At 39.4% G+C, this 72,089-nt stretch overlaps 3 protein-coding genes across 3 annotated transcripts in view; 2 read left to right on the top strand and 1 right to left on the bottom strand.

Moving 5' to 3' along the window:
* The window catches only part of LOC135480891 (melatonin receptor type 1A-like), a 32,622-nt gene extending 18,997 nt beyond the window's left edge, over positions 1-13,625 (top strand). The window contains exons 3-4 of the mRNA XM_064760820.1: positions 856-976; positions 12,908-13,625. Of these exons, the coding sequence (XP_064616890.1) occupies positions 856-976; positions 12,908-13,625 (839 nt within the window). The remainder of the gene's footprint in view (positions 1-855; positions 977-12,907) is intronic.
* A 4,960-nt stretch (positions 13,626-18,585) lies between these two features.
* LOC135480237 (O-acyltransferase like protein-like) lies at positions 18,586-41,487 on the bottom strand. The gene is made up of 15 exons (XM_064760015.1): positions 40,571-41,487; positions 37,087-37,310; positions 36,550-36,637; positions 35,864-35,975; positions 35,311-35,654; positions 34,687-34,854; positions 34,094-34,190; positions 32,732-32,827; positions 31,945-32,107; positions 28,156-28,235; positions 27,075-27,182; positions 25,711-25,828; positions 23,862-24,048; positions 21,298-21,440; positions 18,586-19,501 (listed from the first exon to the last, which is right to left on the bottom strand). Exons 1-15 carry the CDS (start codon positions 41,175-41,177, stop codon positions 19,388-19,390), a joined length of 2,649 nt encoding a protein of 882 aa, XP_064616085.1. The 5' UTR covers positions 41,178-41,487; the 3' UTR covers positions 18,586-19,387.
* A 6,960-nt stretch (positions 41,488-48,447) lies between these two features.
* LOC135480890 (endonuclease G, mitochondrial-like) lies at positions 48,448-56,115 on the top strand. The gene is made up of 5 exons (XM_064760818.1): positions 48,448-48,750; positions 48,893-49,108; positions 54,381-54,493; positions 55,103-55,299; positions 56,009-56,115. Exons 1-5 carry the CDS (start codon positions 48,448-48,450, stop codon positions 56,113-56,115), a joined length of 936 nt encoding a protein of 311 aa, XP_064616888.1.
* Positions 56,116-72,089: the final 15,974 nt, after the last annotated feature.

Below are 72,089 nucleotides of genomic sequence, written 5' to 3'. Positions count from 1 at the left end.
GAGAAAAGTGAAAGCTGCATGTGATTGTACCACGCGAAAATTAGGGAATCTTGAGGTTGTAGTTGTCAAATTTACTACATATGTAGTAAAGAATATCAGTGCCCTGGTGTGACCTTAAAGGTTATTCACCTAAACGATGGACGTTGAGTTTTATGGGTGGAGGTAACGAGAGTGCCACTGATAACCCACCGACCATTGGCGAGTAACTGCATGACAAACTCACCCACTTGTATGTGACTTTTAGACTTACACACCAGTCTGGTGGAAGACAACTTAACTCGATTGTAAGACCGCGCAAATGACCCTTTGATTGCCGTCGACGGCTTCTTGTCACAAAGTAAGAACAGGGAAGGGGGGGGGGGATCAAGAAATTGTCTGTCCAGGCAAAGGTCGGGGTTGATCCGCACGTAGCTTTTTAAAAACATTGTTTGATTGTTCTTTTACGCCGTACTTCTTTTCTACTGCGACGGCCAACATTGTGGTGGAAGGAAACCTGGGGGAAACCCCGCGGAAACAGCAGAGTTTTCGGGCTGTAGAAACAACTCGCGCCCGGATGGTTAAAACAGGGAACGTGGCGGCGCCTTCGATTTTCTCAGTGTGTGTGATTTTGCATGCTTTGCAATATCTCGGTTATGCATCATTACAAAATAGGAAGGTAACTTTATTTTGGATACATTTGGTCTATTTTTGCCTTTTCTTTTAAGGTATGGAGCACGACTCCCCAGGTCTACCTATACCGGCCAGAGTGCAGAGTTTAAACTCTCTGCAGGAGATGGCTTGAGGACGCGTTCGAAGCTATGGTAAACATACTATCTAGCAAATGACAAACTGTGTGTATGTTTTTTTTTTCTCCAGGTGTTATCGGTGGTCCCAAGTTTTTCATGGACAAAGAGATCTTGTGTCACGTGGTTGCCGGAATCTGTCTTCCCAGCTGTGTTTGTTCCTTGTGGAATATGGGAGCCATTGCCTTTAACCGGTTAGTGTTTTCTCAGTTTCTTGTATAGCATGAGATCTTGGATGCTTCTTTAATCTGGGAGCCATAGCTTTTAACATGCGAGGGCTTTCTCAGTGACGTCAGTTTCTTGTGGCATATGGAATTAAAAATCCTTAACAGATTAACGTTTTCTAAGCTGTGCTTATTCCTTGTGGGAAATGCGAGCCATAACTTTTACGAAGTTAATGATTTCTCCGCTGTGTCTTTTTCTTGCGGAATATGGGAGCCACTGCCTTAAATGGATTTACGTTTTCCCACTGTGTCTCTTTCTTGTGGAATATGAGCCTCACAGCCTTTAATCAATTCATGTTTACCGAACTGTGTCTGTTACTCGTTGAATATGGGAGCAATAGCCTTTAACAGGTTAGTGTTTTCCAGCTGTGTCTGTTACTTGTGCAATATGGGAGCAATAGCCTTTAACAGGTTAGTGTTTCCCAGCTGTGTCTGTTACTTGTGGAATTTGGGAGCAATAGCCTTTAACAGGTTAGTGCTTTCCAGCTGTGTCTGTTTCTTGTGGAATTTGGGAACAATAGCCTTTAACAGGTGAGTATTTCCCAGCTGTGTCTGTTACTTGTGGAATATAGGAGCAATAGCTTTTAACAGGTTAGTGTTTCCCATCTGTGTCGTTTTACTTGTGGAATATAGGAGCAATAGCTTTTAACAGGTTAGTGTTTCCCAGCTGTGTCGTTTTACTTGTGGAATATAGGAGCAATAGCCTTTAACAGGTTAGTGTTTTCTCAGTTTGTGTCTGTTGTGTCGATGTCTTTGACAAAGCTTTACAGCACTATGAACATGCCAGCCTTGACTATGCATCTAAACAGACATTCGTATACAAGCCAATATGGAAGTTCAGGGTCAGTATAATTGCAAGGCGATTTCTGAAAATGACGTTTAAAATATACCACGAAGGAACTAAGAAAGTACATAAAAGTACGAAATTAGGACGGAATCATGGAAAAAGAAGCACTCGGAGATATTGGAAAGATCTGGCCTGCTACAAGGAGACAACCCAAATAATGGTGGAAAGCGACCATAACCTCCTATCAAACAAACAAACCTGTCAGGGTTATGTCTGCGCGAGTTCCAGTTTACCTGTAAGGATTTAGAACCGGACGCAGGTAGTTTCAAGGCTACAGTCATCTTTTCCGGCATCTATATACTCATCCGACCCTAAGCCCTGGTCCACAAAGCTTTCGCGCATAAGTAGTTCCGGTAGGCTGGCCACATTATACGGTTTTAACATGTTATATGTCAAGAACCATGGTCTTGTTCTACAAGTCTGTAGTATAGTCTGAGTTCTATGTAATTACATAGAACGTTTGGTGAAAAATACCCGGAGTTGTATTGTAAGGCATTGTCTTAATTGTCTCCTTCAAAATAGTCACCCGCAGAAGCTAAATATCGTTGCCAAGGTCTCTTCATCTCTTCAAAGCACACCTTGAAGTTATTTTTAGGAAGCGCACATTGCCGTTGCTCTTCAGTCCGATCCACTTGTAAAATAGACTGGCTTAAAGAAGCAAATTTAAGTACAAAAATCACAATAAAGTTCGACACAATTGAGATATTTAAACGAAATCAACTACACTCACTTTACAAATGCTACCTACACATGTTTGAGCTACACATACCGCATTATTTTTTTAAGAACGGGTTCGACAAAGTTACAATGCAAGCCAAAGTAAATTTGCCTTTAACAAACCTTTATATTGTTGTTAGCATCAATTTGGCCTGCGATTGCTTTGTGGAACGGGATCCTTGTAGTCCTAAAAAATCGCAAATATCATGTTAAGACCTCGCAGCGTGGCAAGTAAACGGGTACTGACTACAGAACCATTTGTGGATCCTGGCCAGCGTAGGAAGATCGGATGAGTAAAGAGGAGAGAACTGTCAACTACCAGGATGTAAGTGATGCCACATGGAAACTATAGAATAAAATACAACAAAATAATCCCATGTACGAAACAAATTCAAGATGATCAGTTTTAGCTCTTTGTATACACTTTTTTTCATATATTCCGCTTTTAGCATGGACGCTACACCGGTGGACAAGACTATAAGCCGAACCAGGCTCCATTAATTTCGTGCTTTCCACGAGTTAAATCACCCAGGGGCCGATTTCACAAGGCGAAGATGTTGGGATTGGTAGTTAGACGTATTACTTATTTGTCGTAACTGAGGTAAAATGATTAGAGATCGGATTTCCTGCAGCGGTTACGTATCACCTCTCAAAATGATGTATTTATTTATTTATTTCATTGGAGTTCTACGCCGTTCTCAGGATTATTTCACTTATATTCGACGGCTGCCAGCATAATGGTGGCATAGCTCGGGGGAAATCCACGTCCATCAGCATGCAGACTTTCCCGCGTACTACCTAATAAAGAAGATAGACTTGTATTTGTTGACTACAGGGTGAAGACAATAGGACAAAGAATATAATCTTTAGAGAAACTTTAATGTGACTCATTCATTCGTTATAGGTATAGCACTTCTTGGGAGGAAAGATATTTATCAAAGGGATGACAAGGTGCAAATTGAAATTCGGAACAAAATTGAAACACCTCCCCCTACCTATATTGTCACGCAAAAAATCCTTATCTCTCCGACGGCAACATGTACGCTCTTGAGGAACACAAAAACAATCGGCTTCAATAAATGTTGTTAATAAATATTATTATTTTTTTGAATTGCTATTGGAAACCATAACATCAAGTCTCATTAATGGTGACAAAACAATGACGTTTGACAGAAACGGGAACAGAAGATCCAAGAAGAAGATAAATCTTTGCAGATGGATCGCATGCTAGCGCAGTACTATAATCCAGAAACCTCTCACCAATGCGATCACTGTGAGTTCAAGTCTAGTTCATGCTGATTTCCTCTTCTGTCGTTAGTGGGAATTTCTGCCAACAGCCTGCAGATGGTCCTAGGTTTCCCTCGGGCTCTGCCACGTAATGCTGGCGACCGTAGTATAAGTGAAATATTCTGGAGTACGGTGTAAAACGTCACTCAAATAAATAAATAAATAAATCTCGGTAGAAATTCTGATTTATAGTTCGTGATTTCGTGTAGACGTGTAGCGTGCAAACAAGTATAAGCTCTAGGCTGGTTATTAGCCCATTGTTCGCATTACTCAGTCGTGAAGAAAAATAGATCATGCATGTTACATCCATACACACAATGCTCTTTGTGGCCTTCCGCTACACATTCCATTTAACTGGCCTCTTTGTGCACCGTTTCGAGCCTTTGTCCAGTGCCATTCGAAGAAGTCACGCCATCATGAAAGGTTTTCATTGATGTCATCAATTATTAAACTCTCAAAGGGCACTTTTATCTCTGATCGAATGATGTTTTTTGGCCATTGTGTGAACGTCATGAGCTTAATGTCAGGTTGAGTGCTAGTCACCTAACATGTACCCGTTCAATCCCCGCCGATGTGGTGTTATTAGCTATTATCATTCATTCGTCCAATACCAGTGACAAAGTTAAATGTTGTAATAGCCGTTTGACAAATCTCCCGGTACCGTAAACGAGTCAGCGGCAATTGGGTTCGAACCTTTAACCGATACTAATCACACTGTAATAACAAATGGTGTGCTTCTATAGTTTGCCGGCAATTTGGGATTCACTGCATATTTCGGTACATGAAAAGCTGTTTTCAGATTGTAAATTTACAGCCAGTTGCTTGGTTACGTAAGCAAGGTGCACTGAAAAGTAAAACATTGCCCCTTGTTTCTCTGACAAAGTGCTCCAAAGGTATAAGCACCAATATTATGTAAAGTTACAGCTAAAAGGATCGTGTGTAAATGTATTTGTACAGTAGTCATATTTATTTACTTGATTGGTGTCTTACGCCCTACACAAGAATATTTTACTTGTTCGACGTCGGCCAGTGTTATGGGTGAGGTGAGGATAGAGCCCGGGAGATCTACAGACGTACAGATCTTCCCACATACGAGCAGCAAAATATTATGTATGTAAATACAGAAATTTAAACATAGCATCTAAACCGAGAGCTACGATCAGTGTGCTTCTGGCATCATCTTCATGCATTTTATTGTCACTGTGATCTGTGTGATCAATATTTCGAAGCAACGATTATGATATAGTGAGAATTAATTAACCATGGTTTGGGAATACAATTCACAACGTTTATCTCTAGAAGGTGACGAGATAATTAATTCATCATGGGAAGATTTTGTTAATTCTGCGGAACCGTTATAATCAACAATCACACAAAATGTTATCTATTCCTAAAAAGAAAACGGAATTAACACAAACAGTGATCTAATTAGGTCGTGATTTGAGATAAATCACGTCTTTCTTTCTTGTCTGTTGACAGTCATGGCAGGCACATGACTAATTGAAAAGCTAAGCTCCCTAACCAGTTAGATTAACTGCATTTGAGTCTTGTTTGTCCAAGAATTGGCCGTGTGTTCTGTGAAAAAAGTATCCGTCTTCAGAGTAAGAAAGCAAAGGTAACTGACCAAGTCGTTTGCCACACTTGTTGTCTGTCGGCACCACCTGAACTGTAATATAATCCAGATAGTCGTCTCCCATATCAGTTAGATGCTTTAAGAAATATGTGCAAGTATAAGAATTATGATTGACTGTGTTTAAAGAAAAAAACAACAACATTACAATAATAAAGGAGATTTATAGCCTGCATAAATGTGTCACCTGGGGAAAGAATACAAAACCATGTGACTCCGGAAGTAAGCAAAAGTCTGAAGGACAGAAACATTTAAAGAAGCGATGATATTAAATTATAGAATATTTCTTACCAGATATAATGTTTTTTTAAGATATGAAAAATCAATGACGGTATACTCCCATAGTTTGAATGGTTCATTGCTGCTAGTTTTCATGAAAGAAATGCATTTTATATTTTTGAACTTGATTCGGCAATATTATAGCCACAATTTCTCTTTTGAGTAATATGAAATTAAATAAAGCGGCAAAAGTTGAATGTTCCATGCTGTTTTATAATATAAAAGACAACACCATGCAAAGAGTAAAACCAAAGACGGGATGACAGTGTGATAGCTGGCAAATGTTCACACGTAACGTGCGAAATATGGCTCGTGTCAAAATACCTCAATTAGAGTTTTATTCTGACTTATCACGTAAATGCGTAAATAGTGGTAAATCATTAGACGTCGCTGGTCTAGAATTACTCAAAATGCTGAAAATAGAACATCGGTATTATAAAAACAGCTAGGATACTTGCTACAACTTGCAGAACATTGGTCATCGTGGGGACCTAATTTCTAGAGGTAATACTTAAAATGTAACCGTCCCAATCCACGAATACCTTCACGGTTTTGAACCGTGTGTGGAATCCTCCCATAAATAAATAGAGGATATTGCTCAAGTGAAGGTTAAATATCATAAATGGTTTTCGAGTGTGAGGTGAAAATGATATATCGGCCTCCTGGAGACGCCAAGCTTCGAGTTGGTTATCATTTTCACCTCTTACTCGAAAAATATTTGTGATTTTCAACCTTCACTAGGCAGTATTCTATTCATTATTTATATTTGGACAATATCGTGATTTTGTGTATTTGAACAAGTTTAAGCAATGTTTTTGGCTGTAAACCTTCCCAGACTTGTGTATATAGAATGACGGCGCACATGACGTCTTGTATGATGTCGTATCTTGTTATGTGACAAAAGAAATGTTACAGTTGACTGAACATGTATTATGACGTCATTCTGCTAAGCTCGGATTGGACTTCACAAACAAAATGTTTCTTTGTGACGTCATGGCGTCACTCACTATAGCGAGTGAGATGTCACTTTTATCAGTGAAGGAAATCCTGATATTTCACCTTTATATAAATAATAAATAGAGAATACTGCACATTGGAGGTTGAAAACCATAAATATTGTTTGAGTGAGAGGTGGAAATGGGTTATGATTTTTACCTTTCACGAGAACAATATTTATGGTATTCAACCTTCTTTGTGCAATATTCTATTTATTATTTATATCCTGACATTTTCTGTACATGTATATAAGTGCGTATCAGTTTATCTGTTGCATCCGTGAAAAAGTAAGCAATGTGCCATCTTTGTCGTATTTCTGATTTGAGTTATACGCGTTGCAATTTCGTTCACGTCCTCGCTCCTAAAACCTTTTCACATTTTTAAACGCTGTCTGTAAGTAATTATACATTCTAGAAAGGTGCTTAATGCTAAAGCAATATAAGTACTTACGTAAATTAAGCACATGAAGAATTTCTACCTCTTTTTTGGCGATCTATATATTGGGCGGAAGTGCACGTCCTTGCGATGCGGTCCACGAAGATTTCACGGCCCTGGGTCATGGGTCATGGTCTCTAGCTGTGTAATAGCAAGATGTAATAACAAAAATGATATCTAATTAGTGAATATATCATTTTCACCAGTGAATGAAATACTGGGATTTTACTGATATATAAAAAAATACAAGAAAATGTTTCACAGTCGGTCATCCTTCAAATGCACAGCTGGCAATATTATAATGCAGCTTTTATTATTAATCAAAGGGTATACATCTATTTGTATTGAAAGAAAATCGCATTTCCTACGTACACAATCTTTCAGTCATGTTTGAACCATCACTTGCAGGTTGATAAGGACTTCCTGTCGCTTCGCTGATAAAGACTTTTTGTTTCCTCATATCGTGTGTCCTTGTTTCTGTGTTACCGATTGATGTTAAAGGTCTAACGGATGTAGATATTTATCACCGCTGCGACACAGATGGACAAATTGCAGTGTACCGCGTCAAACACTCAATCAATCACCTTTTTGTCAGAAGGCACTACTGGCGGTGACATTGATCTTGGACTATGCCTCTGGCCACACGCCACGGTACCAGCTGGGTAATTAATTAACAGGAGCGAAAGTGCCAACCTTGGTACTGTTAATAGAACAGCGGAAGGTCCAGTGAAAAATGATATTAAGAAACTTAAATACAGCTAACGAGAGGAAAATCCCTCCCCCCCCCACACACACACACCTCTTAGCCAACTAAAAACAGTGCATATAATTGAAATAATAGTTTCTTATTGACTACTAAATTGGGAAAATTGTGTTAGCGGATTTCTCTTTGGTGAACGGAAAAGAATCTTTGCACTAAATAAAACATACGATATCCTCCATGGTAGTGGTACAAATAGAAAAATTATTCCGTGGATTGCAGAATGCTTATTGGTTCACTCCACCGAGAAAATGTTTTCAGTAAATACATTTCCTTTTCTTATCAGGGCACAAAAGGATAAGAAAACAACTAAATTCCGTTAATTTCACACCATTTTGTAGCCAGAGAAAAACTATTATTTTAGATATTCGCATTTTGATTGGTTGGTTAAAGTTTGGAGAAAATACATTCCCTTGAGTTAGCAGGTTTAATTCCTTTAATTCTTTTAATTCTCTTTTTCCCTCTTAATGCCTCAAGAAAAGGGAATTTAAAAAAAATATTCTTTCCGCGGTTCTGTAATTTCATTATGTTTTTTTTTCACACAAACATGGACTTAGTTTAATATAAGGCCTATTAATGACTTCATTAAACACGACAGTACGAGAGACACTTCTTTGACAATACTCTGTTAACTCAAGCTGGCATCAATCACGTGTACACCGTGAAACTTGGTTTTGAATTTCACTTCACAAAATCGAACGTGCTATTCCGATATCATTAAACACTTATGACTGATTATTTCTTTGATGATGCCAGGCATAATTGTATTCATACGAAGGTTTGTTAGACCTGTTTATATTTTTTCTCGAAGGGATGGAGATTTGCAATGATTGCTACTTTCCTGTCTCGGTAAAGTCAGATCTTATATTATATTTGCTGACCTTTCAACTAAGTCTGCTTCTTCTAAATTGCTGCTCAGTTGGTTATCGCGCTAGCACAGCGTAATAGCCCAGGAGCCTCTCACCAATGCGGTCACTGTGATTTCAAGTCCTTCCTCTCGGTGGGAAGGTCTGTCAGCAATATACGGATGGTCGTGGGTTTATTTTCCATCGAGCTTTGCCCGGTTTCCACCCACCATAATGCTGGAAATATTCTTCTTGATTACGGCGTAAGACAACAATGAAATAAATAAATAAATAAATAAATAAATAAATAAATATATATATATATATATATATATATATATATATATATATATATATATATATATATATATATATATATATATATATATATATATATATATATATATATATATTGGCAAGTCGTTACGCATTACTGGTGAAATATGGCCTCTAGCTTTTCTTATTCTAACTGTTCACAAATTATATGCCCCTTAGCACCATGACTTAATCAGAATTAGGTAAATAGAATTCCAGTGACATTGTCGTTCTACGTGGAAACATATAATGGACTCCATTAATCAGCATGCCACTTCTTTTTAAATTATTATGACCTCACCCAAGCCAGTGAACTTTGTCTCCAAACAGGATTATGTAGTTTAACAATGTCAATTAGAACAAGTAGAATAAAATAAAACAACCAACAAGAAAATCGGTTCGATACGCTAGAAGCTCCGTGTACTGACTTGTCCATAACTAGATCTGATGTATCACTAATTTCACTAAAGTCAGACCTAGTAATTGCCCCCTGTACTGTCTTTTCCATCACTAGATCTGATGTAACACCAATGTCACTGAAATCAGGTCTGGTAGAAACTCCCCATATATAATTTGTTCCTGACTGATTCTGAACTAAGATCAGTTCCACTGCAGTCTGATCTGGTAACTGATCCCCATATTGACATAACTAGACCTGAAGAGACACCTTCTGTCGGTCCATCCCAATGTTGAAAACCTTATTGTCTGACATCACATTCCAGTGAGGTGATCATCAAACAGATTGGACATTGATGTTACGTTAGATCTTATACACTGCTGCCTCACTAAAACGCCATTCCAAGGACGCCAATCAGCGTGACCAGTAACTAACTTATTACTGTATGATAAGATAAGAGATAAGATAAGAGAGTGTCAACATCTTCCCAGGTTTGAACCCAGGTTTCTCACTTACGATGTGGACACTTACACAGCATAGCTTTCGCAGTGTGTTTTCTTGTAAAAGTCTCTGCAAGCTGTTTCGATTCGCCGCGTGACTATGACACAGGCTTGTTGTTAACCACTGATACCAGGGTGCTTGTGATTCTCGGAGGCTTGCAGTGCCTTGTGATAGATAAGACGAGGTACAGTTGCAAATGTTTTGATGTACGGTCTCATCGACCACAAGATGGATTCGAGCTTTCAAACTGAATGACTAAAGTCGGGTTGGTGTGACATTGGTGAGATCCTCATAGAAAGGTTCCACTGGCACACTATGACTATTCAACAATAATTGGTATTACGAATTGGTTAAGGATTGGCTCTGAAATGAGTGGTACCGCTAGGAAAGAAATCCGCGCAGTATTTGTAGGTTGTAACACATTAGTAAAAAGATGGATATGCTTGACTTTACCTTTCAGTTCAAAGACAAACAGTAACCAAGCGGTTTTCGAGTAACCTGCGGATGGCCGTGCGTTTCCTCCGGGCTCCGTTCGGTTTCCTCTCACCATAATGCTGGCCGCCGTCGTATAAGTGAAATATTCTTGAGTAGGCCTACGGCGTAAAACGTCAATCAAATAAGTAAATAATCAAATAACCAAGCTGTTCTGAATCCGTTTAGTACAAGGTAGTTTATTACTGCAAAAATACATCCGCCAACCTGTTCCAAGCTGTAACCAGTTGGTACTACAGGGGATGGCCTGGCTTGGTGCCAACCTATAAAAAAAAACTGTGTGTATACTTTGTTCAGGTTCACAGTCGTGTGTGGCATGCGTATAGAACACGATACTTTTGCAGGCTATGTCCGAAGTACTACTGATATACAACGTAACAAAGTCATCTTCATTTCATTCTGTATCTCACCGGTTAAGCACTGATCCGTCTTTGGTAAATAAGAAACGTTTCATTGTTTCTCGGGTTATGCTTATACCACGGATGTTGTCGATTTACCCTGAGTTATATTTAGAATAAAACCGTGTATTGATGGAGTGAGTTACCTTATTGTTCACATCTGTATTTTCCAGCCTGTTTTATGTTATGTCTATCTGTAACGCCTAATAAACACACGGTGTAAAGGATTGTTTACATAACGGTAAATGTTTAAAACAATGGTCGATACTTTCTGTTTGGCTGCCTATCCTTCCTGACAGCTTAATGTTTTTGATTTTGTGTTATTTTTCAAATCATTCATTACACTAAAGTTGTTAAATTACCCGAAAGCCACGTCGTAAACTACACCATTGTCAGTGACGGAGGAAAACAAAAACTGAAAACATTCGAAAAAATATATTTGCGTATCCGCAAATGCTAGAGCAGTCAGTATATAGTCATCGCGGAGATGTTGTATTCACTTAGACGAAAATATAAAAATATAAAGAGAGATATAAATCTGAACTAAGGTTGTTGGACGGTAATTTCCTATCGTCTCCAAGGTTATTTCTTGGTGATTAATTCATCCGAGCATAAAATTCGAAAATGTTAAGTCTTCAGCGAGGGTGTTTCACTAAACGTAAAACAATACTGAACGTTAGATTCGTTTCACTTTTTCCACAGTAACAGAAACTGTTGAGTATAAACATGATGTAGATGAAGACATTTGTTAAAAAGAAAGCTCTGTATTTCTATTTGTGTATTTATTTTAGAGGTGTTTAACACCGTACTCCAGAATGTTTCACTTTTACGACGACGGCCACCATTATGATGGGAGAAGAGGGCCCGTGGTCTTGTGTTTGGCGTGCGAGCACAGCACAATGATTCGGGAACCTCTCAACAATGCGATCGTCGTGAGTTCAAGTTCAGCTCATGTTCGCTACCTCTCAACTTATACGTGCGAAGGTCTGCCTGCAATCTGTGGATGGTCTTGGGCTCTAAACAAAAATCAAATAAACAAATAAACAAAGAAGTGAAGGATTAATGAGACGAATCAGGGCAGAGCTCGGGGAAACCCACGAGGCCACAGACGACTCGCATAAACTGGACAAATCCTACGTCTGTAGAGTTTTGTTTAGAGGGTATGTCTTCGATTTGAATCTGACGTTCATTATAAAAACAATAAAAGTGCTGTAAATTTACGGCAAAAAGTTCAGGCAATATATAAAAGCAGTGAATTCGACATTATATTGATAATAGTGATGCATAACTAATATCCAGCAATCATCTGTAGATGTACATACTAAATTGGCGTACTATGTGATATGAATTGCTATTAGTTTTTTGCATTGTATTTAGATGCGGAGTAAATCTGTATCTACACTCAAAAAATTAGGGGCTTCTGTGGCTCAGCTGGTTAGCGCACTAGCGCAGCGTAATGGAAGGTTCTCCAGCAACCTGCAGATGGTCGTGGGTTTCCCTCGGGCTCTGTCCGGTTTCCTCCCACCATAATGCTGGCTGGCGTCGTATAAGTGAAATATTCTTGAGTACGGCGTAAAACACAAATCAAATCAAATAAATAAATAAATCAAAATATTAATCTGTTAATTTTAACAAAGTCTGCTGTCTGAGTGATGCTAGAATGTACTCTATTATTATAACATAATATTCTGTGATATTCAACATAATATCCAGTTAGTCTAACAGAATCTTAATATTAAATTAACAGAATTTGTGTGTTATATTTAACAGAACAATCTGTAGAGCAAACATTCTAGAATCGTTCAGGCAAGAGATTTTCTGTTAAAATTAATAGATTAATGTTTTGAGTATCACGGTTGTCGTTTATATATTCATTTCTCACCGAAACTGTAGATATACTTTTACAGCCACATTGAGTGGGCTCAAAATGATACCTGCATTTTTTTTTTACAGTAATATCTCAATATCCATTTTATTTCCCCTCTCTTTTTCTCTCCTGTAGATACGTTTTTCTATGCCGTAACCAGGTCTACTCCCGTATCTACACCCGTTGTAGCACCCTGCTCATGTGCTTTGGATTGTGGACTTGCAGTTTTGTTGTCATGGAGATGCCCATCTTATTGGGCTGGGGCGCCCATAACTTCGACATGAAGACAATGATGTGCAGCTACTCTCGCCTCGCAAGTTACGCCTTCACCATGTTCTTCTGCCTCTTCGCAATCGGCACCCCCATGATTCTGGTGTTCTTGTGCTATCTTCGGATTTACCTGTACGTCCGAGCGTCCCAACGCCGTCTAAGGGAGTTCTCGCTGGAGTCATCGAGAAAAGGGAAAGCCTCTAACAGCATGTCCAACATGGAAAAACTCGTCAGTATTCGAAAGAAAGAGGAAATCCAGCTTGCCCGGACCCTCTTCCTCGTCTTCTTCGTCTACTTCTTTTGTTGGACGCCATACGCATGCGTCGTGCTCTCTGACCCCGAGGACAAGTTGCCGATGGTGGCTCACGTTATTGTCGTACAACTGGGTCACGGGAACAGCTCCTTGAACAGCATCATTTATGGCTACACTAACAAGCAGTTCCGAGACGGTTACAAGAAATTTCTCGGTCTCTTTTGCCAAGTGATGAAGCGATTTCACAGAAAACTGTCCAGATCTCAACACACCGAAACCATAGAAGTCACGGACTTATTCGCAACAAAGGCGTCCTTGGGAAGATGCTAAATTTGCAGGATTTCATCGCCATTATTAAGACTGAGCGCCAAGGCTACGTTCTTGGCTAACGGGTAGCTGGCACCGCAGCAAAGCAGACCAGCTCCTGAATTGCAGATCGGCGCACATACGGGCACCTCACTCACATGAGACAGCGGCAGGTTGACGACAAAGTGAAACATAATAAAGCAAATCAAAGTATAGGGAAATGAACAGCAATGGAAGGGATTATGCCTAATATGTCTGACGATTCTATCATGTTACACAAAAGACCAGTCCGAACAGCGTAAAGTGTGAACGTCAACAGAGTGAAGCTGTGGACTTTTGTCAACTAGAAGCAGGGTTTTGTATAATAATTTCCATATCATCTTAACAATATTGTCACCACTGTGCCTGCTTGAATACTGCATGTAGGCACAAATACCCAGATGTCCGTGGCCTCGAATATTGTCACATCTTCGAATCCCACACGTGTTCGCAAAACGTCAAGATTTAATTCAGGAAGCGCAGTTGTTACACTGAATTGTAAGCGTTCTCGCACATCTCGTGTAAATGCACAACAAAGGTTGCATTTTATTTGACCTTAATTTGACCTTTACATGTTTGCATATTCCATTTCTTCGCGTCAACAACTCTGTGTATTAAATGATGTATACTGGGTCATGACTTTCTGTCGTGCTTTCATATGGTTTTCATGCTTGCTGAATGGGGCAAGCTGTGTCGATATTTTGATAATAAGAGGCAAAAGATAGTACACAGATAGTACTCAAGAATATTTGACTTATACGACAGCGGTCAGCATTATGGTGGGAAGAAACCGGACACAGCCCGCGACCATCCGCAGGTTGCTGGACTTTTCTACATAGGGCCGGAGAGGAAGCTAGCATAACTTGATCTGCATAGGTGAGAGGCTCCTGGAATTATTGCGCCACGCTGGTACGCTAACCACCTCAGCCATGGAGAAAAACTGAGATATCTGAGTTGGACATAATTAGGGCCACTATTTTCGAATAGTTCGGATAGATTGCCGAACAAGTCTGGTGCATTTTCGAAGAGCTCTGATGCCTTCCGAACAGCTTCAACCCATTTCTGAATGGTACCGATGGATTTCCACCCAGCTCCAATGGATTTCCGATGTGGATGGGATTCTGTCCAGTAATTCATTTCCTTCAAGACTTTATTCACAAGGTTGGAGGAATTAGGAGCTAAGCATGCCCGGAGCTGATCGTAATTCAACAAATTAACCAGATAACCTGATACCCGACAAACATGTTCACGCTGTAACGGAGCTATGGGAAACCAGATGCGAACCGGTTATGCCACATTCATAAAGGATTAGTTGTTATCGTGGTCAACTGGCTAAGATACTTGTATATGTCAGTCGTTAGGATAAATGAGGCGCAGAGTCAAACATGGCCTTGGGCTGGGAATTTGTGGATTCCTTCTCTCTCACTGTGCATTGGAACCATTGTGAGAATAAAGAGCTTAATAGGCCTGTGTTATCAGTTGGGCAGCCTAACATCCACTGACGTATCACATTGTCTTCAACCATTAATAAAGTGTTCTGCTGACTTCCTTTACGGCCGGACGTGGAACGGTGTGCCAGCAACCTGCAGATTGCCGAGGGTTTTCCCCGGGCTTTATACCCGATTTCTCACCTTCATTCTGATCGCCGTCGTGTAAGGAAAATATTACTGAGTACGGCGTAAAACGCCAATCAAATAAACAATAAATTAAAGTTTGCATATCTTTCTATGACACGGAGCAAAGATTTGTCAGTAACTTGCCAAAGGCTGTTAGTTTACCCCCTGATTTTCTTCACTCACAAATGGTTAAAAAGCAAAAATTTCAGTATGGATTTTAAGAATGGTGAAAAAAATAAATAGTGGTCTTCTGATAGTCAGCGTGGACCCTTTTTCTCATTGCGACGATTATCTGACCCAAACTCGGTGTCCTACCTTCGTCCGGTCGAATATTTCCATATTTTCTGTAGCACAACTCTTCGCATCAGTAACCAGTACCAGGTCTCGTAGAGTACTGGGATTGTCACGTTAGAGCACGTGACACGCCAGAGCTGAATCTTGACATTGAAAGTGGACAGGAAATTGTACCGGGATCCAGTAAAACACGGGGCAGTATTCGCTTAAACTCTCCATTCACATATCCGGTACAGTTTTACCGGTGGAGCGTGATGGCTCCAGAACACAATGACTTTGTGGAAGCAAACAGCCATTCTACAAAGGCGTGTACAGCCCGATGTGGCCGTCTCTTCTTTGATGTAGGCATAGAATGTTAAAATAAGCCCCTATTTGATCCGTGATTGACATATACTGGATTGCACAGTTCGTTAAGCACAGTATTTTTGACCAGTGACGTCAACTAAAATGCATTTAATATCAGTGCATTTTTCTTACTTACTTTTGCTTACGACATGTTGCTAGAGTGTGTCTAAGTTGCTACTATTTAAGCATTTATATTCTCATTATAACCCTAATTGAGGTAAACTGATAAGATGGCGTGTTTCACCTGCTACGTGAGACCATTTGCCAAAAATCATTGGCCGATACACCCAACTATCTGGTAACAAAAATATAATATTTATTTATTTGACTGGTGTTTAATGCCGTGGTCAAGAATGCTGTGAGTCTTACAAGACTGCGGTCAAGTTTATGGGTGGAGAAAGGCCACAGTAATTCACCGACGTTAGCCAGGTATTCAGTATATCTCTTGGCTTAAAGTCGCAGCTGAAATAACGAGAGCTGGATTTAAACACACGGCCCTATAGTCCAGAGCTTGACGCTTTCAGTGACCTATAGCTTTACAACTGCCCGAGAAAGATGCCCCCCCCCCCCCCACTCCCCATTCCCGCTCCCCTCCTTCCCAGAAATCTATGTAAATAATAATGTCATAGTGACAGTATGTAAAACATCGAAAATATACACATGCAGACAATCACCATTATTCACCTTTGTGTATAAAAGATAATGTACCCGAAGATATTGAGGCTGGGAGAGGCAGATACAGGAAGAGAAATTCATTTATTTACTGAATGTATTGATGTATTGATGATGTATTGATGTATATCAGTGGAAGTAACGAGCTATAGATCAGAAGAAAAGGGGCGGCTAATCACACACTGTGTGCATGGATATGCATAATATCCTGGGCACTTCCGCCTATATCCGTATGTGTTGTGGCATTCACCCTCATAACCCCGTCGTCTTTATCCTGTTTAGATATAAATATTGATGTTAACATGAAAAAGTGAATAGGGTTACCCTTATTCTGAGTAAAGTCTTTGTACAGCATACCGATTTTTTTAAAATATGCTATTCGTGATACTCCATCGTGCCTATGAAATGACTCATTTTTATAACTAACGGGGGCCTAGTGGTTACCGCGCTAAAGCATAACCAAGGAGTCTCTCGCCAATGCAGTAGATGCTCATGCTGGCGGATTCTCATGTCTTACGTGGGAAGGTGTGCAGATGGTCTTGGGTCCCCCCGGGCTTTGCTCGGTTCCTTCACACCATAATGCTGGCCGTATAAGTGAAGTATTCTTGAGTGTATAAATAAATAAATAAAATTTAACATAGCCCTTAGAACCAAGGCTTGTGAGAATTACATAAAAAAGTAAGACCCCATATCATTCGGACGAAATAGAGCATGAAATATTTTTGAGTACCTCGTCATCATAGGTTTGGATGTCCATACTTTTGATATAAGTATAGTTAACTATTGTAATGTCTTTCGTTAACTAACATGCTTATAATGAATGCGATGACTGTTCCTCGATGTTAAGACTTGAAAAAATTCTAAACCGTCCTTTCACTGGACATCTGCACTCACACTACCTTCAAAAAAACGTGGTTGCAACCTGCGGATGGTCGTGGGTTTCCCCCGGGCTCTGCCCGGTTTCCTCCCACCATAATGCTGGCCGCCGTCGTATAAATAAAATATTCTTGAGTACGGCGTAAAACACCAATCAAAGAAAGAAATAAATAAATAAAAACGTGGTCCAATAGTCAATATCACGTAAAACTCAAGAGTTACACTATAGTTTGCTTCACAAATATTTATTATTAGTAAATGATACATGTATAATTAATCCAAGTAACATAAAAGCTGTGCAAACGATATAAGCAAAAAAGTGAGAGATATATACCTACAGTACAATTACAACCATACAATATTTTGGTGATTTGCACCGTTTTTTTCCAGCTAAACTTAAGAAAAATAAAATATATGAGACTTCAACTACAGAGACAAAATCACCTACCTTAAATTCTAAAGAAATTTCACCAGGATAATTTTAGACGCAGTTTGAAAACATGAATCTTGACATTTTGAAAACCAAAAGGCACCTTTTAATTTATAGGGACACTTATGAATAGATATAAAAAAAAATAATGTCTCCAGATCAAATAACATGTCTGTAACATGTAAAAATATAGAACTTCCATCCGTGTTTCCCAGACAAAGCGATTTTACCAAAGTGGCTCGGAAATCTAAGGTTTACATGACGAGAAACTTTCCCACCGCAATATTATCTTCTGTTTTATTTATTTTATTGTTTATTGTTTTTTTTTCTTTCACTCCATAGAAGGAAATTTTCATTTATATCACAGCGATCAAGTTTACAGGTGGGAAAAAAATCCAAGCAACGTCCTTCGTCAACTAGATGTGCTAACAAAGTGGGAGTGAATTCAAACTGATTGGCCGAGCTCTTCGAAACTTTCAGGTAAAGCCATTTACTCTCCACTTCCGGTCAGCGAGAGACTTACGAGTGGTCATTGATCATCCACCACATCGTCGTCGTCGTCGTCTCGTTTCACTCTCTGTGCTGTAAGTGCTTTATATCATCAAATCTTACAAACAAGCAAAGTTTAACGTATACATTGCAATACATCATGAAAACAGATGTAATATTGGATTACACTAAAAAAATAATCTGTTAATTTTAACAGAAAGCCTGTTGCTTGAGTGATGCTAGAAGGTATTTTTTTGTTACAATATTGTAATATATGCTGTATATTATACTATGACATATCCAACATAATATTCTGTTACTCTAAAAGAAACTTTGTGTTGAATTATTAGAATGTATGTGTTGTATTTAACAGAACAATCTGCTGCAGTTATCGAATACAGATTTTCTGTTAAAATTAACGAATAAATTTTTTAGGATGTACTGATTAGAGACTGTATAAACGTACGTCACCGTTAATGTTTCCCAAAGTAACGCTACACGCACTTGGCTTCCATGGAAACCAGTGCTGTAGGTATTACATCGCCATGGTAGTTACGTGGAGGTAGGTCAGAAGACAGGTCTGGTTAGCTTTATAGGCGTAACACGTGCATGTGCAAGAAAAACAAGAGTCAAACGGTAAATACCACTTTTAACTGCAGAGTAAAAGCTATATATATATATATATATATAAATAATATAAAATGAATATTACTCGTGAACGCTGACAAGCTTAACTAAATATTGTACCGCTCACTGTTTACACACAACAAAAATTAATCTATGCTAGCCCAGTATGTGTGCCTTAGGTAAATAATATTACAAATCTAAATTAGAAGTCAGTCAGATTGTGTCAGTTGCTATTTTGGATTAAGGACATTTCCCTGTATGAATATGGCTCGTCATACTGATCTACCTCGGTTAACGAGCACCTCTCACAATAAGCTGAAGTTGATCTCGTCCTGACTGGCTCATACGCCTTGCATCGTGGAATTCGTGTCGTCTTACATAAAGGCTTAGATGAAATCTCATTTGCGTCTGAAAATAACCTTCTCTAGTCCCATCATTGGAGCCTCAAACGCTAAGGAGAGGATAACCGCAGCGCCGTACGAGAAAATCAAGTTCCCAAGAAACAAATAACTCTGGAAGAGAAAAATGTGAACAAAACGATAAGAACGTAAACCAAACTGTACGTCTCTAAGAAACGCGACAAACACTTCTTTTCTACAGCGTCAGCAGTCTGATATGAGAAAAGACCGGACTCCAAAAAGTAGCCGCTTGTCTTTTTCTTTAATGTCATCTGAAAATGACCAGTTTTCAGTTTTATTTAGATTGATTGATTGGTGTTTTACGCCGTACTCAAGAATATTTCACTTATACGACGGCGGCCAGCATTATGGTGGGTGGAAACCGGGCAGAGCCCGGGGGAAACCCACGACCATCCGCAGGTTGCTGGATGACCTTCCCACGTACGGCCGGAGAGGAAGGCAGCATGCAGTTTTATTTAGACAATAAGAACTCTGCATCACCGTACATATGTATGTCAGCGACATGTATGTAAGCAACAGTTGTCTGCTTGAAGTGTGCTAGGGATGAGGTAGTGTGTGAGTGTGTGTGTATGGGTGTGTGTGTGTGTGGGGGGGGGGGGGGGTGATATTCGCAAGCATCATTCAGTGAGTGACACCTTGGGGTTTAACGTCGTACTTAACAATCTGACGACGAAGGAGTCCTAGGAGTGCATGTAATGTGCCTTCATTATACAGGACAGATTTCCACCCCTATTTTATCCAGTGCTGCATCACTGAGACGACTTACCGAAAGCAAGTAAGCTGCCCCACTTGAGATATTATACTGATACGGATCAACCAGTCGCTGGCTGAACGCAAAGCGAGGAAACTACAACTTCTTCTTTTAAGGTCGTTGGCGTGACTTGACCCAGGATTGACCCTGAACCTCCCATGGACGCTCTACCAACTGAGCCATCGGGGCCGGTAGACGTCATTATATGTTTGTGACTACAATGTAATACATTCTACTCCAAAACATAATCTGTTAAATTTGACCGAATACTATACTTTCTGGATGATGGCAAGATGGATCATGCTATTGCCACAAGCTAATATGCTATACATCAAAGACTTTTTCTGTGATTTTAACAGAATATTTTTGTTGGTGTAAAGGCGTAGTTCTGTAGTCCATAACATTCTTCTGATAGACATACTGGAGCATGCTGTAGCTATACCAGCCCATGTATATTAAACGAATGTATAAACGCACGAAGCAATTTAATATTGCTATATCTCAGTATTAAATACTAGTGATCAGCAATCACAGTTCACCGTAATGATAACGGTGAATACACTAAGTACTGAAAGCTGTGAACTGTGATTACCGACCACTTTGTTTTCACGCTGCCATAGCTCCTGGATTATTGCCGTAAAATGTGATAATCTGGTGGAAATCGAAGCCACAATTGATAATGAATACTTTCCCTAACACGTTATTCAATTCTGAGAGAAAACAATATAAAATTGCTTCGTGCATTTATACTTTTGTTGAGTATTAATGTGACTCTGTGAGGGGTTTATTTATTTATTTGATTAGTATTTTACGCCGTACTCAAGAATATTTCACTTATACGACGGAGGCCAGCATTATGGTGAGTGGAAACCGGGCAGAGCCCGGGGGAAACCCACGACCATCCGCAGGTTGCTGGCAAACCTTCCCACATACGGCCGGAGAGGAAGCCAGCATGAGCTGGACTTGAACTCACAGCGACCGCATTGGTGAGAGACTCCTGGGTCATTACGCTGCTAACCAACTGAGCCACGGAGGCCCCGACTCTGTGAGGGGAATAATGTCACTTGCGACCCCTGTATAAGCATATTAGCCCACCGCCTAGCCTGGGAAAGCTGGATTTTTGCATTCCGGGACTTACCATCGTGACGTCACTGGCGTAGATGGGCCCGATGGACGTGGTGTTGAAATAGTACATGACAATCAGATGAATAAGGTACACCATATATGTCAGGCGGGCCAAGGGAACAAAGGCCTTCCAAGACAGGAAACTGTTGACAATACCTTAAATTTAAACAAAAATACATGTACATTCATTACAAAAGGGGTAGAAAAACAAAACAAACAAACAAACAAAAATGTTGACACCAAAGAACGTCACGTGGATATCTGATCACACATACGCTGTGAATAATGGTCACGTGATGTTTTCACCTCAACCAGAGTGTTTACTCTAAATCAGTGTCACATGTAGTACCTAGTTGGGTAATTACCGAGGCATTAAAAAAGAGTTTTATTTTCACTGTTCAAGGCCACATTAAAGTTCATTTAATTATTTTTGTTTTATATATTTATTTATGTATTTTTGTTTGATTGTTGTTCAAAGTCAAAAAATTTTCATTTATACGGCGGTCATTTTAGTATCCTTTTAATTTTGTTTAAATAAAATTTTAATTTATTGTCTAACGTTATACTCAACAGTGTTTCATTTATACTATAGCTGTCAGATACATGGGTGGAGGAAACCGAGGCGCGCGTGGCAAACCACCGAGATTTTCCTCCTGGTTTCTGACCAACTTTCACATCTGTGACGTACAAATTGCAGGCCAAATCGGCAGTTGCGGATGAGACAGGGTGTGAATTCTCGCAAACTATCTCATCAGAAAGGTGAGATTTTACGGGTTTGTCGGCCAAATGGCGCAGTTTGTCCATACATGTCAATCGGATCAAGCGTCTGGACTAATAGGGGCGTTAGGAGTTATCGTAAACTGGACTGCAAACCAATGAGCACGGTCGACTGCTTGTTGTAACCAAAGCCCCACACATAATTAGAGTAATGGAATCTATAAACATTCTGTCCCAGGTTGGAATCCTGGTGACGAGTCACTCGCTGAGCCATACACCTCCCGCTAACCTACTAACATGGCCCATGCTGGCTACCGCTTCCGTCGTACGTGGGATGGCCTGCCAGCAACCTGTGAATGGTCGCTGGTTTCATCGCGGCTGTGCCCAGTTTCCTCCCACCATAAAGCTGGCCGCTGTCGTACATCTGACATATTTTTGATTACAGCGTAAAACACCAATCAAATAAGTAAATACATAAAATCTAACATAGCCCTAAGCACCGTGACTCGTGAGGGTTACATAAAAGACCCCAAATCATTCGGACGAAATAGAGTATTATACTTTAATTTAGATACCGGACATGGTGATCTCTTCGTAAGGTTCTTGTGCCAGCTTGCGAGAAGCCCTATTAACACGTAATTACCATGGCAACCAGCACTGTAGGCAGAATGACGGCTTTGTAGCCACGTGCCGGTAAGATTAAGAGGCGTTCGTGCAAATGAACCTTGGACAGTCTATAATATCGACACCTTTTATTCCATATCTCAATTGGGAGGTTTAATATTGAGTTTCAATATCGTTTGTTACTCTAAATCAGTGCCACATGTAGTACCTAGTTGGGTAATTACCGAGACATTAAAAAATCAGCTTAATTGACATTTCGGGAGTTGGTGCTTAGCTTAAATGGACACAGACCAAACAGCGATCGTTTCGGTGCCAATGTACTGAGAATGAGACGTCTGTTGTGTGTTCTAATGAGGCTTGGCATGTAGGATTGTAAATAACAAGCTTCAAGGAGAGGCCGTCGTGATATCATCGAAAAGCACGGGGATTCAATCCACATGCTCGAAACAGGAAGCGACCGACTTACTGAGCTACTGAGAGTTGGGGTAATGTGACTGGCCGATGAAAGGTCTTACTAGAGACATGGGCGTATGACATACAACTCTCCGGTATTCATAGAATTGTTATATAAAGAAAAGCATTTTGACCTTGTTACAAAATTTCTTTGAGAAAGAAAAACCGGGTTTTGCCAAGAAGGAAACAAAGTGCTATTTTTAATGGTACCACGCGAAGTTATTTTGCTTTGAGATTTATTTATTTTTATTTGATTGGTGTTCTACGCCGTACTCAAGAATATTTCACTTATAATTTTGCTTTAAGATAAAGGCTATTTTCGTCAGAGCCACCGGGTCAAGAATAAACACAGTGTACACATTCGGCCTTGCTAATGTGTGACAACAGAATTGCTGCACACAATATTATGCTGCAGGCTTCGGAAGGTGCAGCACCAAAAAAGCTGTTAATGTCTAAAGCCAAATAGGAACAGTGTATATACAAGCGATGCGTGTACAATTTTATCCATAAAACTGAAATGGCTGGATCAAAAATAATTTTGATTGACTGAATGTAGTTGATGTAAGGATTTCATAGTGACCTCTGATAACTGTTAAAAATCTTCTCAAACCTCATTAAAACACCACTCAAACTAACCTCATGGTATAAAGTAAAATATTCACACGTAAAGAAAATTAGACACCAGCGAGGCAGGAATAAATACCTGTTATATACTGACATTTTCAACATGCAAATATGTCTAAAACGGAAGCAACCTGCGCATGCGCGCAACACGTGTCTTACCTCCATATCCGGTGCAGCAAGCAAACACCACCCAGCCTAGCCCGGCGCCCCAGGCTGTACGATGAAGAGCGTTGTACACAGCGCTGGCCTCAACACTAAGAGGGTGGCCGTGGGTGTGACCGTACAGTCCGTACAAGACCGCCAGGCAGACCACGGCGGCACTACACCAGCCCAAGATCACTGTGCTCTGTGTGAAGAGAGAGTGAGATCAAAATGGTTAAGGGTTTAGTTAACATAAACAGATTGGTTAACAGTTTGGATAACATAAAGACATTAGTCAACGATTTGGTTAACATAAATGGATTAGTTGGCGGTTTATTAAATAAAAAATCAGACATCTTAACGCTTTAGTTAGCATAAACAGTTTGGTTAACACAAAGGATTGGTTAACGGTTTAGTTAGCATAAACAGATTGGTTAACAGTTTGGATAACATAAACAGGTTGGTTAACGATTTGATTAACATAAAAGGATTAGTTGCCGGTTTGTTAAATAAAAAAATCAGATTGGTTAACACTTTAGTTAACATAAACCGTTTGGTTAACATAAACGATTGGTTAATGGTTTAGTTAGCATAAACAGATTGATTAACGTAAACAGTTTGGATAACACAAACAGATTGGTCAACGATTTGGTTAACATAAACGAATTAGTTGAAGGTTTCGTTAATAAAAATAGACTAGTTAACGGTTTAGTTAACATAAACGGTTCGGTTAACATAAAACGGTTTGGTTAACATAAACAGATTGGTTAACGGTTTGGTTATCAAAAGCAGATTAGTTAATGCTTTAGTCAACATAAACGGTTTGGTTAACATAAACGGTTTGGTTAACCTAAAAACAGACTGATGAATGGTTTGGCTAGCATATTAAACAGACTAGTTAAGAGTGAAGTTTATTAGTAATTTGCCAATGCTCGGTGGTTTTCGCTAGAATTTCCTTTTTCTCAAACATGAAACTGACAACCGTTGAATAAGGGAACAATACTTTAGAATGGCGTTGTAAGTGAGTGAGTGAGTGCTTGGGGTTTAATGTCGTACTTAACAATTTTCAGTCATATGACGACGAAGGAATCCTTAGAGCGCATGTAATGTGCCTCCTTGTTGCAGGACGGATTTCCACCGCTCTTTTATCTAGTGCTGCATCACTGAGACGCCTTACCGACTGCAAGTAAGGCGCCCCGCCCAAGCCATTATACTGATATGGGTCAACCGCTCTCCCCTTCACTACTACCCCCTTCACAACCACTATCCTCTTCATGCCAAGCGAGGAAGTCACAACTTTCCTAAAGTTTTAGGTGTGAATCGACCCAGGATTGATCCTGAACCTACCGCTCCCGAAGCGGGCACTTTACCAACTGCACTATCGGTAGAATGGCGTTGTACCACAATAAAATATTTATATTTAAACAAGTCAGTTGTCTCGTTGCCAGGACCCAGAAGCAATGAACGAGAGCGCTCAATAGCCCTCAGTGATCTATCAGTCATGACAGGATATCAGCACAAGTCATCGATTTATACAAGCATAACGCTTTGTTTGAGTCTTTTGAGAAAAAGGAAATTTCGTATATAAATGTGGTAGATTGTCGTTGGCTCTGGCCGTACACTAAAAAAAAAACAACCCATAATCTGTTAAATTTAACAGGCAATTATATTTTCGGTGTGATATTAAAATTATGTCACAGAAATAACAAGATACTGAAAACTTAGTATTCTGCGAGTTTAACAGATTATTGCTTTTAGAGTGTACAATTTTCGTGACGTGTTAAACCAATGATCACTATATTGTAAGGTGAATTGTTGTTGCTATATCATTATACGAACCATGAGGAAATTATAACTATGTACTTACCGCATGTAACTTCACCTTACATCTTGTCCTGTACAAGACATATCCTACAAATATCCCCACAAGATACGGACCAATACGACACCAAGGTTTGATGTAAATTTTTTCCATGAAATCCGGTCTAGAATGAGAGAAAATATAATGAGCCATGACTTACGAGGAATAAGAAATACCAGTCTCTAGCACCACCCTTTACACGTAATCTGCTTATGTACTTTCACTTTCGGACTAACTACATTCTCATTCTCACTTTGCAACCGGTCTTTGGCAGAGTGGAAAAAAAAGAAGTGATATTGCTGAGCTAACGGAACCTGGTCATGGCCATGTAAGCCATTATTCAGAACCGGTTTCAAAGCTAATCGGTTATATTATATTACGAGATTCCCTGATTTGTCCCTGCAAATTACAAATGCTGGATACAAAAATTGGCACAATCCTAACTAGGAATCATGTGCACAGCATGGGAGTAACGTTGGCGAAGTGCCATGACGCCCATCCTGAATTTCTGTCCTAGGTTTAGGGTTTGGCCATTTGGATGAAAGGCAGTGTTGCTCTTAGCAGCAACGCATTTGGGACTATTTTTTTCATATTTCTTTTTGTCTTTATTTGATTGAGTATTTTACGCCGCACTCCAGAATATTTAACTCATCTGACGGTGGCAAGCCCTACGATGAGAGGAAAACCAGGTAGAGCCCGAGGGAAACACACGACCATCCAGAAGTTGCCTCTTGTCTCATAATGCTGTCAATCGTGAAAAACAGCCGACACAATTCTTATATGGATATATATATATATATATATATATATATATATATATATATATATATATATATATATACAAACAAGGAAAAGTGTAATCCAATGGCCACCGTTTTGCTAGTTAAATGTCAACTAAACACATCCTGGTGATCAACCCTTGTCTGTCATGTTCATAGTATGGCCATTTTGGATTATTTCCTGACGCTCTTGGATCAAGACGGCCCTGTTCAATTACTTTTTTCACGGTGTGTATCCCTTGTCTCTTCAAATGCAGACTTGCAAATGAGACTGTGGCGTATGCCGCCATGATCAATAGAATTAGCTGACTTGATCAAGAACTGCTCGAGCCGGTGTCAGCATGCTGTAGTGGAATACAATGCCTCATATCTTCAGCATAACATTCCATTGAGGCAGCAGTATGAACATGTTTGCTGCAAGAGACATAGCCGGGATTTTGCCGAAATATTGTTCAAATAACATCAAGTTAAGGTCACAGACATGAGAAAAGATTGTGTAAGAGTTTTGAGAAAAGCTACCCCAATCACCAGTTCAGATTGGTAGGGAATGTTACAGAATAAGGGCAGATAACTCGTACTGTACTACTGTACCTGGAATCCACACCGGGTTGGAAGTTGTTCACGTAACTGAGAACTCCAGTCGTTATGAATGTGGCTAAGAAGAACAAGCCAAGAATGATCATTCCCAGAATCTTAGAGCTGAAAATGGATAAATGAAAAGTAGGTAATGATAGGTAAGTGAACAGACTTCAGGTGAAATTCGGAAATACTTTACAACTAGCAAAGAGTAATTCTGTATGTTTAAAGTACACGTATAGTCAAAAGGAATGTGTGCCTTAAATCAAGGGTAACAGTGAACTATTTCAAAAAATACTTAATATTAATTATTTACATTTTTTCTTGCAAATAAAGTCGACAAAAAAAAAATGATTTTCTAATGTGAGTTTTTGAGATTGTATTTTTCAGATTATTGACATTATATTGAGCCCCTAAAACCCATTAAAACAATATTTAGGGCCTACATAAAATATCTCGTTTTAAGATGTTCTGTTGGCAAATAAAATAAATTATTGGGAAGAAAACAATGTGACGTCACATCACTTAGATGATGTTAAAAAAGACATCGTATTTTGCCCTACTTTTTAATATGTTATAGATATTCATCTTAAGACACTTCTCTCCTTTAATACATGATAGAATTACATCCCTCTATTCCTTCATTAAATACTTATTCCTAATGAGTATGACATACATAAGTTTGAGACTTATTCTCGTACATGTAATACTGCATGTATTAAAATGTAAGGGGCTGTGGAAACAAAACGTCAATGTAGGGAATGTAAGTCTCCTCAGAAAATTCACGTTTACCGGTGTTTCCAAGGAGCGCTCATTATAAATGTTGGAGCGACGCTATCGACCACTAAATTTATGTTATCTTTCCGATCGATGACGTCACAACTAATATTAAATTAGATATCGCCGCATGCGTAATAGATACATCTTTCACCAGATGTGAAAGGAATTTGGCGAGCCTTACACCCCTTTTTGCGCACCTGGCGTGCAAAAAATTTTTGTAAAGTTTAAAGTTTACAGTTAAAGTTTAAAGCATACAACATTTCCTGGACTGAATGTTGTATTAGCTCTCTGTATAATATAAGCTGTTCTTACTTACTAAAAGAGCGGTATCAGTATCAGAGGACTGATGACGTAGAACTGCATATCATTAGCCAGGTACCAGCTCCAGCCAATACACTGTCAATAACAAAGATTCGTGAAAACTATAATTTGAGCATACATACAAAGAGAAGCAGGCATGTGCAAAATAATGTAAAACTATGTCAGAGAGAATGGAATACATTGAAAAATTTGTCAAATGTAATTGAATGCAAAACAGTTGGCTTTTACAATTAGAGAGATCTCTTTTTTTCGGATTACCAGTATCCTTCTTTAACTAATTCGAACCAAAGCTGTGTAGCAGATTGATAGTTCTTTCGTTCAGAGTGAATGGCGTTCAGAGTGAATTTTGTGCCCAAACTGTTAACACAGTAGTTATTATGAGTGGATAATGGTAAATTCAGCTTGTGTTCGAGTTGCCATTGAACGGGAAACGGCTGCAAATTCTACAAGAGAAATCTTTATACATTCTACCATTAGAAAATGCAAGATATCGTCCCAACGGTCGTTGGTTTCAACGTCAAGAGGGTCGCAATGTTATGGTTGGGCTATGGAAAGGTTGAATTCTGATACATTTGAGGATTATTAATTTCTTTAGTGAGGACAACTCATAGCAAATTGGCCACTTGGGGATCTCCTCTGACATACATTTGTTAACAAGTAAGTACAATACGAATACATTCATTGTAAGGTATAGAGATAAACAGTGAAAATATTTATATATGTACGCCTATGCACATACATATACACCTATACTTACAAAAAATGCATGTGTATACATACGAAAATTTGAGGATGGCATGTGGAGTGTTTTCTCAGAAAATATGACCTTGCAAAAGTGAGAATGACTGCAGGGGCATGTCTTTATCCGATAGGTTTTTTGGCTAAAACCTCACACGGCTGTAATGTCAAGGTCACACGCAGCCATCGCATTCAGTGAGGTCTAAAAACACACTCGATATGTAATTCGTGTTCTTAATATTCATGTGATCTCTTTATCGCATTCAGACTGACACACGGGTCTGACCTTCACTGGACTTGGTCACAAGAGGCCTTGTTATTCACCATGATGTTAATACAATCCCCTAAGATATCGTGATTTGGGTAAATGAGCTCTACGCGATATGTAATTTCCGCAGAATGCTCGTCACGTCTAGTTAATGCTAAATGGAAAACAAATGGTTTTGTGGGGGGACCAATGGTTAGGTATATAGAGTTACTTCCCTTGAACTATTTACATTTCTACAGGCTTCATGTGCCTAAATCAATGTATCGCGATTGTGAAGTTGACCGAAGTAGGAGCGAATGTAATGGAATTCATTTTCGTGTGTGACACGCTTTGTTATTCTCGAGATGTTTACGTGATTGAAGGAGCTAGGTTTAGGGACCACCAACCCTTATAAAGAATCGGCCATGCTGTCACGATTTAAAAGACAGTATCATACAGAGCAAAACCAGAGCAGCGACCACAGTGTGATAATTGGCAAACAGTCACGCGTAACCGGCAAAATCTGGCCTCTTGTCACTTTACCTCATTGTTGTCTTCTGGCTGATCATGTAATGATCAACAATTTGCACGTCTCTTTGGGCAAATTTGGGCCAAAAAAAGGTATGCAGTTATACGTTGGTAGTGGTAAGATTCCAACCCTTTCTCCAGGTAAAAAACGGCCCCGATTGGTAGAGCGTCCGCTTTGGGAGCGGTAGATCCAAGGTCAATCCTGGGTCCAGTCAAACCTAAGACTTTAAAAGAGGAAGTTGCAGCTTCCTCGCTTGGCGTTCAACATGAAGGGGATAGTGCCACGACTGGTTGACCCTAACAGTATAGGTCTTACTTGCCATCGGTAAGGCGTCGCAGTGAAGCAGCGCTAGATAAAAGAGCGGTGGAAATTCGCCCTGCAACAGGGAGGCACATTACGTACACCCAAATGACGCCTTCGTCGTCATATGACTGACAAGTTGTTGAGTACGACGTTAAACCTCAAGCACTCACTCACTCACTTTCTCGAGGTAGGCGTGGCCTATTCATGAATATTAATAAAACATGTTATCAATGGAAACATGTTTTCAGGGTTAAACTTAAGTGTTTCGTTAATATCCACGCCTCCCTGTTTGAAGGGATGGAGTCCTACCGCTACGCTATAATTTGCCTAACGTTTTGGGAATTCTTTGACTTTAAGTAGTACTTTGAGTAGTTTTGTTATTTTTAATTGTTTTAATTTTGAACATATACTGACGTCCAAAAGAAACTATACAAATACCACTTTAACTTGTTTCATTTTGACACACATGCGTCTTTATGTGACTGTTCATGAAAATGTTTCTCCTGTCATAGAGTCTCATCTAGTTCACACCATCCTAAAACATCACTCGTTTGAATACATATCTCTTGCATATGCAACATGTGGTTGCTTTTGTTCGGTCGTCTCTGAAAGACTTGGTAAAGTTTCTTTTGGACGTCAGTGTATTTAGCTTATTAAGACCCTGTGTTTTTCTGTTTAAAGATATTGATTATTCATACCTTTGCCTTATTTATATTCAATATCCCCTTGTATTATATTCAGCTATATATATATATATATATATATATATATATATATATATATATATATATATATATATATATATATATATATATGTATGACCCTGCGTAGGCATGACTGATAACAAACACCAGTGTAATGCAAGTGCACGTCAAATTCAGTCTGTCAATACCACCAGGTTATTGACGTGTAAGACAAGAACTGCGCTTAGCCGTTGGATTCTCGCGAGATGACAAGGCACTGCCTCTTTAGAGATTATTTGCTTATTACAGATTCCTTACACACTATGCAATCGCATCATATGAACCCACTAACCGGATACAGTAATATGCACCGGACTCCCCGCGCCTATTATTCCGTACACACAACATGCTATGCTTGAACGGGTTAACCATGTGGAGTTTATACGCAATTTACTGACGGTAACAAACCTAATGTAATAAGACATGATCCAATTTACAGCAACCTATATTGGTATATGCCGTACAATATTAGCAGTTCTGACATGCATATATCGTACTCTTACATGATTACTGATTTGGCCTGGAATTCCAGACTCTGTGCCAAATAGCCGCTCAAGTGAAAGGGAATTCCTGTAAACCAATAATGATAACAACTGCTAAATGACCAGGTAGATATTTTACACACTAATAACAAAATAGTTCGCCACTTTCACGTTTGCCAAGAGGCTTTTCGGATCTTATATGCATACAAATGTCTCTTTATTCCGCTTTACGATTCTTATAGGTGTATTTGTTTGCAAATGTAAAAGATTTCTTTTTAATCTTTTCATTGCCTTTGGCCGGGATCGGCGCGGTTTCCTTCCACAATAGTATGCTGGCCGCCGAGGTATAGGTGAAATATTCTGGAGTATATGCTCAACAACCAAACATATATATTGCTTTTGTCTTTTATGTAATTATTTTGTGTTTTATATAGCCGTTATAGTTATGTGAATTGGATGCAGGCCTGCTGCACCTTTTTCATTTTTCATTAAACGTTTACGGGGGAAAATTTGAGTTTTACGCCGTACTCAAGAATATTTCACTTACACGACACGGCGGCCAGCATTATGGTGGGTGGAAACCAGACAGAGGCCGGGGGAAACCCACGAACATCCGCAGGTTGCTGGCAGACCTTCCCACGTACGGCCGGGGAGCTGACATATTGAGACCAGCTTGCTACCGCTGTGAAATGTTGCCAGATTAAAATAACCACAATTTAGGCGTATTTTTCTCGACACTTACGCTGTCTGTCATGTTGAAGTTGTTAATGTAGATCAGGTTTTTCCACCAGTAAATGTTACACGGCATTGGTTCCATCTGCCCCACGGGCCACTGTGGGCCCTGTCCCCAGTATTGGTATAGAGGGACGTATGTCATGATAATCAACATGTAGGGCGGGGTCAGTCTGAAAGAAAACAACAAATACATTTTTCATTTAAAATGTATATTTAAACCTTTTTCTCTTTAAAATATTTATAGATTAGTTCCATTTGAACATTGAAGGACAATGACATACTCTGCTACTCACTGTATGTATAGTGTTGACTTCAAAGCGATGTGAAATTCAACTCGAAGAGCATTCGTTCGCATACATTCCATTCTTCACGGGAAAGGTGCTCTATTTTTATACAGGTGAATTCAGTTTTAACTTATCGAGTTTATAGATGCATAAATAAACTCGTGTTAAGCAAAGGTGTGACAGGGGAAAACTTTTGTAAAGTCTAAATTACGGAAATTTCGAAACTCGACGCTACGGCATCATGGGGCCTGTTCTACAAAGCTGTCGCACCGCAAAGTTGTCGCGTCAAGCGATTTTCCACGGTGACGTATCTGTTCACTATGACTTGCCAGTTTGCCTGGCGAAATTAGAGACTTTCTTGTAGAACGGGCCCCTGGTGACGTCCCGTCGTGCAATGGCGTATTTTAACATGGGTGGAAATATATAAGGGTTAATATTACCCATCATCGATGACTTTTGAACAAGGGACCCTTGGGGGCTATAACTATTCCACACAGATACAATACGTACCTCCAGAATCTGTGAAAGTAGAACATAAACCAGTTGATCTTGGCTGACTTCGCTTTTCGCATCTCGTTCAAGGTTAAGTAACTTACCAAGAGGCCACTACAAATAAAAACACCATCCATTGTATATAACAAAACATTCCTTCAACTAGAAAACCAAGAATTCAGTCTCAAGTTCTTAATCTCAGTTTTTAAACCTTTTTCAAGGTTAAATTAATTTGATATAGTCACAGAGATTGCATTCAGTGATTGGACAAACCAGAAATACATGTTTGGTATTACTTTTGTTTAAATTTGTTTTAAATCTTTATTCTGCATGGGAACTTTCGTGACCGAGGTGGTTAGCACGCCAGCACAGCGCAATGACCCTGGAGAGTCTTACCAATGCGATCGCTGTGAGTTCAAGCCCAGCTCGTGCTGGCTTCCTCTCCGGCCTTACGTAGGATGGTTTTCCAGCAACCTGCGGATGGTCGTGAGTTTATCCTGGGCTCTGCCGGGTTTCCTAACACCATACTGCTTGCCGCCGTCAAATAAGTGAAATATTCTTGAGTACGGCGTAAAACACCAATCAAATAAATAAAATAAATAAAAGTATTCATGGATACACATTTACTTGTACCTTCTTTTACCTGTAAGAGTCAATAAGTATATGGTGTGGATTTCTAATTCATTTTGACATTTTCAAAATATTTGGACAATGGACGATTGCAAGAGTTATTTCTCATCATTATCTCTGAATTCAGTTTGTGTTTATTTTAAAACTGAAAACCCCTTTAATAATATAAACTGAATAATATAAGTCACACCATTTGGTCTCGCTTTTCTCGCTGGTTTGAAAGGGGAGTTGTAATGATATCATTGTTTGACTCGCACCTTGTGGAAAAGTTCAAGTCAACATATGTAATGCTTTGCGTTTGTATGGTCGCTGCCATGTTGAAGAGATCAGTAAACAGTCAGTTCCTGTTATGCAAATGCGTTGTTCATCCTATGAAATATCCGAATATTACAGCTTCCTCTCCGGCTATCTGTCTGTGTGATCGGCATTTCCATCTACATGTAGATATTTATTTCTTTACTTACTTGATAGGAGTTTTACGCCGTGCGCAAGACTATTCCTCCTATACGACTCTGGCCAGCTGTTTGGTGGGAGGAAACCGGATGAAACCCTAGAGAATCCCACGACCCTCCCCAGGTTGCTTCCTCTGAGAAGAGGCCCACGGTATTCTAACTTACGGCATCGACCTAATCTAACCCATTATGCCACGGCGATTTTCTGGATATAAAATGGATGTATGCCCCATGTCTCTTAAAAAATCGTTATCCTATACCTCATGCCTAGGAATGAATGATTTTTTTTTTAAATTACCTTAGTGTGAAGAACGAGTCCACGGAGACAAGGGCGTTTAGAAGCGCTTGTGATGTCCAGCGTGCCTGGAAGTCCCGTGCGTAACCAAGGATGTTGTCTTTTAAGGAAAGACATAAAACAGAGAAGAAAAAATATAATAAGAATGAAAAAAAACTTTTTAGACCTTCTCATTATGTAGCTGATATCTAATAATCACAAAATTTAGAAATGGTTAAATGTGAACGTTTTTTTTTTACTTCGAGCGTTCCATTTTACACTTCAAATTTTCTAACAGATTTGCGTTCTGATGAAAGCATAGATCGTTTTAAAATAAGATTACACAAAACTAATATCTAAGCACAGAATTATAAATATGTTTTATAGTGGTAAGGGTATAACCCGTGGCGCAGGAATATCACATTTGCAACAGCCGAAAATCACATGCCATTCTGTAACAGGGATACAATTCTGTTCAGGCTTTACCTCTGTTGCCTAAGAACGTTTTGCTGGCAGTTAGAAACATTTCTGGTGCAGTTCTCATGTATTTTAGTCATAAAATTAAAAAGGACAAATTGAAACGGTTGTGCAGTTTCCACTGAGATCACGAGACTTACCGGCGATGCCCATGTGGAATATAAAGGTGTGTCCAAGGACCACCCATGTCATGCTGAAGAAGCGGACACCGTTTACTGAGCTCAGAGTTCCCGATCTCTGCTCCGTGTTCACTAACTTCTTGGTATTTGTGTACACGGAAAAAGCCATTAGCAAGCCGCCAATTATTCCTGAAGGAGAGGAGACCTAGACATATATTCACGATCAACGGTTACAGTTAAAATGCCAGAAATTGTGATCGAAGAAAAGTAGCTCTTCTGAAAAGGAGATGAAAGAAGTTGTTTTTTTTTTAATTTAATTAACCAGAGACATTATTTTTGTAACTGACTTCTAATTACAGTTCGATTATTTTATCAAAACTAATTTCGATAAGTATAGGCTATAGATCTGTGACGTGCAAATTATTGATCAATCCCTTTATTATATTGCAATAAAGTGTAATGAATATGTATATGAAAGGAAACATAATGTTGGAAGATCAAGATGTTGGGAAGCCAGTTAGTGGTAATGCAGTGAATATACGAAGGTGGTGTTAGAATAATAGATACATTAACTGGCCTTCCTTGATGTTCATGAAACTCAATATGAAAAGAAATGTACAACAAAGTAAAACCAATTCCAGTAACCTGGTTTGGGCCTCGGCTCCTGTTTTACGACAGATTTGTGGTTGTCCTTTTCTGAGAGTTTGTCTTGCGTTACTTCCGCTTCGAGGTTGGTTTGTTTGCCAGCTTCGGTTCCGCCCACAACGTAAATGTCTGCGCATGTTTTCTTAATGGTTCCATTCTCCATATCATCCGGCATCTGAACATAGCCGTTTCCATTCGACACAACGTTTGCCATTTTAACTCCGTTTGTTTTGGTGAAATTTGTTTTTGTAGCACAACGATCCTTGTATTTCCATAGCAACAAAGTAACGACGTCATAAAGGGTACCCAAGAGAATGACGAATCCAATCCCTCCTAAAACGCACCTACGGACCGAAGATATAAAAAAAATCGTAATTCCGATCAAATATAGGATGAAAAGCGCAATGACAGTAAATCAGTTCATTTTTTCCAAGTGTGTAGTACGCTAAGGCTTTACTGACAAGATAAATTTACGATTCAACTTAGCATGGAACAATTAATGTGTGTGCATAAAACAATTACAGACCTAGGTGTATCGGATAATGACACTTACGAAACAACAATGGCCCTTGTGTCTTTAGAAATATCCTGTTCATGGTGACAAACGGGCTCAGGTATGACCGGCGGGTAACCATAGAGAGACTTTGGTAACAATTTCATCGGACCTAAAACAATAACCAGTACAGATGGCAAACAGGCTCAGATATGACCGGCGGGTAGCCATAGAGAGAGGTCAGTAGCAATTCCATAAGACCTAAAACCAACAATTGGGTATTTTAAAAAACATTTCATCATTCCTATGATTAGTTTGGGACACCACTGAGACATCACAGATTTCTTTGTGTTCATTGTTCAGGAAATCGTCTGGGATAACTTCTGAATTGCGCAAGCACATGGATTTACAAAGCGGGATTAGAAACCGTCACCCATCATCTCCAAATTGTATTCAGTGTAGAACTTTTAAGAGCAATTTAATCCAGATCTGCTTTACCTATATAACTCTTCAATTTCATGAGGATTTCACGAAGTACTGGCTGGATTTCAAGAAGTAATTTCTATATTGCTACCTGCGTGGAACGGAGCGTGCACACATCATGCATAAACTTTTCCCATTAGAACGAACATTTGTCGAGTAGACTCTTTCTAGATACCGATCATGATTAAGGTCGTCCGTTCGGTTCCAGGTGAGGTAGAAGGTCATAATGAGAAACAAAGTAACCTGTTTAGATTTTCACGCACCTTGATTGATCATGGAGGTGACGTCCTGTACGCTACACGAATTAGGCACACATAAGCCATATTGGAGGGATAAAAATGAGGCGTAAACCTGCAGAAAGAAAACTAAGTAAAGAAAAACCCATTTTCAATCACGGCAAAAAGTAGAATGCCCTACACGAGAGAGATGAATCATTTTCGTCATGTTACTTATAATTTTTTTTTAATATAACAAGACAAAAAGAATATCATTTTTGATGGATGGAAGATTCAGGTATTTTTCTATAAAAAAAACAATTCGCTTAAAACGTGAAAAGTTAATGAAATAGTTTTTTTTACAAGCATGTTTGGTACCTCGATATGTAGTTAATCTTCAATCAGATGTCTTCATCTAGCTGCTTTGTCATTTCCTTGCTTGGTCAGAGTGTACGTGAGGATATTTAAAATGTTTTCTAAGTTCTTCTTTGTATTGAAACATCCCCTTGCCATGTATTTGTGCTGTATAACTGGTGAGAGACTATTATTGTTTTTTATTCAAGTCATCCTACACAAAGCCCTTACCGCGGCGGCGATACCATCCGTTTGGATATTTCCTTTGTCTTTTCCGGCGTCAGACAGTCCTTTGAGGAGGCTCATCGGGAGCGGAATCTTTAGCAGGCAGTAGTTCCCCTTGACTGACTCTTCAGTGGCGGGACTCTGAATGTTCACGCACTCGTGGAAATTACCAGGCCAGTAGAGGGCTCCTTCAATCAACCCGGATTTTGGCTTGCCGATGGCGTCCAGATCTACAAGTGGATTTGATTTACCATTTGCACAAAGGGAATCTATTATTTAACTGGTATTATAACTTGCTCTTCTGTTCAGTGACATTTGCCTGTACGTTTGAATATTTACATCGATGTTGAAACAAAAATCCAGTATACTTATCTTTGGCTAAAACAATGTGAATTGAAAAGAACGGTGGCGTAAATGACGTCGTGCGCGCTATACATCAGAAGCCATAAACTCGGGAACATTAGAGGCCAATATCGCGAATCGATACACTTTGTCCCTCTGAAAAATAAATTCCTGAGCGATATTCGTTTATTCATTACCCCATGGGAAGATTAAGCTTTCGGATTTTGGTGGTAAATCCTCCCATTTTAGAAGTGGCCACTTCTTAATGTGATATTGCTTACTACCCAGCCCTGCACATCAAGGTTTATTAAAGTTTACACTCTACTGCATGATTGGGTCTCATTTAGCTTAACTGGGGGCTAGAGGTTGTATATTCATCGTTTAGATCGTCACATTAAGAGTGAGATATATATTTTGTTATCGACAACTTATTTTCCAGAATAGTACACGATTTGAATGCTGATTTCACTCAGTCGACTAGAACAAACCTAGCGTCTTTTCAACATGAATGAAAACTGTTGACCGTTTCTCTTTGCCAGATTCCGTTTTACTTTATGAACTTTCTTACCTCTTTGGTGGTTTGTGTTATACGTCGTTTTGGGAATTGGCCTTGCGACCTAGAACTTAAAATATTGGTTGAGGGCTGGTATTCGAATGTCTGCTTCGAGGTTTGGATACATATTTTAATTATGGGGCTTATACTTGTAAACTAGTATGCTGTACGATTTGGATACTGTTTTAATTCATTCGCTTAACACATTTTATACATCTTTCCATCATCAATGGAAACTGTTTACTGCTTCTCTTTTCTGGAATCCATCCTAATATCTTAATATGTATAGTTTCCTGTTGTTCTTTGGTGGTTTTGCTACCTGTTTGACAACAACAACGATTCAATGCAATGAGCTAGCAAAGGGTCACATCCGACACGTGTATAACTAAGCTTCCAATCTGCACTATTCCAATGATATAGTATTCAATCTCAGCAGCGTATCTCAGCAACGTCGGAATTTGATTGGTCAACATGGTTAGATATCTTGTACCACGTGAATCACGCCATGTGAAAAGTAAACAATTTTTAGCAGGTTAGATTTCATTAATCAGATGAATCATGACAGAAATAGGTCTGCAGAGCGCTTTTATCGTGAGTGCATGTACCTGCTTGTGTTTTGGACGGTTTATTCAGGCTGAAGAGTAACTGGGTTAAGTGACGGTATAAACATTACACATTTTCAAATATCACCGCCCTGTGCATATGAACAGTCACAAGGAAAGGATGACTAAATACCTTATTATACTAATCTCGAGCACTGATATATCCGGATTTTAAAATTATAACATGCAGAGCTATATCTCACTGACTTTATTCATTTTATTTATTTGACTGGTGTTTTACGCCGTACTCAAGAATATTTCACTTATACGACGGCGGCCAGCATTATGGTCGGTGGAAACCGGCAGAAACCCACGACCATTCACAGGTTGCTGTCAGACCTTCCCATATACGGCCGGAGAGGAAGCCAGCATGAGCTGGGCTTGAACTCACAGCGAGCGCATTCATGAGAGACTGCTGTGAATTTACATTTTTATTGGTATCACCAACAATAGTTGCAATAAAAGGGCGACTGAAATAGCTAAATCTGTATTCGATCTGGAAATTATTCACGGGCTATGTGCCTTAGAAGAAAATGTCGAATTGAATGTCGAAATTGGAGAATTTTGGTTTATTTTTTTTTACAGATGTCTGAAGTGTGCTTGTGACACTGGCACCGACGCGCCCGAAAATAACCTTTCGGCTACTAACTAACAAAGCTTCGGGTGTAGATTTCAGCCGCCAACCTCACTGCTCAGACGACCGTGCCATATAGAGCTACACACTTTCATTTATCCGGTGGCCAGTTAACTTGATTTAACTCAGTTTACTTAGTGGTGTATGTATACTTTTGGTGTAACGTCGTACTTAGCAATTTTTAATCACATGACGACGATGATTCATTGGGTATGTTACAGACGTCCATATCGCCAAGGCACTGCCGTCGATGAAGTGTCAAGCCAAAGACATCAGACATGAGGCCCCATCAAATCACATTCCACTGACACCAGGCCAAACAGTCCTGGGTCCGATTTCACAAGGCGACAATTTATCGTAAATTTGTGGGATGAAATTTCTTTCGTCACTATTACTGTGACATTGTCCTATATGTCCTAAGCTATCAGTGCAAGGTGCTTAGCTATGGAGCAACAAGTATATGCACTATTTTTAAAACCATCCGACTTCGAGGCGGGCGCTCTAATCATAACGCCACCGAAGCCGTCGTTTACTTTACGATTTTGGATATCTAAACATTTTGGTAATGGAGTTAATGTCCCTTACTATGCATAGGTTCGCCTACTGAAGCATCCACAAGGATGTTTTTTACAAGCAAATAAACAAGAAATGCTTGTAAAACTTATTAAATATCATAATTAAAAACCGCTCGTATTTAAATTTATACAGAAACATAAAGTCTTTCACCATAATTAGTGTTTGTTTTTATGGGTTCTTTTTCAAGTTATTATCGGGGACTAACGCAAAAGTTATTCCTCCTGTCTCATATTTGTTTCGTCCGTTTATTACTGTCTTCTACTAGCACGGTCGTCTCTGAACTAACGGTATGTTTTTTAAATGCAATTTAAATGCAATCATAGCATTTCTTCCTAACTATGACCATGAATAAATGCTTTATATAACGGAATCCTTCGTTTGTGGGTATTCGGAATGCAGATACTATTGTTAAACTGGCATTTTTTTTTACCCTGTATAAAATGCTATCCCAACTGTTACATACTAGTACCAAAGAAAAAAGGTATGACAGCAGTAGAGTAGACATAAAACCTATCACTTTTTCATTATATCAAGAATATGTCAAAACTCTCTGACTAATTCCTTTTCCTATAAAGCGAGACTCTTTTAAATTCCTGTAAACAATCTTCAACGACGAACACACTAAATGTCACTGAAACGTTACAACTCATATCAGCAAACTGTGATATTTCAAGATTTCGATGATTTCTATAGATAATATGGAAATGTTATTAAAAAAAATAATGTGGCACTGTGTGTGGTGCGAGGATAGACATGCTTTAGAGATAGTAAAATCATTCTTACATTGCAGGGCCCACAATTTCCCTTCTAGTATTCCAGAGAGAATCGCTGTGGTGTGTTGCGTGCAGGGTTCCGATATATTCATCCCTTGTAAGCCATGGGTTACCCACGCCATCAGAGTCGGGGTGTACAGCTTCACGAAAGGCATCAGCCTTGATACCATTGCTCCCAATCCTGTGGCATTTTGAGGGGCAAACAGTCCGGTTATGGCTCGATACATATCTAAGATGTCCATCTTCGAAGAAGTCGACCAGTCGGGCAAAGAAACGTTTGGAAGCAATCTTTCCAAGATGTCGTTAAACGCATTAGGATTCCCGCTGTTTGGCTTCAAAAAGATGTCAGATATCATTTTAGGGACGTCGAGATTTGTCAAGAAATTGTCCAGTCTTTTGGTGATATTGTTAGGGGACCGATTTGTTGTCCTATTTTGTGCTTCAATCATTTTCAGTAGGTTTTGGAAGAAGCCGTCTAGGACGTTTTTTGTTGTGTTTCGGCTAACATCAGCTGTTGGTGATGGAACTGTGGAATTGGTAGCGCCCTCTGTATTCATCAGTGCCAGTGCGAGAATAACAAAAACCATTAACAGCCATGAGGATGACATTTTGGCCATTTCAAAATACCTTTCTTTTGGCTGTTTCCTGATTTGTTGATATTTATTTCCAAAAGTTCAAATCCGGCAAAAGTTCATCAGGCACATCCGTTTTTTCATATACTGTCGAATATTATTAAATTTTTAAATGATTAAAAGTTTCTTCAAACAACTTCGTGCTTCTGGAAACAGCTGAAAAGACAACAAAGCCTTCTTAGTAACCAGTGATCTTCTTTTTCAACGTGAGAAGACTCTTTGGGTAGGGAAATCTACCCCAGCAGTTTGATGGCCCCCTTGTATAAGATGTAGATGTTGTCCCGAGGGCACACCCAGCAAGTAAAAACCAATGACTGCCGAACGGTTTGTTTTTAGTGTATGACACCACAATGTACATATGACCTACATGGGAACGCCAAACCTGCTCAACAGTAGTACTTCATGCCCGGTCCATGGGTTGCTCGGTTGATGCGCCTTATAAGGGCATGCACGCACGGTCAGCGTTATAGCTACATTTTTTCAAACCAATGCACACAGTGGTACGACTGACGTACCCGTTGAATCAATTGTTATGTGAACTTGGGGCCTTCTTAGAGATCGCTAGGTTTAGGTGGATCGGCTGGCCAAATAAGGACATGTAAACAGTTCGTCACGGGACTTGTCACTGGGAGGGTGATACAGTCAACTTAGTTTAAGGGTCAAAGTGCTTCTCCTTGACGAAAGCCGATATGTACATGGCTTCTTTTGTCTGCTGAAAATACTTCTGTTGATAAATTAACAGTGTATTAACTTCTGAGGAAATCTGATCTTGTACTTGTATATTGCATGACTTTGTAATGTATGAGCTTAACCGTACATTAAATTTAGAGGCTAGATAATAATTACCATCTAAATACAATCGTCCAATATCAACATACAGCTGATATGCACGGGATTCAAATTATGATTAATATCATGTATCGCATATTTCATACGGATTCATATTTGAATTCAAAATTTTAGCAAACTCATTTCTGGCTTCCATTGGTGTTTTACGCCGTGTTCAAGCATTGCGCATTTAACTGACGGCGCTGAGGCTTATGGTTGGTTTTGAGGGATTGATGAAAACAATATTTCGATGGGGGCTAATTTGATTGGCAGACGAAGTTGTAGTAACCAGAGTAAACCATAGATTTTCAAGCTAGTGATCTCCAGTGAATTACATGTATTCTCAAAAACATCTTCCGTTAAATTCGCTGATGGGTGATGACGGATCACATTTTTATCGATCTAACGGATTATTCCATTTCAGTTAGCGAATTAATCTGAAATCAGGCACGAATTAACCCGCTAGGTTGACGAATATGCAAACCCACCAATCACTCAGGTGACGTATTTAAAGGAAGATTTTTTGCGGGTGGGGAGATTGAAGCTGCATAAGCATCTCTTGTAACCCTTATGAGCGTTGAGAAAGGAGAATCTCGAAACTATATCTGCCAGAAGCTGGGATTGGACCCACACCTCACGTGGCGAGGAGATGAAAAGACGAGCTTTGAGAAACTGTACGTACATGTATAACAAGAGTCCCTAATCCTCTTTTGAAACCAGTGTGATCACTTTTATTTCGACGATATGGTGAGTGATACAATGCTTTAAATTTTCAGCCATGGCACGCTGCTACTTTTCGGAGAAATGTAAAAGCATTTTTTTCATAATTTACAGGAATGCGTCCTCTGAGCTGTTAGTTTAAAAGTGTTTTAACCAGAGGTATTACATGTAATTGTTTTGAGTATTTTTGACAGTTTACGATTTCGGTTTATAATTTTCTTTATATGAATATATACGGAAATTATTGTGTTAATTAGTGTAACCTGGATAACAGCTTTTCACACCAAATATTATAAGAGTAATTTTAGAGTGTATGTTATTTTTCGACAGTGTCTATACTGAATAGTTATATCAGTCTTAATTCGTCATCCCTTTAATTGGGTTTATTTGATTAAATGTAACGTCAGATAAACAACTTTTGAACCAATTTAGAATCGCTTGGTGACAAATCCTGGGTTAGGGGCTGCGAAAGTCACAAAAATTGTTTCTTTTTGATATAAGGTAGACATTCATAATTTTTTTACTTCCACTTGTAATAGTCTTTGTTTAGAATTTCGTGTTATTTAAATTATCGTCCTCCAGTCCGGTTTTTCACAGCATAAATTTTACTGAATAAAAAAAAAATTCAGTGGAGTGCTTGCATTAAATCTAAGACGTGACCTGTTGCCGATGTGTCTGGATGTACACTTATGGAGGACAAACATACATGAAGACAGACCTATATAGATAGAATATCACTACCGCCCTTATTTCACCTGTGTTTATATAATCACACCGAGATATGAAGATGTCCATATACGGTTACTGACAACAAACTGTCGACGTTGTTGTTGTGCGCTTCTCAACTGCTTTATTTCTGGACTTGACGCATATGCGTAGTTATGTTTCCTATCGGACCTGCGTATGACGTGGAGTTTGATTGGTTAACAGTTTCAATCAGATCCAATCAATTTGTTCATGTTCCTATTTAAATAAACCCATGTCTTACCAGGGTAATTCCTTTTAAAGATAAACTGAAGTTCTGTCGACAAAAGTGTTTATGTCATCTTTCATACCACAACTTCACTGCCTTTTATTACGTCTAACTCGATTGCTGCATACCTTCAAACAGGCGCAATACTCATCGGCTCTTATTCAAATGACCCGATGTCTTAGCAGAATTATTCCGTTTAAGATAAAAGAAAAATTATTTTGCACCAGTGTTTACTTCTTTCAAATCCATATATGGTCTTTATTCGGAGTGCATGATACGTATTCGATGCTGGTAGCCGACCATGTTCTTTCTTTAATATCTGCATGCGCAAGCATACATTGCCTTCACCAAACACCGTCTGCAAGTTTACAACACCCATTTAAGCATTTAATCCGCGCTGTAAGATTTAAAATATTCGTCAGAGCTGGCCATAAAACAAATTAATAGTTGCGCAGAGCAATTATGTCGGGTTTTGTTGGTGGACTAAAAGCTTCTTTCAGGCCTGATCGCTTTGCTTCGCTTATGTATAGGTTTGTGTTTGTTAAGATGACAACACAGTGTTTCGAAGGGATCTCCATCGCCGATTGGTTAGTGTGCCAGCGCTGGGCAATGATCAGAAGCCTGTGGGAAGATGGAAAGGTCTCTCAGCAACTGACAGACGGCCGTGGGTTTCCCCCAGGCTGTGACCGGTTTCCTGCCCCCATAATGCTCGGCGTATAAGTGAAATCTTCTTGAGTACGGCGTAAATAACCAATCAAATAAATAAATAAATGAATAAATAAACACTGCATGTGTGCATGTGATGTTCCAAAAGCATGCTTCGTCATACCTTGCCGCCAGTGATTGAACATGCATCTAGAGGAAGGTTACATTTTGCGTAATTCTAGATTAGCGGAGTCTCATAAATTGCAAGCAACATCACTGCATTTGCTTACCAAATTCTGTCTGTCTGTATACAATGAAAAGGAATGAAAGGCATACACATTTCACGTCTCCCGTTAATATGTTTCTTCGTCGTCAGCTAGAGGCAACTATGGACAGGTGGGATACTAAAGTATGTTGAGGTCGTGCGGTTCAGTGGATATACACGTATACCTACACGTACACGTGCGATGAAATAAACATGTCCACACCATCTATGTCAACAGCTCTCTGAAGTGACCTTATACCTGTAACTGACCTGATGTAACAGAAAACTGCAAAGTACATGTAATCTTTCTCTAGATGTATGTTCAATCACTGACGGCAGGGTATGACGAAGCACGATTTATTTATTTATTTATTTATTTATTTATTTATTGGTTGTTTCATTGATTGGTGTTTTACACCACACTCAAGAATATTTCACTTATATGACGCCAGCCAGCATTATGGTGGGAGGAAGCCGAGCAGAGCCCGGGGGAAACCCACGACCATCCGCAGATTGCTGTGAGACCTTTCCACTTACGGCCGGAGAGGAACGTGCAGTGTTTAATAGCGACGTTGTAAGATGTTGTGATTTGGTGCGGAGGTGCACGTATAGAATGTATATGGAAGTCAGGAGGTTTGTCATGTACCTGATTATGGCAGTGCTTTACTCTGGTTTCCTCCATTTATAAGTGAAACATGTCTATGTACGGCGTTAAACACCAAATCAAATAAATAAATATTTCATGCATAAATAAATAAAGATTACATAGGTAAATAGGCCTATGTATTATTTATGTAGACTAACTTGAATTAAAATACCCACCCGGGATCTCCGAGGCTAATTGGTTAGCAGTGCTGAGAGTCAAATAAATAGATGAATAGAAAAAACAGGCCTAGAACAAATACTTTAGAGAATCTGCTGATACTACTGTCAGTTAAATTAGGTTTTAGATAATTTTACTTTAAATGGGGTTTATAGTAGACAGCATGAACTGTGACGTCAACACTTCACCTATATTTTGACCCTAACGCCATAGTTAGCAGTAGGACCTTCGTCTATGACTTTGCTTGAAATCGGAGTACTAGCATCACGTAAAATAAACACTACGCTCAGAAACTAGGTTCCAGGCCATCTGACACCACTTTTTAAAACATTACTAAATAAATGCAGAATCAAAAAAATAGTTTGCGACTTTAAGTGTATTGTGTATCCAGCCTACAGCAGGGTAATTCATATCAGTGTGCTGATAGTACCTCGGATATTTCCATCCGCCATTTTGTTTTTTTTGTAGGACTCGTTATTAATCTGATACATTTTTACGTGAGAACTATGCCAACTATGCCAAGCTGAAATGACGCATTTGTTGCACACAAGTTCTGATAATGTTTCTCTAGTGATATGCGCATGTGCATTGTCGTTTCGTCAGTCTACATTCTGATAGACTGCAAAAGTGTTTTCAGAAAAGAAAAGTATTGAGTTATGAATACAAGTCAGTCGTGATTTTTTTTCGATTTTCATAAAGTTCTCAGTGGCTTTTAGGACGAGCATAATCGTTTAAATCTGACATCATTGTCAAACTGAGGTCTGATTTACGGCCAATTGTAGTAGGCCTATTTTCTTCTTCACACCCTCCTACAATTTTACTTATCTGTCATCAGGAAATACCGCCATTTTGGGGCTGTCATCATCGACAGTCAGGCGCTGGCATGGACGCCGTTAGGGAAGTCATTACGGAAGCGCAACCTAATAGTAATAATAGTAATACTAATAATAATAATAATAATAATAAGTAGTAGAATCGCCTTTACAGGCCGGAATTAGGATGTTATTTTAACTTCCGCTTTTAATACAGTTCTGTGTATTTTATGGTGTGAAATCTTTTCTTGCTGTCAGCGGGTTTATTTTTGGTGTAGACAAATAAGTAACTTTGGCTTAATAATAAAATATTGAATACTGTTTAAATTTTGGACAGGTATGTGAGTTTTTGTGATAAAATTTCGAAATTATTTTCGCGAGAATTCAAGATTTTAGTTGTTGATAAGACTCAAAGAGATGTCCCCCTGATGATGCTATGGATACATATGTACAAAGACTTTATGTCTGCTTTTCCACAAGTTGAACAAGGAAGGACTGCCGTTACTCGCCATTACTCGCCATTAAACAGTTGAGACAGCTGAGAGTTATACAGCACCCACCCACCCCAGTACCCCATGTTCCGCCGCCTGAGGAAGTATGACTAAAAACAACCCTGTATATTACTATTTGACGCTGGCATTCAGTAAAGGCGAATGAGTACAGTATAGACTATTAATAGATTTTGATAAAAGCTTCTCCTAATGTATATTCAAACTACAAATAGAGGTCGGTCAAAATTCAGGCTAAATATCTAGATATCCCAGGCATACGTAGTGCGCACTTGAATGCACAGTATTAGCTTGCGTATGAGATCAATCACATCGATGTTGATCTATTGATTGATTTATTTATTTACTTGTTTGTTTGATTGGTGTTTTACGCCGTACTCAAGAATATTTCACTTAAACGACGGCGGCCAGCATTATGGTGGGAGGAAACCGGATAGAGCCCGGGGGAATCCCTCGACCATCCGCAGGTTGCTGACAGACCTTCCCGCGTACGTCCGGAGAGGAAGCCGGCATGAGCTGGACTTGAACTCACAACAAGGTTTCTCGGTCATTACGCTGCGCTAGCGCGCCAAACAACTGAGCCACGGGGACCCCACATCGATGTTAATGTAGAAGAGTATTTGTTAGAACAGTTACAATCAAAAGCGCGTCTGAGATACATCTTTTGATTTATCTACCACTTATATACAAGTATAGTACATCATTTGCTGTTATCAGACCAACTTGGCAGAGATGTTGTAAGTCCGCAATTAATTTTTCACTTTCTTACATATTAAGATTAGGCTTCATAGCATTGCACAGAAATTTATTTATTTTATTTATTTGATTGGTGTTTTACGCCGTACTCAAGAATATTCTGTACAGAAATCTACGCCCCATCACCAACCCATATTGGAATGGGGAGGTGTGGGAGGTGGCGGGTGTCCTTATCAGATTCTTTTGGTGTTTTCGTGGTTGGTGTATAAATGCCTACTGAGATAACCAATCAAATAAATACTTAAACGAACTGCCTCACGAGGTGATCAGCTAAAATCCAAATCTCCTTGTAATGGAGAAAAATTCGTTTATTTTACATCAATATATCATCCAATGTAACAGTACGCCCGGTTTCATAAAAGTCAAAATCGCATTTCTCGTAACTGTTTAAAGCCACGCGTTACAAGTGATGGAATTTCCGGGAAACGCTAAAGGTTAAAGAAGGTAAAGTTTTTATTCTTCCCCAAAACTATTGTTGTCCACGTTAAACCAGTTTTGTTTACGTCATTGACCGGCAGATGAATGAACCAGGGCCGCTGTGACGTCACAAAGTTCCTAAATACAAAGGAATCAAGCCATAACGTCATGACTGTTCAGATTTATGCGATGTATTTAATCTAACGTTCAGGTATACACAAAATAATAGAAAAACGTAACACAATCATCACCATATGTATTTTCTCTGATAACTTTCAGTTTCAAAATCACTTTTCAGTTCGCTTTTAACGCCCGAATGCAAAACTTTACCGTAAACCCTGGTTGGAACAACACACAACGTCATAAACGTCACAATACGGTGTTGTCATAATGACGTGCGGAAACTATACGTTTCTATGGTACAATGATTTTGTGATTGCTTCTGACGTTGGCCACAGTATAACGTCAACTTAATGTACTTAGAGCGGTGAGAACTAAATTTCGTCAATGCTCTTACGTCGTATTTGTAACATCTGTGGGAATAAGGCCATCCACCGGCTATCTGGAGTAGTTTTGAACATCAGCAAGGACTCCAGCGCTTTGAATTGGCGATGCTTTGGTTACGTGTGTAAAAGACATCGGTATTCCTCGACGTTCGGCTGGTCAGACGGGGAAGCTACTGACAAGAGTTACCAGTCAGACAAGTCACTTAACAGGCCGGAAGTAACGAAAAGGGACTGGCAGACGACATTTGAAAGGGACGGAAAAGATCAGACATTTCCGACAGCAGCAGGAGACGACGTGGACAATGTCAGAGCATTTAACAAATCAGATTTCTATCAGAATCCGATAGAAAAAAGAAAACCACCCTCAGCTCTGCTCCAATCTGCCCAAAGGCCACTTCTTCGTTTACTTCAACCATTTCACGAAAACGCCCTGTTGGGTTTATGAGTACCTCACACCAGACGGACTTTCCAAATCCGCAGGGAATCGGAAAAAGTCAAAGTTTCGGGCAGACGACGAAATTATACATCAACACTACGGGGCTTACCTTGAAGACTACAGAGGGTCGGGATACGACCGAGGTCACATGGCAGCTGCCGGAAATCACCGATCGTCTCAAGAGGCCATTAACAAAACGTTTTTACTCAGCAACATTTTGCCGCAGGTATTGCTGACAGCAATTCTTGATAGTTCTTAGATATATCAGTCATACTTATCACGGTGGCCTAGAGGTTAGAGCGTCTGCCTGGTAAGCGGGGTCTCGATTCAACCCCGAATCGAGCCATTGTCTGTGACTTAAAAATCAGTAATTTTGGCACTTGCTCGGTTGGCGCTCGGTATAAGAGAAATATGCCAAGTACCGGTCGGCCCGTTTTCAGAGTAATGCGTTTCAGTGATGCATCACTATAAATGTGACGGCCGTGGGTACGGCCTGTTGAAAGGACAAACCGTCGTGATATCACTGAAACAGTAATAAACAAAATATCACTACACGACACACGTCATAGCTATTATACCACACTCAACTAAAGCCGTCGATTGGCCTCAGCTTTATAGTCAGTTATTCATTCCATTTTTTTTTGGCGATGACGTTTTGTGGGCTTAAACTGGTTTAATTGCAGGGCCCAGTTATTCAAAAGTGTATTAGCTAATACTGTTATTAAGTCATATTTTATATTTAAAATTTAGCCAAACTCAGCAGCCAATGCAGTTCTCACAGTAAAAATATAACAGCGACAGTTTCAGCTCATACTTAAAATACTGGTAGGCTAAGTAGAAAATTGAAGATTTGGCTTAAAGTTAAATATGGTATTAAGCTTTACACCACTTTTGAACAACTGGGCTCAGGGAGTACAACGGTAAGTTCAGCTTATACCAAAACTATCCTATTATTGCTCGACAAACTTGAAGGGAGCACAAAGTAAACGGGTATCAGTTTTATGATTAGCATTCTGTAGCTAAGTGGAAGCTTTATATCGAAGTGAGGCTGAGTGGTTAGTGTGGTAGCACAGGCACAATGACTCGGGAACCATGTGGTGGATATGAATCCAGTTCATGCAGGCTTCCTCTCAGGTCAAAGGTCAGAAGGTCTGCCATTAGCCTGTCGATAGTCGCGCGTTTTCCACTGGTCCTCTATCTACTCGCCACAATGCTGGCTGCCGTTGTACTAGTGGAAGAAATAAAATAAATAAATAAAGAAAGGAAGGCAGACCTGCATATGTTGCAGTCTTCATCAATACCGGTGTCACGTTCCGATGTAATGTCCAAATGGCAGGTTACGCCAAGAAATAAGCAGTTCAAAGAATAACCTAAAAACCTGCATATTATCGACAAGAGCAATTCTTGATCGATTCCAATACTCGTCTGACAGTATCTCTCGAGAGACTTCAAGAACAATTTTCAGTCATTACTACAAGGCCATCGAGGCATGGAAATATCAGGCCAATCGCCGAAATCACATTCCAAAAAATAAAACCCAGTACCGATGAGGCAGCAAATATCTTTAAACTGCACTGGATTGGCTTGGCAAATTTATTGGTACATTTAGGGAACTCACCTTGTCTATGCTTAAATTTGTGTACTGCAAAATACTTTACATTGAAATATACAGGCTACGATACTCAATAGTATAGTCAAAAAATTGGTCCGTTACATTTAACAGAAAGTTTGTTATCTGAGTGATGCTAGAATGTATTCTTTTGCAGCAGATTATTCTGTTAAAGTCAATATACAATCAGCCACTAAAGCTAAATTAATTAATAAAGTAGTATTCCAGAAATGTTCTAAAAATATTTTAAAAATTCTACACCGCTTGTCAACAAAATAAATAGCAAACAATCGTCAGTACCTAGCCACTCATTTGGTGATGCCATGTTACAGCTATCTAGAGTGACGTCAAACAACCTAGGAACTCTCCCGTACCATCGGTATTAAACAATGTGATAAAGAGAAAATACAAACAATAATGCCTGATACCCCACCAAAGAGTATCAGAGCCGATGTTTCTTTTATTTTGACGCTCGGCCAGGGCGATGTTCGTGGACACAAGCGTCGTGTTATAGCGTTGTTGCTCGCCCTCGTCGTGTATGGATCTACGCATTTGGCCCAGTTGGCTGTACCGACTTCAGGGGATTTACCGAACATAGCAGGACCTTCTGACTGAAAACAGACCCTTTCATTCAGATTTTGGAGAGATTTTTGTTATAAATTTGACATTGCTACGGAATAATAATGCAAAGTCACAATATTTTTCTTCAAGCAATGAGTCTTTCGAGGCGGTTTTCTTGTCAGCTCACCCTGACAAGTTACTGCAGTATCCTGCCCAACATGTACGCATTGTGACACGGGCAGCCGTTCTCAGTTCCCTGCTCATAAATGTGTGGCTCAAAATGCATCAGTTTAACATTCAAATTAACCGCAAAATCCAATTTATTGCATCGATATCTATTCACTATAAGAAACCACACTGACAATCGGGAGTTAATAGCGTTTTTGAGATGACATCCAATTATCACCTGTCGCTTTTAGCGCTAGTGATTGGCCAAGTTCATAAGGGCTTCTACAACATGGCTACTCGGAGTGAAATGTCCGTCAGTGCCATATCCTCAGTGGTGAACTTCGTCTTCTCGGCTTTCAAAACTTTTTTCAAAGAATTTTTTTACATATTTTTCTTTTGTGATAACTGTGTCCTATATCATTTTCCTCATGTACATATAGTGACAAATTTTAGGTTCGCTTTAAATATAACACACATTCTATTAGACTAACATGAGATTAGGTTGAATGAGACACATTACTGTGTTACACATTTAAGCATCACTCAGACAACAGAATTTCTGTTAAATTTAACAGATTATTTTTTTGAGTGTAAGGCTGACATCATTTATGCATGTGTAGTTCCGTTCATAAATAAACGATATCTTACCGTGAAATGCTGTATATATTGAACTGATGACAAGCGATGTCGACATTCGTCAGCACTACAATACATATTACAACATGTCACGCCAAGAAATCGTTCATTTCTATTCTAACACATTCAAAACCTTGGCAAAAATTTGTGTCGTTTTTCTTCGCCTGCTTGCAGTCGCCAGAAGAAACATTTGGGCGAGTTACCGATCATATTGATAAAGAAGAAAGATATAAAACGCATGGGTACCTAGGGGTTTGGTTTTGCTAAAGTGAAAGAAAACCCTCCGTTTTGAACGATATGTGAGAATAATCTGACGTCACCATGCCAAACACTTTGTATCACGAAAAAGCATTTGTGTCGAAACCCAAAACTTGGCACATCCTACACTCGATGTTCAGTTTTCATGTCATCATGCTTTAATGTATGTTAAGGGAATGTTAAGGGACACATAAAGTCGATTTTGACCTTTGAATGTTTATGTCAATTTTAAGGTGCGTTCAGTTTCGGGGAGTTTTTCGAGTTTTCCCTTTTTCATGGCATAAATAGAGCGCCACACTAAACAAAGCATTTAATGTTGAAACAGCTCTTATTATATGGGAGTAAAATATTGCATAAATAATGTTCAAAAAGCATTTCGCCAGTAGATGACAGAACAGTTGGTGAGATATTAAAATACCGGTAACTTGGCACAGGCAATAAGATCCACAAATCTGTTAAAATTTAAGCATTTGAATGCATTTAAATTCAAGAATTCTTTGATATGATTTCCTGATTTCCCGCAGCCTATTTCTGGTGCTGCAGACTTCTGTTTTGAGCTCTCTTTGCCTTTTCACTTTTCTCCGTGTTTCACCACAAATGGTTAGGTCTTGGTCATTTATAAATCCAGTGTGTGAACAAAAAGAAAAAGCTCTTGAGCAGTTTACGCAGGCGATAACTGCAGGCTCTACCTACAACCCCTACATTTCCGATCAAGTGGAATGTCCTTGCAAAAGAATCTCGAATTCAATCAGACTTAGTATTAACTTGCGGTATTATTTCTTGAACTTAACACTTAAATATCAGTTTGGTCATAAAAGTCCAAGACGGCTCTAGTATCAAAATAGAACTTCCTAAGATTTGTCACAATATTATTTTAGCATGGTACATTGTTTTGAAGTTCGGCTGAAGTCTATTAGACTGCATCATGCACCTGACGTTGCATTGTAACTCTATATAGTGTATCTATATCCTGGAGATTATTACTAACGGAGGCCCGTACTTGAAACATGTTAAGGGCTAAGCCGCCAGACCGACCACTGGACACCAGCTAACGTCAGACAGACGAGGTTGTTTCAGGCTAGGTGTCTTTTGAATGGCGGCGCAGTGATGCAGGACTATAATCATCTCGAAAGCATCGCTCGCCTTGTAGGAGCAGACACCGTGGTGATATGACTGAGAAAAAAATGATGAATGTGACGTAAAAACTTAAAAAGAAAATCAACAACAAACAAAACCAACTCTGTATATATTAGGAGAACTGACTGGCATTTTAGTAATATATAAGGAGGTGGCTTTGTTTGTTATTGGTTTTTTGTCAATGGATTTATAAATTGGAAAACTTCAGCTTTCAAAGGTATAACTTTCTCTGAACACTAAAAAAACCAAAAAAAAAAAAAAAACCACACACACACACTCACACAAAACAAAGTCTAACAATCACTCAACAAAGGGATGTGTTAAATTAATGTGAAGTGCATGTTTGTGTTACAAAATAATAAAACACAAACGTGTGTTGAACCAAAATGAGGTAATTTATGCAGGTTACCTAACTTGTGTTTGTACAACACAAACTTGTCTATTTTGCAACACAAACTTGTCTATTTTGCAACACAAACTTGTATATTTTGCAACACATCTTGTGTTCAGTTCTTTTAACACAAGATCTTGTGTTCATTCTACGCAAGATAGACTGAATCCAGCACGTGCAAAACATCCAAATATGACCCTAGACTTTTGTTGAAAAGAACACAAGTTTGCGTTCATACAACACAAATGATTTTTGTGTGAACACATATAGATCATTTATCTCATTGTTGTACCTCTTTTGGATATTTGATTGTGCACCAATATTTCCAGTATTTCATGCAATACCTCTTATACCAGCTTACTATAATTTAATTCACGCTCAATCTTTCATGCCTTTCTGCTAACTTACCATGCTTTATTTTGTTTTTATACTTGCATGCATTGTACATCTACGCAGCTACATGTATGTAAGCCTATGTGTTCTTTACTGCACATATTTGGTGGCGTGCATCATCCCATTTCAGGGCTTGGAAAACGCCAAATTTATAATTTCACTTTCACTATACATATTTCCTGATGATGGCACAAACACAGTGACCGAAATATAGGCTAATAATATCACTTCAATACTCAGAGCTACTTCATTTCTATTTTAAGCAATACTAATCTGAGAACCACTGGATGACTGTGTACCATATACACACCTCTGATCCTCGTTATTTCCTGGTTTGTTATGCAGGTGGGTCAGGGTTTTAATCAGGGTATCTGGCATCAGTTAGAGGAGGGGGTACGGGACATTGCCCTAATCAGCACCTGTGTTCACCTGTATACAGGACCTTTGTACATACCACGGTAAGACACTGAAACAATGAAACTTAGTGAAATACATCAATCAAGCCGTTGTTATACAGGTAAAATGATAAATGAGTCAAATTATTTATTAATTTGAACGCCTTTTTACGCTGTGCTCAAGAATATTTCATTTACACGAAGGAGACCAGAATTATACACGGTGTGTGGGAGGAAACTGGGCCCTCCAATGACCCTCCGCGGGTTGAATCAAATTAGTAAATACAATGGAGGCCCCATAAATTGTATAGTTTTGAAGAAAACAAGAAATACAGAGATGTGATAATTCAAGATGACAAAAAAAAAACCCTCTCATTTAACACGTTGTTTTGTTCTATTGTACATACAATAGTAACCAATGTGGATCGACCCTTTTTGTCATCAAATTTATAATTGACCACGAACCTTTCCTTAATATTAATAACAGTTTGCTCACTGTCAAGATATGTCAACACTTCTCGGGCCAACAAAACTTAAAAAACATTATAATGGCTGGGCTAATAACCTAACTGTTGGCTTAATGAGGGGAATTTTTCAACTTCTTTGGAAGATACCAAACAAAAAGCAAAGAACAAAACTTTGATCCTATGAAAAACACTTATTTTATTTCAGAAGAGATCGGAACGGGGAGCAGTATGTAAGCTACCACGTGATAGGTGGAAACCGCGTAGCAGTTCCGACGCATCTGTTTAAAACCATGCTGATTGGGCGAATGGAGAAGAAACGTCATTACAGATATTACATGTTGTCCTTCATCATGCCCAATGTACGAGTCGACGACTCTGCTCAGATCGACGAGTTCATTGCCAGTAATAAAGATGTGCATGTTCTTTCCGGAATGAAATTTTTCTCGTTCCTGGAAAACAACGGTGTGATATGTAAAGAAATCTCCGGCAAGGACGATGACTATGACGGATATATAAATTTTTTTAGAGCACGACGAAGTCAAAACACTCGATGGAATTCAAAACATAACTGAAGGGGTACACGGAATTTTTCGTGATATCTTTCGTGAAATACAGTATTTACTGAAAAATAATTATTTAATGAAAATAATTTGCGCAATATTTCTTTCTAATTTATATCTTGGGTGCTATTTACACATATTTAAATAAACATTAATAAAAAATACCATTTTCGACAATTGTTTTCTGGTAAGGACCATGTGCCGGTTTACGCTAGAACAAGGGCCATTCCCATCAGGTAATAAAGCGGGATGAAATTTCCTGCAAAATGGCCCTCGTGTTTTTCAAGACGCACTAATCTAGAGGTGTTCAGTATTTTAGAGCGCTCGTCCAGCAAAGCGAACAGAATTTAATCACGTCGATAGTCCCATGGTCTACATCATTGGCACATCTACAGTGTAAATATCAGAGACCACTTGAACATAATGTCAACTTATGAAATAATAAATGGTAGCCTGAATCAATATTCTTATCTCGAGGGAATCTTATGTTAGTCCGAACAGAATCCAGTGTCACTTTTTCAATCTGTGATCTGTGTGTGATCTGTGATCAGACAGGAATCATTACAGTCATTTCACCGTTATCTCGAGATTCCACAAACTCTTACCTTTTAACACAGCTTTGAACAACATGATCGTGTCTGGAGTCTTGGGATTATAGTTGGATAACGTAAATGATAATAGAATCGATCATCGGCCGTACGTGGGAAGGTCTGTCAGCAACCTGCAGATGGTCTTGGGTTTCCCCCAGGTTGTGCCCGGTTTCCACCCACCATAATGCTGGCCGCCGTCGTATAAGTGAAATATTCTTGAGTTTGGTGTAAAACACCAATTAAATAACAAATAAATAAATAAATAAATCCAATATCTGTTTCGATAAATGGATAGATACCTATAGAAGACAGCTTTGCATCGGGCTATCTTCGTAATTGCTCTCTTGACATTCAGTACAGGTGAATACTGATCAGCCCTGCGTGGCGCGTCTTGTGTATTGTTCACGGCATGACAAGTAGTATACTAGTATTATTAAATATACCGGTTGGGCTTGCCGATATAGGAAACGTCTTAATATCACCAGAATAATACTGGGAGCAATATTAAGCTCTAACTGCTATATTATTCATGCTCTATTTCCAGGGAGAAACTTACAGGTGCCTGTTGGAGGTAATGTAATATGCTCCCCGGTATACGTAAATAATACTTTACTACAATTAGTTGAGATTACAACTTTGTTGTAATGTTGATAGACTAATATAAATGTAATATGAAAAAATATAGTGAAGACTGCGTATGAAGTTTTGGCATCCTCGCCATGTAAACCCTGGATGAGGTAAATTGCCTGACAATCTTACCTTACCAATCTTGTATACTGGTATATGGAGTTGGGGACCGGGGGGTTGGGGGGGGGGGAGGGTAAAACTCAATCATGTCTCCCTGTACAGAAACATGATGGAGAATGTGGCAGGTTCAAAGGGGAATACATAATACAGGCTTCCTGAGCACAATTGCTAATGAGTCCGCTCTAGAATGGATTGGAGTAGTTGTCCCGGAAGTGGCCACTTCATAAACATAATAGGAGCACGAAAACTCCATTAGGAAGGGATCGATTCCCGCCCAAACCCTTCAGCGGAAAGACCGGAAACGGGAGGCCGGGTAGGCGGAAGGACGCAAAACCTCACTATAACTGGAATCAGGCTCGTTTTTTCATCACAACTGGAATTTCATAAGCCTTTGAACAACATTCAGGCAAAAGCTTCCCTGTTGACTGACAATTAAATGAACAGAAATCACGCAATTGTTCAGTGAAATATCAACGCAAATGTTACCCAGTTATTTTTCAAATGGCTTTTAAAGGCCTATTTCCTCACATCGAGATACTTGGACAAAATTGAAAGTATGAGTTAAGTGGACTTCGGAATGGAAATTTTTAGCGACGGAATTACCCAATGCCCTTGGGTATTTTCGAAATTTTGCAACTCATCCTGTTTTGACGCCAGAAGTCAGTGTGGCTTTGTTTGCTTGGCACGTCAATGCATCGTTAGATCAGCTGAGCCCCATTCGTTCGGATACTACTTCGCTTGCATGAGCCTATAATCTTTGATTTCTCTTCCATACGTGGAAAGATCTGTCAGCAAGCTGCGAATGGTCGTGGGTGCCCCCCCCCCCCCGGGCCCTGTCAAGTTTCGTCTCACCATGATGCTGGCCGCAGTCGTATAAGTGAAATATCCTTGAGTACCACGTAAAACACCAATCAAATAAATAAATAAATTAAATAAATTCATTCCTCTACTTCGCAAGACAATCTACACAAACGTCGTCTTATTACATATGGTATATATAGAACGTAATCCTTCAAGTGCGGCGTTGAGATTTCTTATGTGCCGAAGTCGCCCCATCCTGTGATTATACAAAACCACATTCTACCGTTGTACACAAACAGATTGATTCATGATGACTTGGTCAAGTCCACTACGTTCAGATTGATTCATGATGACTTGGTCAAGTTTACTACGTTGAGATTTATTCATGATGGCTTGTTCAAGTCCACTACGTTGAGATTTATTCTTGATGACTTGGTCAAGTCCAGTACGTTCAGATTTATTCTTGATGACTTGGTCAAGTCCAGAACGTTCAGATCTCTTCTTGATGACTTGGTCAAGTCCAGTACGTTCAGATTTATTTTTGATGACTTGGTAAAGTCCACTACGTTCAGATTTATTCATGATGACTTGGTCAAGTCCAGTACGTTCAGATTTATTCTTCATGACTTGGTCAAGTTAAGTACGTTCAGATCTATTCTTGATGACTTGATCAAGTCCAGAACGTTCAGATCTATTCTTGATGACTTGGTCAAGTTAAGTACGTTCAGATTTATTCTTGAAAACTTCAGACTACCATAATTTTGATTTCAGCATAATTACATAATAGCCAGGCAGTGAAATTTAGCACGTTTTATTGATGTTAAAACGAGACCTGGCAGAACCACTGAGATTTTAATCCGATGCCTCAAACATTTAGCACATCTTCCTGCTCCATTTCATGATGGTAAATACCTACCTATTCGCTGGTAATCTTGCCTCGTCAGTTTTTTCCTACATCTAGGAAGGAATTGCCCTACCACTGTTATGTAAACATTTTTTTAAAGAAAAGGCACAATTACAGTGGTAAAAGAGGATTCTCCACCATCTTAGATAATTAAAGCTATTGTTGGAAGCGTCTATCAGGTATTTGAACAATGACGTCGCTTTTCGAATCTAGCTCTTGCTTTTGTTTGAGGCTTTTATATGTAAAGAGGTTTGGCAGGTACCTGGTGAAGGTTGGTGTTTTTCTCCATGCACGGACCCTGGTTCTCTCCGCCCCCATATACTTGAATGCCGCCAGTGACAACTCTTGAACACGGTGTTCTCTCCGGCCGTACGTGGGAAGTGTCTCCCACCAGCATGCGGATAATCGCGGGTCTCCCTCGGGTTCTGCTCGGTTTCCTCCCACTATAATGCTGGCCGCCGTCGTCATATTCTTGAGTACGATGTAAACCACCAGTCAAATAAATTAATAGATTGAATACGAATACGTTTAAACAATAAACAAGTGAAATAATTAATTAATTTGTTATTTGAATTAATCATTTTGGGTTAGATGTGAGACATTAAGGGGACGATACCGCATATCTTCTCTCAGTAAAGATCCGTTTAATTCAAGAAAAAAAAATACGCCTATCTCAACATGCTTCGAATGTTTTCCAATATTCTTGCTCAGTGCATGCATCAGTAGTAATTCTTAAGTTTTTAGTCTTCACTGAAAATTTAGGTCTACGCTTTCGAGAAGTATAAAATCTACTTATAGTGTATCGATTTATCATACCATCATATACACGCAGTTTGCTTGGGAATTTACGTGTTTTTTGGTGTGTAAAAGTCAATGTAAAATTGGCCTGTTTAAATTACAGAATTCAGCTTTTCGTAGCTGTTTGACTGTTATGTATGACTGGAACAACTTCTTTCTCATGCGCAGACAAAATCGTTATCTATTTATATCTCTCTCGGAGATTCAGTTGCAGCTTTGTTTTATTTATTTATTTATTTATTTCGTTGGTTTTAAAGGCCGTACTCAACCATATGTCCCATATTCTATAAGATGGACAGGTTAATGAGTGAACGAAGCCAAAGTTAATCTCTAATCACCTGCGATCTTGTAAAACATTCGCTGATGAATTTGGATTCATCTTTCTGCAGTACTAAGTTTATAATTGAATTCTTCCTAATCACAAACAGTAATTACATACCTTTTGGAAAACTTGATGGCGTTGATGTACCACACGATATCTACATTTTGGCAGTACATACTGCTTGTGTCAAAACTTCTCGACATTCGATACTGATAACTTTCGCGTTTCCCCTGGAAATTACGTTACAGGCTATTTTCTTCTTCTTATATGGTGTACATATTATAAGAAAGACAAAATGTGAACTCGCTGTTAATTGGGAAAAATTGTTTTTTGACGTCCCACGTATTAACAGAGGTTTGCTAATTGATTCAGAGTCATTAACCCAGGTCAAAAGGAATAAAAGTGGTGCCTTGTAAAATATTGTTCCCCTTGGGTTCGTGTAAAACTACAGTAATTTTACGTGAAAGGCTTAAACATATTTTTCTTGTGCCACATAGTTAGACTTTTAAGACTGTAAAGTTTGTTTTTATATCCACAAGGAACAACATGGGAGTTGTACAAGACCGCTGGAATGAAAAAAAAAAAAAAACAAGAATTTTTACAATGTTCTACAGAGTCTTCAACGGAAAAAGACTTTTGCGAACTTGAGATATGTTACACATTTTTTCTTATCAGCATTACCGCTTCGCTCAGGATTTGAAAGAAACAGACGACCGAAGCGCTTCCGGCGGCTCTCCTCTGACAGATCAATAGGAAGTTCGTTCTCACGTGATCGTTTTTCATCTCTCCAGCTTTTGTAACCGGAATCCAAGAAAAGGCGGCCAAAGCGTTTGCGCATAAATAGAGTGCCATAGCGCTTGTCTCTGCCGTTGCTATAGTGGGAGCCCGCGTTTCCCATGAACAAAGTGCCGAAGCGTTTCTCCTTGTAGGAGTTCGGAGCGCGGTAGTAAGGCCTGGATGACATGAAGAGCTGTCCGTAACGTTTTCTGTCTCTGTTATTGTAAACGATATCCGTATGGGCCCGCACCCATGAATAAACGCCCAAATCTCTTTGACAAGCCGGTATCCTCTGCGTCTTCCTCATCAAGTTCGGACTTCAAAGACGCGAGTTCATCAAGCTTCACATTTACAGTCTCTCTAGCGCAGCTTTCCACATCCATAAGACAGGCCGCGCACATCATCTGGACAAAATCACTCTGACAACACGCCTCGAGCGGAAGTTCCATTCCCTGGGCAGATCTGCGCATGCCACGCAAACGCTCGTAGCAGCGTAGTCGTCTGCGCATGTTGGTGCATCTTCGTCTAACGCTTCTCTTTTCTGACGACTCTTCGTCTCTAGGGCTCCTGATGCCAGAATGGTGTGGCTAAACAGCCCTAAGAATACCACGGGTAGACTGGACTTCAGCATTCTGTAACAGAGAATTAACAGGCAAAATTAATACTGCCTCAATTAAAACTAAATTAAAGATGCTATACCGGAAAATTTTAGTGAGGAAAGCGAAAACCGCCAATCTAGTCCTTCCACAAATCTGCATCGTCTGTGCATGTGTTATTGTTAAAAATGGTTTCTAAAATTAATTAAGCGGGTCGCATTATTATTTTTTTTACACATCCTTCAAGCACTATAGTACAGGTACGGGTTTGTTATTTATAGGATGGCAATAATTTGAGGTATTCTGTGTAAATACAGAAAACGTGGAGCTAATTAACGAAATTGACGTTCTTGTCCAAAAATCTCCGGTGTATCATCTTCAGCAAGACATTTGTGTCACGCACATATTCGAAGGCAATGAACAAGTTTTGTTTTAGTTATATTGTACAGAGATCCAGAAACCAAAATCAGACGTGTAGGAGGCCGTTTGATGTAAACGGGCAAATTGGAAGTTTCTCTTAAAACCCTTGTTAACTTTCTTTGTATACCTACTGCAGTTTCGAACGTCTCGTTCCTTTTCTAGACTCATTTGTATTTTACTTTCTGTATGTATATATAAATACATTTGATTCAACAGCACCAAAGAAGTTCCGCTTTGGTAATATGTAGTTAAAGTAAAAGAAAGCTAAAATATTAAGTAAGGTTCATCCATAAAGATAACTGAAAACTATGCGTAAAAATACTTCCATTCATTTTTGCAGATGTTTTTGAGAGTGTTGAAAGGCATGCAAATATTTGAAAACTATGGTGGGCTTTAAGAGCCATACTAAGGGTACCTAGGAACTCTGACGTCACATCAACTTTTTTCCTGATGTTTGTTTTTAACTCTTCTCACAAAAATCTAAAAAAAGGAATGAAAGTATATTTCTGCATAGTTTTAAGTGGTCTGCTTAGTGATGCCTACTTTGAGACAGAAAGAAATAAAATCGTTCCGAGTGTAGGTGAAATTCGGTTTTAACCAGAATATACCAACAGTAAACATCAGTGTGTACTACACTAAACATTAGTGTGTACCATACTAAACATCAGTGTGTACTGAAACTGAACAGTATCAGTCAGTATAGGAATTCAACGCCAATATAGACCAACACTTAATATCAGCGTGCACCAAACTCAACATCAGTGTGTATCACAGCTGAACATCAGTGTGTACCAAACTCAACGTCAGTGTGTATCACACTAAACATCAGTGTGTATCGCGTATGAAAGTAATCGTGTACCAAACTCAACATCAGTGCGTGTCACAGCTGAACATCAGTGTGTACTACACTAAGCATCAGTGTGTACTACACTAAATATCAGTGTGTATCGTGAATGAAAGTAATGGTGTACTAAACTCAACATCAGTGCGTGTCACAGCTGAACATCAGTGTGTACTACACTAAGCATCAATGTGTATCACACTAAATGTCAGTGTGTATCGCAAATGAAAGTAATCGTGTACCAAACTCAACATCAGTGCGTGCTACAGCTGAACATCAGTGTGTACCACACTAAACATCAGTTTGTATCGCACATGAAAGTCAGCGTGTACCAAACTCAACATCAGTGCGTGTCACAGCTGAACACCAGTGTGTACCACACTAAATATTAGTGACTAAACATCAAACTAAACATCAGTGTTTATCTCAAATGAACATCAGTGTATACCAATATTCAACGTTATGAACAAATATACAACTGAACGTTACTTTAATTATCCGTCTTCTGCGATTGGAGGGTAATGACATGAAGCGGATAGGTTTGGGAATCCTTTCGTACCTATGTTATCATACACAGCGTACATTTGGGACACAATGCAAATTCCCAAGCAAACTGCATGTACTGTCGCTCACAACAAATAAACTAGCATGGCCATTTGAGAGACTTTGCAAATTCCCAAGTGAACTGCATGTACTGCCGTTCACAACAAATAAACTAGCATGGACTTAGTGGTTTGGAGGAACAGCGAAACGAAGCGTGATGGCTCAACAAGTTTTCGATTTTTGAGCAAAGAGAATGCATCAAGGAAAAGCATAGCTCCGGTCCTTTCAGGAAAGCACTACTTCCGCTAACAATTCCGTTGTGCTCGATGCAGCATGTCACTTGAGAATTCTCATTACAGCTGTACTATAAAAACATACCACTTAAGCATTAAATCAACGACATGTTTGGCCCAACTGAACATGTACAGAATCAACGCCGGATGATAAATGATACGCTCGCGTCTCATCGGTACAGTGGAAGAATGGTCCATCAATTAATTACTTATACATTTAGACTTTTTCTTTGCCTTTAATTTTAACAATTTAAAGCCGCATCAAAAGCCACGGGGATAGTGTATTGATCTAGTAAGAGCTCACTGGGACACCAAGCCTAGTTTAAGTGTTCGTGAATAGAAAGTAGCCTAAATGGGGGTGATAAAACAATGAAATGTCGATGGCAAAGCCAGGGGCCTTAACTCGGAACATGACTGCAATGCATGATGTCGAAAATTCCATCAAAGAATTCGGCCGCAGGGGACTATCTGTCATAACCGTGTGTGGAGGTGAAGCGGCGAAGGCGTATCGTACTAGGATATAGGCCGAAAGCATGAGGAATCTTCGCTAAGCGTTAACAGGGCGTGACTTCAAAAACGACTCTGTCTACCTAAACTAGACCTTAAACAATAACTGGAAGGTCTGCATGGGACGTGGGAATGCATGGGTTACTTTGATTGCAGAAATGAAGTCATAAAACAGTTAATGTCTAACAACAGCTGTATTATAATGCGTGGACATGTCAGTTGAAACAAGACCAAGAGTACTCTGAGCTGGGGTGCCAAATATGGGGTGCCAAGTGCTTAGCTATGATTCGTCTGTACTGGTTGTAGAACAACACCAAAGGACATTGGTTTATCCCGGTCACCATCCACGAAACTGACTGCCCTGACATGAGTGAAAGGTCTTGGTCTTAACCTTAAACAACCAATAAACAAATAAAGAAAGAAATCAAACACTAGAATCCATATTAAAATGTATTAATTTTGTCCACCGTCTCGCATCATTTCAGTTAATCAATACTTTCATTCCTTTTTTATTCTGATAGTATTTGTTGCGATTTACTGAAGGATTTCGTCATTCATATGACCGTGGTCAGGTTTGCAAGCAAAGGAAGCTGGGCCGATCCCGGAAAAAGCCAGCGCAACTCAACACGTATACTCAAGCCTCCTGCCCGTTATCCCCGCGGAAGCTAAACGAACACGGCAAAGCGCTGGTGTATTCTTATGTGATAAAACTGTAAACGGTTGATATATTTTCCTAAGCACAAGATAATATCCATTGCATGAATGTTGTTCAGTGAAAACACATAAAATGACAACTGCAGAGTACCACATTTAATTTCCTCATACGTTTTCAGCTTTGTGGCAGACAGCATGGAAAAGGAAATCTATATCTAGCGCTGTCTGAACGACATTTATGTCATCTACTCTCTCTAGTAGCAATCTGCCGGGATATTTAGACCCTTTAAATAAGAATCGCTTTGCAAAAATAAGCTCGATCCTGATGCAGCATTGTCAGTGAAGGCTGAAGCATGTTGCGGTATTAGCATCGTTAATCGAAACAAGCCAGAAGGGTGGGGAGGGAGCGTGGGGGGGGGGAGAATAATTAGAAGCAATTAGCTCTAACCACAGTGATGTAAATCAAGAACAAAACGCCGTCAAATCAGCCTTCAATATTCCGATCGCTCTGGGGGTAATGGGGATAGAAAACCCTTATTGATCACTAAACATCTTTGCTGAGGGCTACAAATGTTACGCCAAAAACACTAATGTAATAATGGATGCGTATTAATAGCTAACCCAACTTCGACACTATACCACTGATGTTGATTTTCACATGAAAGGGGCATCCGTGGTAGGGTGGATAGCGAGCAAGGGCAGTGCTATGACCCACAAGGCCTTCACAGGTGAGGTCGGTTGAAGTTTATGCTGGTTTCGTCTCCCGCCATAGTGAGAAGCTTTGACAGCAACCTGCGGGTGGTCGTGGGTTGAGCGGGTTTTTCTCCCACCATATTGCTGGCCGCCGTCGTATCAGTGGAATATTCTAGAATACGAGTAAAACATCAGTCAAATAAATCCCATGCATCTTCTGGTTACACACGATAGTAACATTGCACATTGTGCTGTGTTGAGTCCCTCACATAATAACGGTATCTGATTTGTATTATTTGCTGAAGCTTGGAAAAAAAGTAGTTACGAGATGTTCGTCAGATAAGCATTCGTGGACATTCATTAACCAGTCCTTAACCAATATGGACGTTCCTGGGTTCATATTTATCAAACGTCTTAAGACTTAAGTCAGCTATTCAAACACAGCTACAAATAAATGCTTTGCCCTAGAATGTTGAAAATTTGTTACACTGATTCTTTACTACAGAACAATATACGAACCACAATTTGAACTCTTTCCAGCCCTGAGTTTGGCTTTTTAGGGACTTGAAATTTATGACTTAAGTTTTCAGTTGCTTGATAAATGCTGAAATAGGTCAATAACACACACCACCAGAACCAAAGTGTATAAAGTACGAAATTAGAACGGAATCATGCAAAGAAAAGCAATCAACAGTTTCAGTGGTGATGCAAACGCGCAAGGCATGTTCTAGGCGAAAGAGTGAAATCAGTATTCAAATCATGTACCATGCTAGTATGTAAGTTGACGATAATAAAATATGTATCTCAGTTGCGATTTGATTACAAACCGGCCCATAATTTGGATTCACAAGTGAAATTGAACCATCCGTTAATTTTCAAATGATAAATATGTTTTAGTTCAAAGTAGTAAAATTAATTTAATACACAATATCATTTTACTGTGAAACTCAGATTGTGAGTAGTCATAAAGTGACCAACAGAAATTCGCATTCTATATCAGAGATCTGACCAGTGCGCCCTCGGGCCATTGTAGGGCTAAGGTGTCAAAACAGCCATATAGAATCGCTATATTTGGTGGTCACTCTCTAGATTGTTCGGGTCGACATACAGTCATTCTGGACTTGCCAGTGTCACCTCCTATCCTGAAAGCCAGCGGCACGATCAACAACAGATAACAGCCATTCTGTCAAAAACCAACTTTTTCTTCTTTTATCTTTAGTTCAATAGAAAATTAAAAAAACAGGTTTCGAGCTTTTAACTCAGGTATATAATTGCTTATCACTTTCATTGGAGCATCTGGTGCCGCAACTATGTACCACCCGTACGTACCTTTATATATATGTCACAGCAGTCAGGACTTACAGCAGTCGTGACTTTGATTCCCAAAAAACAAGTTTTATTCTTCAAACAGAATCGAATAGGAATTTATTGAACAGAACAGAACACGTATCAAACTAATATGCTTGAGACTTCGCCAAAATGGTTGGTGCATGTCGTGCCGGCTTAAATTCTGGGCTTAAATTCTTACTGCCATTAGAATGTGACTAGGTACTTTCCACATGCAAATAAGCAATTTTCAATGCGTCCCCTCTGTTTCATATGGACGAGTGCAGACTGCAGAATACAAATGATGAACGTTCAAAAGAACGGCACGACGTTAGACAATACAGGTTAGAAACTTGTATACGAAAATCCTATCTCTGCTTCATACCGAGTCTTTAGAACACGCCTGGTGCAATAAGTATTGGAAAACACTGGTTAATAGTAACCCTGGGCCAAGAAGGCTATGGGCCAGTGACAATCGCCAGGAGAACCAGGGTCGGGCGTAATACCTTCACGAGAATTCTAGCATTGCATAAAAGAGCTGGTGACGTCATTGCAGGTAGAAACACAGGTCATCCTAGAATCAGAACAGCAAGACAAAGACCACCGCCCTTACATTTTGGCGCCGCAAATCCGAAGAATGTTTTGAGGTTGGTTGGAGATCGATGGGTTGAAATGACAAACTTCGACGTTAGCGTTAGAACGACGACGCGCAGACTGACACAGAGGGGTTATAGGGCTCGTCAAGAGACAAGCATTGTCCCAACGTCACCGTCAACAGTGGTTAGCGTGGGGCCCAACAGTGTCGACACCTTACCGTTAATCACTGGCACCATGTCATCTTTGTAGACGAATCAAAATTCCTCCATCACAAGTGTGATGGAAGAGCTAGAGTTTATCGCCTGTCTGGGGAGAGGTTTCAAGATGACTGCATCCTGGAAAGAATAGCACTGGATGGGGGTACTCATCATGATTGGGTAACTATGCATACCGCGAGCAAATCCAACGTTATTGTGTTGCGCTAAAACCATGACTGGTGAACCCATCGGGACATTCTGCGCCAAAAACATGATTCTCTGGTCTATAGCAACTTTCCATGATAACTTTACCTTCCAGTACGTCAATGCACCGGCCCATATTACCAGTGTGGTTAGAGATTTCCTCGAAAATGAAAACATTAACCATAGACCCCAACCACCTAAATCTCCAGATCTGAATGTCACAGAGAATTTATGGAAAGAATTCGACCGTGGTGTTCTATCATTAGAAGCTCGGTCACAATAAATCAACTGAAAGACTCATTGTTGGAAGTATGGGCCAATATTTCACGTAAAAAAACTTGCTAACCTGCTGACCTAGTTCAAGTTGTTCATCATTACAACTGCCTTTGACATCATTCACAAGAAATCTTATCGAATTCCGTAATATTGCCATTTGTCCGTGTGCTCCTCCGGGCACAGTGTCTAAGCACACGCGGCCGTACGTGAGAAGGTCTGTCAGAGGATGGTCGTCGGTTTCCACCCACCATAATGCTGGCCGCCGTCGTATAAGTGAAATATTCTTGGACACGCTGTAAAACACCAATCAGATAGATAAATAAATCTAAGCACACATAATAGGCTTACTCAAAATGGCGGTTTTATTAAGGCAAATAAGTGATCGTGCTGAAACTATTGTCATTTCTGAAGAAAGAGAATAGTGAAGTAAAGGCAATAAATGTTGTTATCAAAATTATTCCTTGGGACGCCCTCAAACTTCTGCAACTAGGTATAATTTTATGTGAAGACTGCATGATCAGTGATTAAAGAATACCATTATTTTGTAACGAGCAACGGGTCAGTCACGTGACAAATGACTCGTGATTGTTGTCTACTAGGCAGATGTAAGCAACATGGTCGCGTCTCGCTTCGCTGACCCATCAACTGGTGATAAATACAATTGCACCAGTCATGCAAGGTGAATCGGATAATAGGTATAATAAAAATAGTTAATTACTTCACGTGTTTTAAGCTCCCGATCTCTTAATTGTTTACTAGGGAGGCCTCGGTTCTCAGTCTTGCACTGGTCACGACACTTTAGAGATCAGATGTTTTATGTTATTTTATATTAAATGTGATGATAACACAGCATTTTCAGTAGTTCAGGCCAGATACTTCTAATAAATTGCTAATAAAAGTAATGCATTTCTTTCACTAGTTCTGTTCAAGCCATGGCACCAGACGGCGTCGAAGTTGCTTGCATTTAAGAAATCATCAACTGAAATAAAAACCCTAAATGAAATACACTAAAAAGAGGCAGCATTTTACCGTGTACGTGTGACCATTTGGCGACAATACAAGAGGCGGTATTAGACTGTCGTTTAAAGATGCAAAAATCATAAAAATGATGCAAACTTCACATAAAAAAATGTCAAAAGTTATATATTTGAAATAATGATAATAATGAATAAAAATAAACATAATCGTTTAAAACAGTATTGTTCAAAGATGATAACAAGAGGCGGACATAAAAACCTATCGAATAAAAATAAAATTTTCACACTATCTGATGTTGGTACCATTTTTATGTTTTCCTTCCCTTTAACGTTGTACCAGAGCCTAACCAAGATCCCATTAGAACTTCTGTGATTTTTGGTGTACAGGTGCACGCTTGGTATCAAAATGATGGAAATTGTCTAAGCTTTGGGCAGGTATGAGTTTTAATGATGAAGGTTTGAAATTCTGGGCGAAAGGACACAAGGAGACAGGTGGCGATGAGGCTGCAAGTGAGGTCCCATTGGCGCTGCTAGGCACCCCTCGGTGGCATAGAAATGTCCAGATTTTGACGGTCAGCCTATGTCAAGATTTTTATGGCTGCTTCCTCACATGTTGGGCCAGGTATGCACCAAAGCTTATTGGCCACGGAATGTTTGGAACTGAGCTACATCGTTAAACGTTAACATTGTCAATTATGTACCCCGTCATTTGCGCCGATTTACATGCAACGCCATTTTGTTTAGTCGGGAAAAAGCGCCCCTTAGCAGTTGAAGGGACTACATATGTAGCGGCGATATCTCAGGGATAGATTTTTGTAGGCCGTACATTTGATTTATGACGGAAATTGAACAGCACTTAACATATAAGGACGTCGTTCGGTGAGGAAGTGAATACTGCTACAATGTCAAGCAGTAAAACACATTTTGTTACCGTGTCCGGCCCAATAGCACAGTTGGTAAAGCGTTCGCTTCGGGAGGCGCTAGATCCAGGGTCAATACTGGATCGGGTCACAACTAAGGCGGTTAGCATTAAGGGGTAGTGCACCTGACCTGTATCAGTATAATGGCGCGGACGGGGCGGCTTACTTGCCTTCGGCACATTACATGCACTGTAAGGAATATGACTGAAGAATTGTTAAGTACGACGTTGAACTCCAAGCACTCACTTGTTAGCAATTGTTTTATTCACTGTGTAGACACAGAGCTAGACAAATTTAAGTTAAAAGAAAGGCAGTGTGTGATATGCACTGAATAAATGCAGTGTATACACCATTTACATACATGTGTTGTCATTAGTTATTTTGATTGCCGTCTTCACGGTTTTAGAATAGATACTAGCATTTAGAAGTCCTCTGAACATAGCCCCATGTCACAGTAGCGGTAATATTGCCCATATTGATGTACATGAAAACGTGAATATGACCTATTAATACACACGATATGTATGTAATCCATTTAAAATTTCATACGTTCATTTCCACCACGTGATAATCGAGTAGACAGCGCTGTTAGATACTTGAGCAAATAGTTATAGTGGACTCTTATCTATGAGTCTAATATCAATTTTGAATCCAGGGGTAATTACATATAATGTAGGTAATGTAATAAAACCTGTCCTGAAACAGTGATACACAGGGATATTCACTAATGCAATAAAGCCTGTCCTGAAACAATGATACACAGAGATATTCAGTAATGTAATAAAGCCTGTCCTGAAATAATGGTTTACAAGGATACTCACAAATCGAATAAAACCCGTCCTGATAAAGTCATACACAGGGATATTCAGTAATGCAATAAAAACCTGTTCTGAAACAATGTTACACAAGGATATTCACTAATGCAATAAAGTCTGTCCTGAAACTGTGATACACAGGGATATTCACTAATGCAATAAAAACCTCTCTTGTAACAATATTACACATCGATATTCACTAATGCAAGAAAGTCGGTCCTGAAACTGTGTTACACAGGGATATTCATTAGTGCAATAAAGTCTGTGCTAAAACAATGATACACAGGGATATTCAGTAACTTAATAAAACCTGTCCTGAAATAATCGTCTACAAGGATACTCACAAATGGAATAAAACCCGTCCTGAAACAGTGATACACAGGGATATTCACTAATGCAATACAGTCTGTCCTGAAACAATGTTACACAGGGATATTCACTAATGCAATAAAGCCTGTCCTGAAACTGTGATACACAGGGATATTTACTAATGCAATAAAGCCTGTCCTGAAACAGTGATACACAGGGATATTCACTAATATAATAAAGCCTGTCCTGAAACAGTGATACACAGGGATATTCACTAATGCAATAAAAACCTCTCTTGAAACAATATTACACATCGATATTCACTAATGCAAGAAAGTCTGTCCTGAAACTGTGTTACACAGGGATATTCATTAGTGCAATAAAGTCTGTGCTAAAACAATGATACACAGGGATATTCAGTAACTTAATAAAACCTGTCCTGAAATAATCGTCTACAAGGATACTCACTAATGCAAATAAAGCCTGTCCTGAAACAGTGATACACAGGGATATTCACTAATATAATAAAGCCTGTCCTGAAACTGTGATACACAGGGATATTCACTAATGCAATAAAGCCTGTCCTGAAACAATGTTACACAAGGATATTCACTAATGCAATAAAGCCTGTCCTGAAACAGTGATACACAGGGATATTCACTAATGCAATAAAACCTGTCCTGAAACAATGGTTTACAAGGATACTCACAAATGGAATAAAACCCGTCCTGAAACAGTGATACACAGGGATATTCACTAATGCAGTAAAAACCTGTCCTGAAACAATGTTACACAAGGATATTCATTAATGCAATTAAGCCTGTGCTGAAGCAATGATATAACAGGAAGTTTAGTGCTTTAAAACTTGCACTGTTGAACGCTGAAGCGCTAGATATGGCCGAATCCGGGACCCTTCGCTCACCAAGGGGCGCAAGAATTGTATTTACTTGGTGTCTTGGAGTGACGGTGCTCGTTAGTTGATAGGCTTTGGTTGTACTAATATCATTCATAGATTTAACCAACCTTAACATAAGTATTAGACGTTTTCACGAGGATGGACGTCATGCCGAGAGACTTCAACGATAACACAACGTGACACCCCAATAGCCCTGTCCTACGAGACAGCGTGACCTAAGTGGATAGAGACAACTGGGCTAATATAGAACCCGACAATAATAACGTGTGACAGACGAGTAATGCATTAAATAATTTCACGGTTCATCCCCCCCCCCCACTTCTTACCCCGACCCCACACCCGGCCGGTAGCTGGTATTTGTCTGGCCGAGTGTTCCTAATTACGTTAGCACCGATATTTGCGCTCCTCTGTGACCTGCTGACTTTACCTGCGCAAAACCTTGACAGGAAGTGGTCATGAATGCGGGGGAATAACACCCACTCAAGGGCGGAAGTTCAGCGGCGCGTGCCTAAGCTAAACATACGACCCCGTCTGCGTAAAATGGCTGCTAATTATACAAACTGGACAGTATATTAGAATGACCATTGACAGGACTACGACCGGTTATTG

The sequence above is a fragment of the Liolophura sinensis genome, chromosome 13 (assembly GCF_032854445.1).
Source record: "Liolophura sinensis isolate JHLJ2023 chromosome 13, CUHK_Ljap_v2, whole genome shotgun sequence".
Lineage (NCBI taxonomy): Eukaryota > Metazoa > Mollusca > Polyplacophora > Chitonida > Chitonidae > Liolophura > Liolophura sinensis.
Note: the sequence above shows the minus strand (reverse complement) of the source record. Positions and strands in the feature narration are given on the sequence as shown.

What these genes read in the sequence shown, in the direction of transcription:
- LOC135480237 (XM_064760015.1), bottom strand. Translation starts at nt 41,177, where the DNA reads ATGGCCAAAATGTCATCCTCATGGCTGTTAATGGTTTTTGTTATTCTC. An exon ending in ACAAGGGCCATTGTTGTTTC is followed by an intron (nt 35,655 to 35,863) that starts GTAAGTGTCATT and finishes TTCGGTCCGTAG; the next exon opens with GTGCGTTTTAGGAGGGATTG. An exon ending in ATTCCACATGGGCATCGCCG is followed by an intron (nt 34,191 to 34,686) that starts GTAAGTCTCGTG and finishes TTTCCTTAAAAG; the next exon opens with ACAACATCCTTGGTTACGCA.
- LOC135480890 (XM_064760818.1), top strand. Translation starts at nt 48,448, where the DNA reads ATGCTCTTACGTCGTATTTGTAACATCTGTGGGAATAAGGCCATCCAC. An exon ending in CAGGAGACGACGTGGACAAT is followed by an intron (nt 48,751 to 48,892) that starts GTCAGAGCATTT and finishes TGGGTTTATGAG; the next exon opens with TACCTCACACCAGACGGACT. An exon ending in GGACCTTTGTACATACCACG is followed by an intron (nt 54,494 to 55,102) that starts GTAAGACACTGA and finishes ATTTTATTTCAG; the next exon opens with AAGAGATCGGAACGGGGAGC.